Source organism: Musca domestica, unplaced genomic scaffold (assembly GCF_030504385.1).
Source record: "Musca domestica strain aabys unplaced genomic scaffold, Musca_domestica.polishedcontigs.V.1.1 2, whole genome shotgun sequence".
NCBI classification, from domain to species: Eukaryota; Metazoa; Arthropoda; class Insecta; order Diptera; family Muscidae; genus Musca; species Musca domestica.
This window is the reverse complement of record NW_026712249.1, coordinates 17,658,123-17,730,211: the sequence shown is the minus strand read 5'-3', so window position 1 is coordinate 17,730,211 and position 72,089 is coordinate 17,658,123. Positions and strand designations below refer to the sequence as shown.

Below are 72,089 nucleotides of genomic sequence, written 5' to 3'. Positions count from 1 at the left end.
ATATATATATATATATATATATATATATATATATATATATATATATATATATATATATATATATATATATATATATATATATAAATGAAGGTTGTTTCCATTCTCGATGCCTCAGTTAGTCTTTGCCTTTAACTTAAGTTTTAAGTTTACGAAAAGTTCGAAAATGGTACTAAACTCCTAAAAATGGAACCATTTGGTTTTGTGTGGTGTGGTGGTTTTGAAAATGTGTGCTGTTGCTGGAATCCTGAAATTTGATACTGAGGTCTCTATCGAAATCTGGAATTGAGATATGTATATATATATATATATATATATATATATATATATATATATATATATATATATATATATATATATATATATATATATATATATATATATATATATAAATGAAGGTTGTTTCCATTCTCGATGCCTCAGTTAGTCTTTGCCTTTAACTTAAGTTTTAAGTTTACGAAAAGTTCGAAAATGGTACTAAACTCCTAAAAATGGTACCATTTGGTTTTGTGTGGTGTGGTGGTTTTGAAAATGTGTGCTGTTGCTGGAATCCTGAAATTTGATACTGAGGTCTCTATCGAAATCTGGAATTGAGATATGTTGGTGGTGGTGGTTTTCGTAATATGTGCTATGTACTGTACGAAAAGTCGAAATGGTACTAAATTGGGTAAAAAATAGGACTGAAATCCTCAACTTTGAAATTGAGCTCTCCGTTGATATTGAGATATGGAGGTGGTTTTAGAAAACTGTACAATAGTTATACGAAATAGTACTAAATTTGATATTGGGTAAAGAGATAGGGAGAAGTTGGTGTCTGTGTTTAAAATATGGGGGAATTTTTGGAATTGTATTCTAAAATGGTTCGAACAGTAATAAATTTGGTATTTGGTGAAAGAATGAAGCTGGAATCCACAAATTTGATATTGAGGGATATGGAGGTGGGTTTGAAAAGTACTAAACAGTGATTAAATATGACATTGAGCCCTCCCCCGATATCTGGGATTGAGAAATTGAACGAAATAACTAAATGATACTAAATTTGCTATTGGGTGAAGCAATAGAGATACAATTTATTTATTATAACTGTTGGTGTATTTGGTTAAGATATGAAGTTGGTTGGTGGGATTTGGGTAAAGGAATAGAGCTGAAATCCTGAAGTTTGGTATCGAGTGTCTGTTCGTTCTTAGAATTGGGATGTGTCGGTGGTGTTAAAAATATGTACTATAGTTATACGATAAGTACTAAAAAGTACTAAATTTGGTATTGCGTCAAGAGATAGCCTTGGAATCCTCAAATTTGATATAAATGTCAGTGTCGGTGTATGTTGTTAAGGTAGGGTGGTGGTTTTAGGAGTAAGCCCTGTAATTGTTCGAAGAGTACTAAATAGTACAAAATTTGGTATTGGATGAAGGGATACGAATGGAATCCTCAAATTTGATATTGTGTTCTCTCTTGGTATCTGTAATTGAGATGTGCAGGATGTGTGCAATTGTACAAAAAGTACAAAATAATACTATATTTTGAATTGGTTGAAGGATTGGAGTTTAAATTCTGGAATTTGATATAGATATCACTGTTGGTGTCTGTTGTTCAGATATGGAGTTGCTTTTTGCAAATTTGTACTATATTTATTCAAAAAGTACTAAGTGGTACCAAATTTTGTTTCGATGCAAGGGATGGAGGTATGGATGGGGTTTTAGTAATATGTACTACAATTGCTCGAAAAGTACTGAGTGTTTCTAATTGGGTGAAGGGATAGAACTAGAATTCTAGAATTAAATATTGAGCTCTCTGTTGGTATCTGGAATTGAAATATAGAGGTCGTTTTGGAAATAAATATGGATCACTACTGGTGTCAAAATGTCCTGAAAAAGAAAGGACGTTAGAACTTGAAAAAATAATATTCTAACAAAATCCTAGTTTTTGGCTCGAGCAAGCAGTAACACAGTTGGTTCTTAAAATGTATTCTGAAAAAATTACATTTGTGGCTCAAAGGTCCTTAGCCAAAATATTCTTATAAAACCCATGATTTAGCACCATTGAACCCAAACATATTTACGAAATTCGCCACGTTGTTACAGAGATATGTAGTAACCAAACTATTTACACTATCCCTCGTGTGTCCAGATATATATTTTTTGCATTTTTTTTTAAACGTTCTCCCCACAAATCACCCCACACCATTTCAGTAGATGTGTGTGCGTTTGAGTTGCAAACTACCGGTAGGAGCACCATCCAGCCATTAAAATGGCCATGTTGTCGCTATAATAAATGACTATGGCTATGGCAACACGAAATGTTCTCAAATGTGTTGTTGTTATTATAGTTGTTGCTGTTGTTGGTTTTATAGCCACTACATTTACCATGGCCATAAAAAAAAAGAAAATTGCAGGCAATTTGATTACTTGGCTTTTAACTACTTCATCTTCTGCATCGGCTTATTTTCTTCTATTTCTGCTTCGGTTTTTTTGCTCTTTCCCGGGGTGCAATGCAACGATGCCACAGATTTTGACCGCAGTGAAAGTATTGTGTGAAAATATGCTTCTCGTTTTTCCTCTTCTTTTCACCATGTTGCATGTGTGTGTGGAATACATTTCCTCCCTTCTAGCCGATCGTCAATGTGTCATTATTTTCTACTTCTGTCGTTGTTTTTTTTTTTTTTTTTGTTTTGCGAAACGCTAAGAAGGAATTACTATCAGCAGTAGCATTGGACAGGCGTCAGGGGGGTTTCGTCGTGCATGCTTGCCATTTCTGACCATCTTTGGTTGGATTTTTAAGTGAAATTAGGGTTTTTCGTACTAACGTAAGTGACAGTGATGGGAGAAAAGAGTAATCTGACAGTGGTAATATTTTTGTTGAATTGCAAGTGAAAATCATCGTCATCGTCTTCGTTTGCCATGTGTGTGTGTGTGACAGTTGCTGTCTATGTTAATAATGTCAAACCAAAATAGAATAAAGTTAAGCATGATGATTATTTGTGGAAAACCACAAACGCTTTTCCCTAACAATTTTCTAGAGATTTCCTCATTGTTCCAAATGTGAGCGAATGAATGCAATGCTTGGTATCAATGAAAGTTGGTAATCTGAGTTAATGAGGTTTGTGTCTTAAGTCTTTTGTTTTGTACTTCGCGTAACTACAATGAAAATCTACAATTTCTCATTCTAGAAGATAGAAGAGATAGACTTAATTGCATATTCCATTTGACCTGAATTTTTTGGTAGTACCATGAGAAATTGGCCTCTGTATATTTTAATATTAAGTAATAATCTTCAGATATGATGTCAAAAATTCAAAAACTATTCCATAAATTGCCAAAATATTCTGCCCTTGAACGAATATTTAAAATAAACCAAAACAAATTATCCAACTAAGGAATTTCACTGAAAGTTGGAATTAATGAGGTTTGTGTCATAAGTCTTTCGTTTGGTTTTTCTACGGCTATTTAATTTTACCCAGTTTACTACAGCTAGAAAAAAAATTCTTTGTGCAATCTTGGGGCTCGAAAGAAACCTCTAGAGAATGGGGTACTGGGCGTTGAAAAATATTCTAAACCAGTAAAGAAAGTCTTAAAGTCGGGCGGGGCCGACTTTATGATACCATACACCACTTTGCTATTTTAGTAGAGCTCCGCATAACAATTAAAAGTTCATACACGCTATGATTATAAATTAAAGTTCAAAGGACTGAATGTGGATTCGGACTTGTATTACCCATTACAATTAACTTGAAATCGGATAAAGATATATATGGGAGCTATATTCAAATCGGAACCGATTTCGATAAAATTTGGCAAATATATTTCTGAGCCGTATTTGACATATTTCCCTGAAAATCGTCCTTACGGAGTGCATATTACAGTTACAGTGGGTAACAAATGTAACAAATCGGATGAAGAGTATATAGGGGAGCTATAGCTATATCTGAACAGATCTTCACCAAATTTGACATACTGGCTTCCAGACTCAATTCGGTCGTAAGTGCCAAATTCCATCCCATTTAGACATATATTAGACGTTTGGTGTACAATAAAAATTAAATCGGACGAAGTTATATATGGGAGCTATATCCAAATCTGAACCGATCTCGATAAAATTTAGCAAATGTGTTTCTGAGTTGTATTTGATATATTTCCCAAAAAATGTTGTTACAGAGTGCATATTACCGCTGCGGAGGACAAAAATAACAAATCGGATGAACAATATATATGGGAGCTATAGCTATAACTGAACCGATTTCGATAAAATTTGGCATACTTATTTTCAGACCTAATCTGGTTGTATGTGCAAAATTCCATACCAGTCGACCTGATATTACACGTTTGGTGCACAATAAAAGGCAAATCGGACGAAATTTCATCTGGATAGGACAATAAATGCGAGCTGTACTTTGTTTACAAAAATACATGGACAGACGGACGGACGGACATGCATAAATCGACTCAGAATGTGATTCTATGTAGATCATCAAAAGGAACTATAGGTCTATCTCGTTTCCTTTTGCCTGTTACAAACAAATGCACAAAGACATAATACCCTGACCACCTTATGGTGTAGGGTATAAAAATGTCAATAATAATACCCTACCCCAAGTAGAAGCCACGTGAAATTTTCCAATAAACGAGATTATCTCATTGATCCTTACAATTATATTTAAAACCAGTAAGGAAAAGTCAAAAATCGGGCGGGCCAACTATATGATATCCCACTCCACTATGCATATATAGTAAAGCTCCCGTTACAAAATAATTTATTTGAAGTATATCATACCAACTATCAGCATTTGGCTTCAGAGCAGTTATAGTTTGGTTTCAGAGGGAACTAATATATGGGAGCCATCTCCAAATTTGACGGAGAAATTTTAATCTTTGCAACATTGTATAGAGTGCATGATATCACTTCAGGAAGGATTATATTAAAAAAAAATATCGGAGCCGAGTTCCACAAAATGAACCTGAAATTCACTCCATTTAGGCTGATATAAACCATTATTTACACAATAAATCTGCAATCGGATTAAGGATATATATGGGATTTATATCCAAATCTTAAAGGTATTTCCGAGTTCTATAAGATATCTGGTATCAAATACCATTGTTGTTGAATGCATGTTGCGAATGTGAGGGACTTAAACACCACATCGGAATTTTAGAATAAGTTTAGATTTGTTCGAATTGATCACCTTTGGCACAAATTATGGCCTTCAAATGGTCAATGAAACCGTCACACACTGTCAAAATGTTGATTTGCGGTACTTTGACTAATTTCCGGCGAAGCGCTTGCTTGAGGTGATCAACACTTTGGTATTTTTTAGTGCCAACCTTGCTTTCCAAAATACTCCAGACTCAATAGTCAAACGGATTGGTATCCCGAAATTTTGGTGGCCAGTTTGCGCTGGAAATGATGCGAGGAACCTCATTTTGTAACCATTCTTGGGTGGAGCGTGCTGAGTGAGATGATGCTGAGTCCTGTTGGAATGTCCAAGGTCTGCGGCCAAAATGTTTGCGTGCACAAGGCTCCAGAATATATCGCGATAATATTCGGCATTTATTCTGATGCCACGGTCGATTAATACGAGCGGAGACCGACAATCGGCTGTTATGGCGGCCCACACCATCACCATGAACGGCGCTTGAGTTCTGGTGGCCAACCGAAGGTGCACATTTTCAGCTGACCTTTTTGGCAAGTGAACACGATCATTTTGTTTGTTTACAAACTGCTGGACATCGAATGTTTTCTCATTGGAGAAAACCAAATTCGCCAGTTCACCACTTTCGGCCAAGCGAATCAACCTTTTAGCTCTTTTGAGTCTATTTTCATTTTTGAGTCTATTTTCTTTAAGTTCTTTCACTTTTTGGAATTTAATAGCTTTATCCCGAGCTCATTTTCCAATATTTGCCGAATGGAAAATTGCGATATGTTCAGCTCACGAGCCATTTTTCGGCCACTGTAACGCTGGTTTCGATCAAGTCGCTTCTTTACTTTTCGAACCATTTCTGCTGATGTTGCTCTTTTCTTCCGTCCACTTCTTGACGTCAGGCTACGCTACCAGTATCATGGTAACGAGCGATGGTACGAGACACAAAATATTTATTCACATTTAAATGCTGGAGTTCTCCAACCATAGCCACTTGTGATTTTCCAGTCAAATATAAAGAAATCACACTATCACGCTTGAATTCCATCACGAATAACTTTCTTTCTGGAAAAATTCTCACCAAAATCCTTTTGTACGCTTATAAACAATATAATGAGCTGTCACTGGAATAATTTTAACAGCTGTCGAACAAGTGGCGCAGAAATGACAGCTGTCTGAAGTTGGTTGCTGTTTTTTCATCTCACCCTGTATATGGGAGCTCTAACAATATCCGATTTTCACCAAAATTTTATGTACTTTTTCTAGACTAAATTTCGTAGGAATTGCCAAAATTCAGTCCATTTGTTGCACAGTTGACCTGATATCGGATAAAGATATATATGGCAGATATATCCAAATCTGAACCGATCTTGACAAAATTTTAGGCACTTACTTCTGAGTCCGTATTACGAATATAAGGGACTTTAAACCTTAAATCGGATTAAATATTTATATGGGAGCTATAGCTATATCTGAACCGATTTTCATCATATTTGAAGTACATACTTCCGGGCTGATTTTGATGGGAAGTTCCAAAATTCATCTCATTTGGATGGAGATTAAGCATCTGATGTACAATAAATCTGAAGTCAGTCGAAGATATATATTGGAGCTATATCTAAATTTGGACCGATTTCAATAGGGTTCATCATTGGACCAAAGAAATATTGTTTGGAACATTTCATCGCGATCAGATAATAAATGCGACCTGCGTTTTGTTCACAAAAATACACAGAAAGACGGACTGACATGCATAAATCGACTCAGAAAGTGATTCTGTGAAGATCCTCAAAAGTAACTATGGGTCTATATCGATTCCTTGGCCATGTTACAAACAAATGCACAAAGACATAATACCATTACCACTATGTGGCGTAGGGTATAAAAATGTAAAGTGTGACTTGTTTCAAAACTGATTCTTAGAAAAAAAACCTATGAATGTAAAAAAAAATGTTCAACATAATAAAATAATTTCGCTATCCCAAGACACAATTATTTTAAATTAGCCAACACATGCTGAGCTTTCCTTGAACGCAAAGCATTTCCTCTGTGGCCATCCACAACACATGTTGACCAATTAACGTTTGTGCGTGTGTGTGCGAGCGAAATGAAAACTCAAAGGAAAGTATGAAATTTCGAGAAGCTCAAGTGACAATTAATTGGCCGTGGCATTGATATGCTACTCCTGCTGCTGGGGGGTCCCTGCCCGACACTTATGATGGCTGGCAGATGATTGAACTCTGTTTGAAATGTTTCAGCAGGTTTGTGTCTTAAGTCTTTCGTTTTCGTCATCTTTCAACGATTTCCCCTTTCTTTAAGCACACAACACAACGCACATCTTTTCCTATTCAACAATTTCACTCGAACAGAGTTCTGCAAGCTAATTTTCACTTGAAATATTTTCATGAATGGAATTATGAATTTTCAAATTTTTGTGTTTTCCAATGTTTTCCAAGAAATCAAAGAAACAAAAATCTGTAGCTCAACACCATGTTTTGCAACAAAACAATAACATCACTGGGGAAAAATAGCAGCATCGGCAACAACAACGATTAATAATTAATACAATATTTTTTTCAATTTTCCTTAAACTATGTGAGAGTAAGTGAAGACGTTGTATGTCGGCCTTAGTTGAGATTGCTTTAATTTCGGAAAAGCTAGCCAGACGGTAGTGAGAGATGGCACACACATGGAAACATATTTGCACAAAAAAATGAAAAAAAAAAACTTTCCCAAACAAAAAAATGTCAATTAACACTTTCGCCTCAAGTGCCATCCACATTACAGTAGCTTCTCCACCAAGCAGTAGCTTCCAGTGGTCGCTTAGTTAGTGCATCCAGCTGATGATGTCTCATGTAAAAATTGCACCATATTTCGAGACATTTCTCCAATTTCTCTCAATTAAGCTAAATTTAATTGATTATTGATTGCTTTTTTCCAATGCCACAGCAAAAGCAACCGGCTACCGACATAGCAGCAGCAACAGCAACAGCTGTAACTTGAACCCCTTCTGTTTTGATTTCTGGTATTGGACAAAAACATAATCAAAGCTCCATCAAACGCATTACAACCAGTCAATATTAATAGCTTTGTACCATCTTTCAGAAATAGCTTTAAAAGGAAGACAAATCGTACCACAAGCGTATCACACCAGACCTACCTCCCTCCCCCATCCTTCCTTTCATGTTGAGGTTCATGGATGGGCTGAGGGGGGTAAACGAGTTATTTGGCTCCTGGTATTATTAACATGTTTATGTGACAAAATGTTGTTGTTTTGGTTGTGTTTATGTTGTATAACGCTACTGACACACTGCCTTGCAAATGATCTTTGTTAACGGTTACATTGTTTGTTTTGCTATGAGCTTCTGTATTTTTTATGTCCTCCACCAGGGGTTTTTGTAGGGTGGTATATTGGATTAATCATATGGTGTGTGACAAAAAGTATTAAAAATGCCCTTAATTTTGATTTTAATCCGTGAAATGAAGCTTGAGAGATATTTTCAAAAATCCATATTTATGACCTTTAAAATTAAAACTATTTTTTTTTAAATTACGTGTATAGCCCCTGAAAAATATTTATAAATTTTTTTTTAAAAATCCACAAGGGCTATATTTGGTTGTCCCTTTGATGGCCTAAGAACATATATATTGTTTAAAAAATCCATGTTTATGAGCCGCATGAAAAATATATTTTTTTAATATATACATCTATGGCCCAAACGAGTATTTCCCTAACGACCCTATTTAAAAAAAAAAACAAGTATAAAAGCAGTAAGTTCGGCCGGTCGAACTTTGAATACCCTCCAACATTTGGAAGAAATTTGGAAACTTAAAAAAAAGATTAAAAAAGAGAATCGGTTAAAAACTCTGTTAAAATCTTAAAAATACCGAATATAGGGAGTTACCGTTTATTGGGGTCCATAGGAAGATGGGGATTAGCACGTGCACATTTTGTACACAATATTTATGACGGACATCGTTAAATCGACATGCTGATCGAGAATATATATACTTTGTAGGGTCTAAAATATATATATATATATAGAATGACAAACTTAATATACCCTCCATACTATGGTGGAGCATATGAAAATAGAACACATGTGTATCGGCTTTTTGAAAGTTTTTTTTCGAAATTAAGGATTAACAAGCACGCAAAGGCTACAGTCGAGCGAGGCCGACCGTTGAATACCCTACAACACTATAAACGATACTGTTTATATAGGCGAGATACTCGAAAGAATTTCACAAGATATTGTGAGAAATAATAAAAGAAAACCATCAGGTTGCGTTCTCTAATTTTCAAATAATAGCAACTTTAACTAATTTGCTCATTTCCAATTTATTGGCAGATGTTGCACGTAAATGGTCTTCCTAGATCTGGAACCAATATTTCCCAAAGACCTATAATCTCTCAGAAGTGGCAAAAGATTAACATTTATTATTGGTTTTTGACTGAAACGCATCTATATGAGATACAGACATTTGACTATATTCTTCAACGAAATCAGCGTTAACGAAATAGTCAGAAGTGCGTCTTTCCTGTATTTGTGAATTCTCCAAAGAGTCACTGGAATGGACATTTTCGTATTTTGTCTACAAAAGTTGCAAACTATTTCACACATTGAATATTTTTGGATGGCCATCCAAAACTGCTTGGCTTTTGCAATGTCCGGTGACCCCCATTCAAATGTGCGTGAGGATCGGGTGATAATTACGACCTGCTGATAATTTTGTAGTTTTTTGGTCCATTTCAACCCTCAAATATATGGCGATCATCTCCAAAGAGAGTAAGCTTCTATTCTGACCCTTATCTTATCCCCATGCAAAATTTCGTAAGGATCGGGCCATAAATGCGATTTGTATATGTCCTAACTACTTAGTTTTGTTAGCTGTAGAAAAATTACCAAATGTTTAATTCAAAATGAAAATATGCCAAAAATATGACAAAATTGAAAAAAATATGAGAAAATTTTACAAAATCAATATTTTCATCTTTAGAGAGATATTTTTATGCGATTTTTTTAGACGTTTTTTCTTTCCCGCCAAGAGGCCATTCTGAATTAATGAGAACTGTCGAAATCAGTTCAGCCGTTCTCGACATATAAGAGATCTTTCAAGCATATCTTCTTTTATAGACATATATATCGCACATATTTTGCTATATATCCGATTTGTTGGATGTTAACATCAATGTAAAGATCAGAAGTAACCTTGTCATGGTTTTGTGATTTCGCTGGGATTTAAAATATTCGCGGTTTAATGAAAAATGTTGAATTTTTACAACACAAAAGATATGGTCTATTTTACCCGCTAAATATTATCCGATGACCACCCAAATTGGCAGGCTTCTTCCCCGCCCTAAACTCTAGCTACATGTGAAATTCCGCGTCGATTGGTCTATAATTGCGACCTGTATAGCTACTGCAAAATCCGAAATTTTTTCAGTATTTGGTCCATTTCAACCCCTAAACATTTGGCGATCATCTCCAAAAGAAATAGGCTTCTATTCTGACCCTAACCCCACCTCCATTTTAAATTTCGTGAAGATCGGACCATAATTGCGACCTGTAGAGTGATTACAAATTAACATGGACAGACGGACAGACGGACAGACGGACGGACGGACATACATAGCTAGATCGACTCAGCTCGGCGAGCTAGGAAGATCCATATATACTTTCCTATGTGGGAAACCAATATTTCGAGGTGTTACATAAATTCTGGCCCAATCAAACTTATAATACCCCCAACACATAGTGTTGTAGGGTATAAAAAAATATTTTTTTAACAAGTTAAAAAGTATCAATCAGTTCTGCCGACAGACGTATCAGCCATTGTTCGATTATTTAAATATATTTTGACTTCTGCTATGATTATTCAAACTGTTGACTCTATGGAGTGGGTTCTGAGGAAATTGGCCAATATTGTCTATTTCGTATCGGACCTAAATAAATACGATATAAATATGGCTTGTTTCGCAAGTTATGACAGATAAAAGTATTGAAAATTGTAACCCTTTGTGGGTGAGGTACCAAAAGGGGTTCGCAGATATATATCATCTTCACAACAGATCTTGTATTAGCAAAAATGTTTGTATGTGTGAAATTTGAGGAGAGTTGGATGCTTATTTCGCTTTCTTTGAGCGTTATGCTTTTCAAAATCTTTAACCCTATGTGGGCAAGTAGCAAAAGAAAGGGTCCGATCTCTATTATCCTTATTACAGATCTTGGAAATATTGAGATGTACCAAGTCTGGAATGGAATCAGATGTTAATTTCGCTTTTAATTGAACTTCATGGATATTCAAAATTTTGAACCTTTGTGGGGGAAGTAGCAGAAGGAGTGGACCGATATATGTCATGTTCACATCAGATCTTGTGTTAGTAGAAATAATGGGATATGTGAAATATGAAGAGAACCTGATACTTATTTCGCGTTTTATGACTTACATGGGTATTCAAAATGTTGACCCTTTGTTGGGGAGGAACCAGAAGAAGTGAACCGATGTATTCCATCTTAACACCAGACCTTGGGTTAATAAAATTATTGGGATGTGTGAAATTTGAAGACAATCGGACTCTTACATCACATTTTATAAGAGTTGTAATTATCAAAATTTTGACCCTTTGTGGGGAAGCACTTGATAGAGTGGCCCGATATTATCCATTTTTGAACCTGACCGAGACCTGAGGCACATATTAGGATTTGCAAAGTTGGAGCAAAATCGGATTATCGGTTCTCTTTCTGTGCAGAAAATATATTTTTTTGAAAATATCGATCTTTTGTAGGGGAGGTTCCAGAAGGAGTGGACCGATACTTGATCTCTGAACTCGATCTAAGTTTGACAAAAATATTACAATGTACCAAGTTTGAACCAAATCGGATACTCCCTTCGAGAGTTATCTTGCGCACCAGCCAGTCAGACAGACGGGCGGACATAGCTAGATCGACTCCAAATGTCCTGAAAAGGATTTGGTTCAAAGTGACCTATAGTGTAAAACCGTTATTTCGACTTCGACTCTCTAGCCATATGGCTGAGGGTATAAAAACATAAGAATCCTAGACTTGGAATAAGCGCCCGGACGAAACGGATGAAATTAGTATCTTAAATTTGAGACGGGGGTCAGTCTTCGTGCGTAGAAGTGTCATAAGGCTAAACGGTCTTCTCAGAGAAGAAGATCACAAGATCTTCTCATATAAGACCAGAAGGTCTTCTTATAGAAGACAAGTGGGTCTTCTCATAGAACGCAAGTAGGTCTTCTCATAGAGGGCAAGTAGGTCTTCTCATAGATGAAGACCTCTTTGTAGACAAGAAATTTGGAATGAGAGTCAGTAATGGAGTGCAGGACAGATGTACTAAAGGCTTTTTGGAAATATGAACATTACGAAAAGTTCTAAATTGCTGATAAACTTCTAAAATGGTACCATTTTGTATTATGCGAACGGAAAGAGCTAATAAATTTGGCATTGGATTGAAGGGATAGAGCTAGAATCCCGAAACTTGATATTGAGGTCTCTGTTGGAATCTTGAATGTAGATATGAAGAAGGTTTTAAAAATTGTACGAAAAGTACTAAATAGTACTACATTTGATATTTGGTTGAAGGCGTAGGGGTGAAATCCTGAAATTTGATATCTATGCCACTGTAGCTGTCAGTTGCTAAGATATGGAGGTAGTTTGGGAATTATATACCATAATTGCTCGAAAAGTACTAACTAGTCCTAAATTTAGTACTGGGATAGGGCTGGAAAGTTCTAAATTAGGTGAAAGGATGAGCTGCAATCCTCAAATTTGTAAGTGTCTAGGATGAAGAAATATAGATTGTTTTGGATATGCGTGCTAAATGTTACTAATTTTGGTATTGGATGAGGGGATAGAACTGAACTTCTGAAATTTGATATTCACGTCACTGCTGGTTTCTAGGATTTAAATAGGGAGCCATTCAAATAGTTTTGGACAGAAAAATTGGATGTGGGTCCATGGTGCAAAGGTCTACAAAAAATACCATAAAAAACACAATTATGGCCATGAAAAAAGTTTATGGCTCCTGAAAAAATATTTTTAAAATTTTTGGGATCATGACTATGATTAAAAAATAAATAAAAAGTCCACGATTATCGCCTTGATTTTCCATTAACAAAAAAAAATTAAAAAATCCACGTTTTGACCAATGAAAAACACTTTTAAAAATTCGATGATTACGACGATGATTATGGTACATGAACAAATATTCTTACACCAAAAAAATGTTCTTACGTCATATAAAAAAATTGTCTATAAAATCCACGATTATAGCCCCAATGGTCCATGAACATAACATAACAATTCTTACGGTCTAAACAGATTACCTTAAAAAGTCCTCACTTATGCTCCCGATGGCCCATATATAAATTATTTGTAAAAATTCTTGCAAAAATGTTTGTAAAGATATTCTTAAAAAATCTACTACTAGAGTCCTGACCACAAAAGCATAATCCTACCCCCAAAGTAAAGAGTGTTTATGACTCGACCTCACCCAGCTATTTGCTATTTTTACATCTGTTTGTTTTCATTTATTTCAGCATTTTACCCATGGTAATGATTTTTCTTTTCAGCCTCACCATCATCTCAATGAACATCGTTGTGGCCACACAAACGCCACGTAGAAACTATGAACGCTGGAAAACATCATTTGCTTGAAACAACCAACCAACCATCCATGACAACGGCGCCAAATACGGGAAAATATTGTTGCACACACAGATGATGGGAGAGTTGAAGAGAGACAGAGAGATGGAGAGAGAAAATGAAATAATTGAATCCGGAAGGAAACTAACTCAACTGGTTTTCTGTTTTCGTCACTGTCCGTCTCTCGCCAATCGACTCTTGGCCAATGGCCAAGAAAAACTAAACAACGCATCAAATATAATTTGCAGTTTTCCTCTTCATGGCCAAGTTACAAGAGGCCAGCGCATGGAGCATCGCTGCATGTCTGCGGTGCAACAACTCTTGTGATTTAATTTCGCCGTGAGGAAGAGTTGTTAATTGTTGTTGTTATTATTATTATTGTTTGTTGGCTATAAAATATGCTTGTTAGATTGATGCGTGTTATTTTTGCAGCATTGAGTTTTTGCTTCCCTTTGTTAGGGAAATTTCGCTTTTTAGAATATTTTATCCAAAGAAAGGATTTTTTGGCGTTATGTCTTTACAGGATCATATCATATGATAGATCAAAAATGTGTCTGTGTGTTTAAGTTTTAGACAAAAATTTTTCAAAATACTTCATTTTGAAGTTTATCAAGGAGGATATTAGTTAGGCCATTGCACATTAAAATCACATTCAAATTTTCTGTCCAAAACTATTTCAAAGTCTCCATATGTAAACCATAAAAACCAACTGTGATCTCAATATCAAATTTTAGAATTCCAACTCTATTCCTTCATCCAATAACAAATTTTGAAAATATTAGTACGCATATCCAAAGCTACAGGGTGAGATTAAAAAAAACCGCAACAAAGTCAAATGCCATAATTTTTACATTCTTTCTTTTAATTTTATTGAATGGAAGCAAAAACGTCGGAAATATCATCAAATTTTAGAATAAGTTTAGATTGGTTCGAATTGGTCACCTTTGGCATGAATTATGGCCTTGCAATCAAAACGATGCTAAAAACCCCGAAATGTCAATATTTAAGGAGTTATGAGCATTTTAAAATAGCCTATTTTTGCTCTTCAAATATCTGCATCAAAACGATGCTAAAAACCCCGAAATGTCAATATTTAAGGAGTTATGAGCATTTTAAAATAGCATATTCAAATATCTGCAATCAAAACGATGCTAAAAACCCCAAAATGTCAATATTTAAAGAGTTATAAGCATTTTAAAATAGCCTATTTTTGCTCTTCAAATATCTGCAATCAAAACGATGCTATAAAACCCGAAATGTCAATATTTAAGGAGTTATGAGCATTTTAGAATATCCTATTTTTCCTCTGCAAATATCTGCAATCAAAACGATACTAGAAACCCCAAAATGTCAATATTTAAGGAGTTATGAGCATTTTAAAATAGCCTATTTTTGCTCTTCAAATATCTGCAATCAAAACGATGCTAAAAACCCCGAAATGTCAATATTTAAGGAGTTATGAGCATTTTAAAATAGCCTATTTTTGCTCTGCAAATATCTGCAATCAAAACGATGCTAAAACCCCGAAATGTCAATATTTAAGGAGTTATGAGCATTTTAAAATAGCCTATTTTTGCTCTTCGTATATCTGCAATCAACACGATGCAAAAAACCCCGAAATGTCAATATATAAGGAGTTATGAGCATTTTAAAATAGCCTATTTTTGCTCCTCAAATTTCTGCAATCAAAACGATGCTAAAAACCCCGACATGTCCATATTTGAGGAGTTATGAGCATTTTAAAATACCCTTTTTTTCCTCTTTAAGAAACTGCAATCAAAACGATGCTAAACACCCCGAAATGTCAATATTTAAGGAGTTATGAGCATTTTAAAATAGCCTATTTTTGCTCTTCAAATATCTGCAAACAAAACGATGCTAAAAACCCCGAAATGTCAATATTTAAGGAGTTATGAGCATTTTAAAATAGCCTATTTTTCCTCTTCAAATATCTGCAATCAAAACGAGGCTAAAAACCCCGAAATGTCAATATTTAAGGAGTTATGAGCATTTTAGAATAGCCTAGTTTATCTCTTCAAATATCTGCAATCAAAACGATGCTAAAAACCCCGAAATGTCAATATTTAAGGAGTTATGAGCATTTTAAAATAGCCTATTTTTGGTCTTCAAATATCTGCAATCAAAACGATGCTAAAAATCTCGAAATGTCAATATTTAAGGAGTTATGAGCATTTTAAAATAGCCTATTTTTCCTCTTCAAATATCTGCAATCAAAACGAGGCTAAAAACCCCGAAATGTCAATATTTAAGGAGTTATGAGCATTTTAGAATAGCCTAGTTTATCTCTTCAAATATCTGCAATCAAAACGATGCTAAAAACCCCGAAATGTTAATATTTAAGGAGTTATGAGCATATTAAAATAGCCTATTTTTTCTCTTTAAGAAACTGCAATCAAAACGATGCTAAAAACCCCGAAATGTCAATATTTTAGGAGTTATGAGCATATTAAAATAGCCTATTTTTTCTCTTTAAGAAACTGCGATCAAAACGATGCTAAAAACCCCGAAATGTCAATATCTAAAGAGTTATGAGCATTTTAAAATAGCCTATTTTTCCTCATTAACTATCTGCAATCAAAACTATGCTAAAAACCCCGAAATGTCAATATTTTAGGAGTTATGAGCATTTTAAATAAGCCTATTTTGCTCTTCAAATATCTGCAATCAAAACGATGCTAAAACCCCGAAATGTCAATATTTAAGGAGTTATGAGCATTTTTAAATATCCTCTTTTTCCTCTTTAAGAAACTGCAATCAAAACGATGCTAGAAACCCCGAAATGTCAATATTTAAGGAGGTATGAGCATTTTTAAATACCCTATTTTTGCTCTTCAAATATCTGCAATCAAAACGATGCTAAAAACCCCGAAATGTCAATATTTAAGGAGTTATGAGCTTTTTTAAATATCCTATTTTTCCTCTTTAAGAAACTGCAATTAAAACGATGCTAGAAACCCTGAAATGACAATATTTAAGGAGTTATGAGCATTTTAAAATAGCCTATTTTTGCTCTTCAAATATCTGCAATCAAAACAATGCTAAAATCCCCGAAATGTCAATATTTAAGGAGTTATGAGCATTTTAAAATAGCCTATTTTTGCTCTTCAAATATCTGCAATCAAAACAATGCTAAAAACCCCGAAATGTCAATATTTAAGGAGTTATGAGCAATTTAAAATACCCTATTTTTGCTCTTCAAATATTTGCAATCAAAACGATGCTAACAACCCCGAAATGTCAATATTTAAGGAGTTATGATCATTTTAAAATAGCCTCTTTTTCCTCTTCAAATATCTGCAATCAAAACCATGCTAAAACGGCCAATGAAACCACGTTAAACGCTACAATAGTCCAACGGATTGGTATCCGGAGATTTTGGTGGTCATTGTGCGGTGGAAATGAAGCGAGGAACCTCATTTTGTAACCATTCGTGGGTGGCGCGTGCTGAGTGCTATGGTGCTGAGTTCTGTTGGAATGTCCAAGGTCTGCGACCAAAATGTTTGTGTGCCAAAGGCTTTAATACTCACTCCAGAATATTTTCGCGATAACGTTTTATTCGACATTTATTCTGATGCCAAGGTCGATTTATACGAGCGAAGAGCGCCCTTCGGCTGCTATGGCGGCCCACACCATCACCATGGCCGGCGCTTGGGTTCTTTACCCCGAGCTCATTTTTCAATACTTGCCGAAAGGAATATTGCGATATGTTCAGCTCACGAACCATTTTTCGGCCACTGCGCGGCGGATTTCGATCAAGTCGCTTGAATTCCATCACGAAAATTCTCACTAAAATGCTTTTGTACGCTTGTAAACAATATAATGAGCTGTCACTGAAATAATTTTAACAGCTGTCGGACGAGTGCCTTTATGAATGACAACAGTCTGAAGTTGGTTGCATATTTCCAAAAACCGAAGAATTTCAAGATTCTGAATATATATTCAAAACCAGATACTTCTCTTTTGATGAATAAATATTTTCGAAAATTTCATCTCTCCAAACTACTGTGCTTTCTATTTACACCATTAAAGTTCAAAGATCTGTGAGCAGAACTTTCTTTACAACAACAACGACGACAGCAACAGCATTAAACTTACAAATGATTGAAAATGGATAGGGAAAGACCAATGTCAGAAAAAAATCGACGGCAACAACAACGACAAGCATCGACAACATTCTCCAAACAGCAGTAAATCAACTGCCAACTAATGTAGCTGCAGCTGATTACCAAACAAGAAACTTAAAGCCCAATTAATGTTCTGCTAACGCTCTTAGCTAATAATTGAACACCAACTCCAAAATACCAAAATAACAACTCTCGGTTGGAGAATTTTTCGTTAATGCTAATCATTTGATGTTATGGTGGAGATCTAAAAATGGAATCTGTCTTAGAACCGTCGTCGTCGTCATCATCATCTTCACTTAACGAGATAATCCAAAAGTCAAGATGAAATTCAATTTAAATTGAAATTGAAAGAAATGTAATGTTTGAAATTGGTTAAATTGTGTCACTCTGACTACCTGGCAACAACATGTGTTGTTGGTGCTCAAGAACGAATCATCCTCATCACCGACATCACCATCATCTTCAATTGGAATTTGGCATTAGTGTTTCGTTTCTTTGGTGATTGATAGACATCGAAATGAGATCTATGATTGAACTGAAAATTACGAATCGAATACTTTGTTTCAGTTTCAATATCGTTAAGACTTCAACATGACCATGTACGGTGTTTTTGGAAATGATTAATTATATATGGGGAATGGTAGAAAAAAAAAACATAGGAAAGTAATAATGTGATGGACCGCAACAGGTGTGCTGTGAAAAATAGCACTTTTTTAACTTTTAATACCCTCCACCTTAGGGTAAAGGAAATATTAGAAGAAATGTGGCAAAAACCATTAAAATGCCGAATATCGGGAGGTACCATCATATGGTGGCTATACCAAAACGTGGACCTATAATTACAATGACTCGCCATACGAACTGGGACCCATTATGATCAACAACTACCAATTTTTAAAGAAATTCTTGAAAAAATGTGTCAAAAATCATCAAAATACCGAATATTGGGAGGTACGTTATATGGGGACCATACCAGAACGTTGACCGATATATCTCATTTTCAATACCAACCATCCTTGACACAATACAAATTGCTCTGCTAAACAGACAGACAGACAGAGGGACTTAGAATTTTATGCTGATTATGAATATATATATTTTATGGGGTCTACGACGAATATTTAAGGATGTTACAAACGGAATGACAAAGTTAATATACCCTCCATTCCAAGGTAGAGGGTATAATAAGTTGAAAAGTATCAGTCGGTTTTGCCGACAGATGTATATCCTCAGACAATGTTCGATTATTTAAATATATTTTGACTTCTGTTATGATTATTGAAATTGTTGACCGTCTACCGATTGGATTCCGAATGAATGGGCCAATATTGTCGGACTTAAAAAAAAATATGAAATAAATATTGCGACGTACCATGGCTTGGACTATATCGACTGCTTCCATCACTTTTTATGAGATATGTGAAAATTTTTAGAAAATGTTAAAACGTTCGTGAGTCACCAAATATAGAAGTATTCCATTTTCGTACTTCCTCTAATACAAATAAATATATTGATATGGGCAAGATTTCATGAAAATGTAACATTTATATCCAATTCCATGCGAAACCATAAATTCCATAGTCTCCTCAGGTTTCTGGTTGAGATTAAAATTTAAATATACCAAGTTGTAAGGAATAGCTAACTTCGCTTTCTTTGAACGCTTTATTTTCCAAAATCTTGAACCCAATTTGGGGAGGTACCAGAAGAAGAATGGTTTCATCTCTACCATCTTTAAAGTAGATCTTGTGATGATGGAAATGTTGAGATATGCCAAATCGGAATGGAATCGGATTTTAATTTCGTGTTTTATGAGCTTCACGAGTATTCAAAATGTTGACACTTTGTGGGGGAGGTACCAGAAAAAGTAGACCAATATACCTTTTTCTCACCAGACCTTGGGCTAATAAAAATATTGTGATTTGCGTAATTTGAAGACAATCAGACTCTTACGTCACATTATATAAGAGTTATAATTATTAAAAATATTGAACCTTTGTGGGGGAGATACCTGAAATAGTGGACCGATTTCGTAAATTTTCACACCTGACCTAGAACTGATGCAAATATTAGGATTTGCAAAGTTGGAGCAAGATAGGATTATCCTTACTCTTTCTTTGCCGTAAATTATTTTCTTTGAAACTGTTGACATTTTGTGTGGGAGGTACCAGAAGGAGTGGAACGATATTGCCCATCTTCGAAATCGATCTAAGTTCGACAAAAATATTACGATGTACAAATTTTGGATCAAATCGGATACTCCCTTCAAGAGTTTTCGTACGCACCAGCCAGACAGACGGACGGACATCGCTAGATAGCCTACAAATGTCCTGAAACGGATTTGGTCCTAAGAGACCCAGGGTCTAAAACCGTTATTTCGATGAGGTACGTTTTGGCCATATCAAATGATATATACCTCCTCTAGTCATATGGCTGAGGGTATAAAAGCTGGTTTCTTAGGCTAATATACAAATAGTGTTCTAGCTAATGTAAAGCTACTTCTCTACAGGTATGTTAGCTTTTTATAACATACTTTAAGGCGCTTCACACAATTAATTATCTGAGAGGAAATGCTAAAATTATAAAATAGTATACATTATATTCATGGTATAAGTATAATATAAATATAATATAATATTAAATTATATAATATAATATAATATATAATATAATATAATATAATATAATATAATATAATATAATATAATATAATATAATATAATATAATATATATATATAATATAATATAATATAACATAATATAATATAATATAATATAATATAATATAATATAATATAATATAATATAATATAATATAATATAATATAATATAATATAATATAATATAATATAATATAATATAATATAATATAATATAATATAATATAATATAATATAATATAATATAATATAATATAATATAATATAATATAATATAATATATATAATATAATATAATATAATATAATATAATATAATATAATATAATATAATATAATATAATATATATAATATAATATAATATAATATAATATAATATAATATAATATAATATAATATAATATAATATAATATAATATATATAATATATATAATATAATATAATATAATATAATATAATATAATATAATATAATATAATATAATATAATATAATATAATATAATATAATATAATATAATATAATATAATATAATATAATATAATATAATATATATAATATAATATAATATAATATAATATAATATATATATAATATAATATAATATAATATAATATAATATAATATAATATAATATAATATAATATAATATATATAATATAATATAATATAATATAATATAATATAATATAATATAATATAATATAATATAATATAATATAATATAATATAATATAATATAATATAATATAATATAATATAATATAATATAATTATATATAATATATATAATATAATATAATATAATATAATATAATATAATATAATATAATATAATATAATATAATATAATATATAATATAATATAATATATATAATATAATATATATAATATAATATAATATAATATGATATAATATAATATAATATAATATAATATAATATAATATAATATAATATAATATAATATAACCTTGTACTGCTATCAGAAAATGTCCTAAATGTTTACGATTGACGCCTATTGTCTTAATTACAGCAAGAAAAACATCGGAATGTCTGCCAAGTACATATGCATATACAAGGTGGCGCAATATTAATTTTCCAATGTTTTTTGGCTGTAATAAAGACATTTCGTTTAATTTTAAAAATTGTTGGGCGCACTTAAAAGTCTACTATAAAATTGTTCTATTTAAAATGTGAAAAAAATACTTTACATATGACTCTAACACGATGTGAAAACTGTTAAAAGCCAGTTTTATGTTGTTTTATTTATTCAAGCTTAAATTCATATTGAAAACATATTTGAATCAACATTTGTTCGTTGTCTAATATTAAAATTACGCTCCCGAGTAGTCCTCATTCCAGAAATAAATCTTACTCTTTAGTGCTTATATTATTATTAAATTTTAATTAAGATAAACAGTTGTTATTATTTTAATAATTACAACAGCCATGACCTTTGCTGCTATTTTTCGAAACACAACTGTTAATTACTGTAGATGATGAGAAGATTTAAACACGAGACCACAAACATTATTTGATAAAAATAAAACCCTTCAACATCAACCCAAAAGAGAAAAGAAACAAAAAATAAAAACAAGCAAAAGTAGAAGTAAAACATATGATTAACAACATTTTCAAATTGATTTGTATGCAAGCAGACCGACGAACGAATGGACAATCAATGAATGACACTACTAACCCAGTGTCCCACATAAAGAGAGCTTTAAGCATTATTTCAAAACTATTAACGAGCAGCAGAGAATGGGAAGAGGAGGTTTTTGGTGGGCTGAGGTCGACTTGTTGAATATACTGCACAGTATTGTATTTTCATACCCTCAGCCATATGGCTATAGAGGGTATATGGCAAAAACGTGAATGGATGGAGCGCATGATAACTCTCGAAGGGAGTATACGATTTAACATGGTCCAAAATTGGTATATCGTATTATTATGGAACTTAGATCCAGTTCGTGGATGGGAAAAATCGATCTATAGCTTCTGGTACTCCCCCACAAAAGGTCAAAATTTTCACAGAGAATAATTTGCCTTGTCGAACAAAAGTGGATCATCCGATTTTGTCCAAACTTGGAAAATCCTAATATTTTTATCGGTGCTTATTGAGGTGTGAAAATAAATACAGAGTGAGATGAAAAAACTGCAACCAAATTCAAACTGCTGTCATTTCTAAGCCACTCGTCCGACAGCTGTTAAAATTATTCCAGTGACAGCTCATTATATTGTTTACAAGCGTACAAAAGAATTCTGGTGAGAATTTTCCAGAAAAAAGGATATTCGTGATGGAGTTCAAGCGTGATACTGTGATTTTTTATATTTGGCTGGAAAACAACAAGTGGCTATCTTTAGAGCACTCCACCATTTAAATGGGAACACTGGTAGCGTATCCCGACGTCAAGGAAGTAGATGGACGAAAACAGCAAAATCAGCAGAAATGGTTCGAAAAGTAAAGAAGCGACTTGATCGAAACCCGCGTCGCCGTGTCCGAAAAACGGATCGTGAGTTGAACATATCGCAATATTCCATTCGGCAAATATTGAAAAATGAGCTCGGTGAAATTCCAAAAAGTACAAGAACTTAGACCGAAACAGAAAGAAAATAGACTCAAAGGAGCTAAAGAGTTGATTCGCTTAGCCGAAAGTGGTGAACTGCCGAATTTGGGTTTCTCCGATGAGAAAACATTCGTTGTCCAGCAGTTTGTAAACGAACAAAATTATCGTGTTTACTTGCCAAAGGGGTCAGCTGAAAATGTGCACCTTCGGTTGGCCACCAGAACTCAAGCTCCGGCCATGGTGATGGTGTGGGCCGCCATAACAGCCGATGGTCGCTCTCTGCCCGTATTAATCGACCTTGGCATCAGAAGAAATGACGAAAATTGTAGCGAAAATAATGTGGAGGGTGTATTCAAGCCTTGAGCACGCAAACAATTTGGCCGCAGACCTTGAACTTCCCAACAGAACTCAGCACCATGGCACTCAGCACGCGCCACCCAAGAATGGTTACAAAATGAAGTTCCTCGCTTAATTTCCAGAGCACAATGGCCACCAAAATCTTCGGATACCAATCCGTTGGACTATTGTGCCTGGAGTATTTTGGAAATCAAGGTTGGCACTAAAAAATACCAAAGTGTCGATCATCTCAAGCAAGCGCTTCGCCGGGAATGGGCCAAATACCGCAAAGCAACATTCGGGCAGCGTGTGACGGTTTCATTGGCCATTTGAAGGCCATAATCCGTTGCAAAGTGGACCAATTCGAAGAAATCTAAACTTATTCTTAAATTTGATGCTATTTCCGACATTTGTTGCTTTCATTCAATATTTAATTTAATTTTATAAATATAATTTAAAAAGAAAATTAAAAATTATGGCATTTGAATTTGTTGCAGTTTTCATCTCGCCCTGTATATACCCAGAATAAAAGGATCCCAAAGAATATTTTTGTTTCTTATAACCATTCCATATACTAAACTTATTACAAAAAGCTTTCAAAAGCCATTTTGTGCGAATTTCAATTCTCAAGTTCCAAAAACTGTTATCCGAAAGCACACACCCACACATATTTTTTAAAAACGCCTTCCCACCCACAATAACACCGACCATTTTGATGTATGTGTAAAAAAGCACTTTCAATTTACATATTTAAGTTATTGGCTGATTGCATGAACCACAATGCGCAGACGCACCGTACTTTTGCTGGGCACTTGACAATTCCGCTTTTTTTATTTTTAATGATATTCAAAAACATTTTTATTACCAATCGGAATGAATTGTGCGCTAAGTGTTGAATGGATTTTTGTTGTGTCGTCTTCGGCGATTTTCTTTTTTCTTCATTCGAAGGTGAATGGGATGGATTTGTTAATCGAAAAACAATTGAAAGTTCTTATTAAAAAATCACATACAAATTCCACGGTGTCACTTTGTCGGAGAGTACAGCGTAGGAGTGTACAAAGAGTTGGCGGCGAATTGAACCGAGACTATAAAAGACCCTCAATATTTTTGAAAGTCTTTCTTTAGGTTGTTGTCAGTTGACAAAGAAAGTGAAGTTAATTTCGATTTTCTTGAAGGCATTTCAATTCGTCATTGGTTAGGGAAAAGAAAGCCAATTGTGTATTTGGTCTAAAGAAAAGAAGCCCAACCATGGCATTCTTGGTTCTCCCAACATTTAAGCATAAAATGCATTTATTGCGTTGGTTTTTACAAATTAGTTTGCTATTGACATTACAACAGCCAAGACAATGCCAATCGGCGGCCGTCATCAATTGGAATCCCGTCAAACCTCCCAACCCTCGATGGGGTCCAAATATGCACATGTTGAGACAACACAACAGTATGTGGTAACTATTTCGAAGCCAATGCAAACGCTAATAATCACATCTCATCAAAATTGCCACTCCGCCACTTTGCAGGTCCAGCTTTTGAATTTTGGAATGATGCAAACGAGGATCACATATGGGAGCACAGTGGACTATTTGAAGGTGACATCATGTTGCATCGTGAATATTTACGCAATGGCCTATTGAATGAAAAATCTACTTGGCCAGATGCCACGGTGCCATTCTACATAGATAGCCAAGATTTCAGTGAGTATAATTAAACAAAAACAAAAAAAGTGAAACGTCCGCAATATTTTATTTACAACCTGCAATTGATTTTGTTTTGGATTGATTTATAACGTGGTGCTGTATCGAACACACACACACCCACATGTTTTGTGTGTTAAAAAAAAAAACAATGACAAAGTGATGGACAGTGAATGCATGAGAAACTACAGGATTTTTATACCCTCAGCTATATGGTTAGAGAGGGTATATATCATTTGATATGACCAAAAGGTGCCTAATCGAAATAGCGGCTTTAGACCCTAGGTCTCTTTGGACCAAATTCGTTTCAGGACATTTATCTGTGCGTCTGTCTGGCTGGCTGGTGCTCACGATAAATCTCGAAGGGAGTATCCGATTCGATCCAAACTTGGTACATCGCAATATTTTTGTCAAACTTAGATCGAGTTCAGAGAAGGGCAACATCGGTACACTCCTTCTGGTAACTCCCCCAACAAAATGCCAACATTTTCAAAGAAAATAATTTACTGCATAGAAAGGGAAAGGATAGTCCGATTTTGCTTCAAATTTGCAAATCCTGTCAATTGCATCAGTGCTAGGTCAGGTTCGAAAATGGACAATATCGGTCCACTGCATCAAGGACCTCCCCCACAAAGGGTCCATCTTTTGAATAATTAAAACACTTATAAAATGTGATGTAAGAGTCCGATTGTCTTAAAATTACACACATCACAATATTTTTATTGGCACAAAGTCTGGTGTGAAGATCGAATATATCGGTGGACTCCTTCTGGTACCTCCCCCACAAAGGGTCAATATTTTGAATATTCATGGAGCTCATAAAACATGAAATTAACATACGATTCCATTCAGACATGGCACATCTTAATATTTCCATAAACACAAGATCTGTTATAAAGGTGGATGAGATCGGACTATTCCTTCTGGTACCTGCCCACAAAGGATCAAAGTTTGGCCACCGTTTCCCTACAAATTTCATACATTACAATATTTTTATTATTTTTTATTTTATTGAGCTTCCCCGCTTCATTTCCAGTGCATAATGACCACCAAAATCTCCGGATACCAATCCGTTAGACTATTGTGTCTGGAGAACTTTGGTCCAAAAAAATACTAAAGTGTCGATTACTTAAAGCAAGCGCTTCGCCGGGAATGTGCCAAAATACAATATTATATTATAATATTAATATGTGTGAAAATGGGATATACAGGGTGAAATAAAAAAACTGCAACAAAGACAAACGCCATAATTTTTACATTTTTTTAATTCAATTGAATAAAAGCAAAAAAAAATGTCGGAAATGGCATCAAATTTTAGAATAAGTTTAGATTTGTTCGAATTAATCACCTTTGGCACGAAATATGGCCTTCAAATGGCAATGAAACCGTCACACGCTGCCCGAATGTTGCTCTACGGTATTTTGGCCCAATTCGCGTCGAATCGCTTGCTTGAGGTGATCGACACTTTGGTATTTTTTAGTGCCAACCTTGCTTTTCAAAATACTCCAGACACGGATATTTTGATGGTTATTGTCCGCTGGAAATGAAGCGAGGAACCTCATTTTGTGACCATTCTTTCGTGGCGCGTGCTGAGTGCATTGGAGCTGAGTCCTGTTGGAATGTCCAAGGCCTGCGGCCAAAATGTTTGCGTGCCAAAGGCTTTAATACAACCTCCAGAATATTTTCGCGATAATATTCGGCATTTATTCTGATGCCACGGTCGATTAATACGAGCGCAGAGCGACCATCGGCTGTTATGGCGGCCCACATCATCACCATGGCTGGCGCTTGAGTTCTGGTGGCCAACAAAAGATTCACATTTTCAGCTGACCTCTTTGGCAAATAAACACGATCATTTTGTTTGTTTACAAACTGCTGGACAAAGAATGTTTTCTCATCGGAGAAAACCAAATTCGGCAGTACACCACTTTCGGCCAAGCGAAGGAACTCTTTAGCTCTTTTGAGTCTATTTTCTTTCTGTTGCGGTGTAAGTTCTTGCACTTTTTGGAATTTCAATGGCTTTATTCTAAGCTCATTTTTCAATATTTGCCGAATGGAATATTGCGATATGTTCAGCTAACGACCCATTTTTCAGCCACTGCGATGCGGGTTTCAGGTTTCGATCAAGTTGCTTATTTATTTTTCGAACCTGTTTTCTTCCGTCCACTTCCTTTACGTCGGGTTACGCTACCAGTATCACGGTAACGAGCGATGATACGAGACACAAACGATTTATTCACATTTAAATGTTGCAGTGCTCTAACGATAGCCCCTTGAGGTTTTCCACTCAAATATAAAGAAATCACACTATCACGCTTGAATTCCATCACGAATAACTTTCTTTCTGGAAAATTCTCACCAAAATGCTTTTGTACGCTTGTAAACAATATAATGAGCTATCACTGGAAAAATTTTAATAGCCGTCGGACGAGTGGCTTAGAAATGACAGCAGTCTGAATTTGGTTGCAGTTCTTTCATCTCACCCTGTATATTGATCCACTTTTAAAATCTGCGGGATTTACCCGTAATTATTGAAAAAAGAAAATAAATTTTGTCGCACATTGTAATCGAGCACCTCTTCGATCTATGTTTATGAGTTTCAAACACTACCTACCTCTCCCATATGGGACCTACATCCCTCGTAGGCTATACCAAAAGGCTGTGTAAGACCTTCAAATGCTTAATTGCTCCTGAACGGAAGAGTTGTGGTGACTTCTCTTCGGTCTTCGGTTATCAAGTCACAAGCCGGGGCTCATAACCTGGATAGTCAATTGGGTAATTACCACGAAACTAAAATTAGGATTGATGGGGGGTCGTCATATCTGGCCAAATCTATGGCTAACAAGTGAAAATGTTGTAAAGAGAAATTAACATTTAGACTCTAGAATAGAAAGGACAGCTTGATATGCAAGACATTCAATGGAATTTTTAATATTTCCGGCCTTAGTAACATTTGAATTGATTCCCATAAATCCTTTCTCGACGTAGAATTGAATTAACCGCTGAGAGCTACGCAAATCCATCGTATTCTCTTTTTTACTATATTCTCCGCTTCCCACAACTTTGATTTATTGAGAATAAAAATTGATTGTTCATCCTACTTACCATTTCAAAATTCATTCTTCTTTCTTTTGCAGATGAAACACAAACGATGACCATTCTCAAAGCTCTTAAAGAGTATCACGACAAAACTTGCATACGTTTTCGTCCATACGAAAAAGGAGATAAAAATTGGATTGTTTTTAAAGGCAATTACTCTGGATGTTGGTCCAGTGTTGGACGAAGAACCGGCGGACAGGTAAGAACATTCTGGAATACAAACAATAATTTGATTATTAAAATATATTTCTCTCAAGGTTTTAAATCTGAATACACCTAAATGTGTGTCACATGGTGTTGTGGTGCATGAATTGCTGCATGCCCTCGGATTCTATCATCAACAATCATCGACGGAACGTGATGAATATGTGAAAATCAATTGGGAAAATATACTGCCGGGGCATGCTCACAATTTCAATAAATATGCCCGAACATATGTTTCAAATTTCGGTGTGGAATATGATTATAGTAGTGTTATGCATTACAGTTCGAAGGCATTTTCGAAAAATGGCAAAAATACCATTGAACCTTTGGTGAGTTGTAGACAAAAATATGAACTATTGTTCAGATTAATAATAAGTTTTCTTTTTGTGTATTTCTACAGGACCCCACGGCAAGTTTGGGCCAACGCAAAGGCTTGTCGGAAAAGGACATCGCCAAGTTAAACGAAATGTACGAAGAAGAGTGCAATGTGTTTAGTATTTTTGATTTTGATCGTTTTGGAAATTATTTAGATAATATTATTGATTATTTTCAAGGAACACTTGATAGACTCTTTACATAGAACATAACGCTATTGTTACAATCACTTAACATACATAATTACGTATAAAACATTTGATAGAATATATATGTAAATTTAAAAAAAAAGTTGGCATACATATAGATGAGTATCAAAATAAATGCTTTACTTTTTAAGTAAAGGTAAATGGAAGTTCAAAAAATACTTAATAATACTTAGGAGTAGAAGGAAAATTTACGCAACTCCTCCATGGTGTTTCCAGCCTCCTAAAATAAAAAAGTTATCAATTAATTCAATTTTAAAAATAATAAATAATAAATTCATTCTTACCACTTTAACATTCTCATTATTATCTTCACTTAACTGCTCAATGGCTTCCCGCACTTCCGGTGACCATGCCGCCTGGAGAGCTCTTAAACTATATCTACCCAATAAACGTAATAACATACAAATTCTTAAACGTAACAAATCATTATTGCTCTGCATTAAACGACCTAGATCCACCTTCGGTGAAAATATTATTTTCTCTACCAATTCTGCATTTTCCGGCAATTCGCGTAGCACACAACATAACAAAGCCAATATGTTATTGGCAATACGTAAAGCATGGGTATTTTTAAAGTCTTGATTTAGGAAATTTATGAGGAATTCATTTGCCGACAAAATGGCCACAGCATCACAAAATTGATTTAGAAATTGTAGATTAAGATGCACCAAATGGCAGACCAATTCATAGAGACGGGAAATACATTTGATTTCTTCTTCACGCATACAATCCACAGTGCGTATTTGTCGTGGTGGCGAGGATGTGAGCGAGTCATTGGCCAAACGTTCGTAGATAAGTAATTTTGAGGCATACATTAAATTAGGAACAATCTTGCAGTCAATGTAAACCTAGAAAAGAAATAAAAAATAATTACAATGTGAAAAGGTTAAAGAGAATCAGTCGGTATCGGCCGACAGATGCACTGGGTGAGATGAAAAAACTGCAACCAACTTCAGACTGCGGTCATTTCTAAGCCACTCGTCCGACAGCTGTTCAAAAGCATTTTGGTGAGAACTTTCCAAAAAAAGAAGTTATTCGTGATGGAATTCAAGCGTGATAGTATGATTTCTTTATATTTGGCTGGAAAACCACAAGTGGCTATCGTTAGAGCATTCTAGCATTTAAGTGTAAATAAATCTTTTGTGTCTAGTACCATCGCTCGTTATCGCGATACTTTAAGCGTAGCCCGACATCAAAGAAGTGGACGGTAGAAAAGAGCAAAATCAGCAGAAATGGTTCGAAAAATAAAGAAGCGACTTGATCGAAACCAGCGTCCCAGTGGCCGGAGAATGGCTCGTGAGCTGAACATATCACAATATTCCATTCGGCAAATATTGAAAAAAGAGCTCGGGGTAAAATTGAAATTCCGAAACGTGCAAGAACTTACATGGGAACAGAAAGAAAATAGACTCAAAAGAGCTAAAGAGTTGCTTCGCTTGGCCGAAAGTGGTGAACTGCCAAATTTAGTTTTCTCCGATGAGAAAACATTCGTTGTCCAGCAGTTTGTGAACAAACAAAAACAAAATGATCGTGTTTACTTGCCAAAGAGGTCAGCACCTTCCGTTGGCTACCAGAACTCAAGCGCCGCCCATGGTAATGGTGTGGGCCGCCATAACAGTCGATGGTCGCTCTCCGCACGTATTAATCGACCATGGCATTAGAATAAATGCCGAATATTATCGCGAAAATATTCTGGAGGGTGTATTAAAGCCTTGGGCACGCAGACCTTGGACATTCCAACAGGACTCAGCACGCGCCACCCAAGAATGGTTCCAAAATGAGATTCCTCGCTTCATTTCCAGTGCACAATGGCCACCAAAATCTCCGGATATCAATCCGTTTTACTATTATGTCTGTAGTATTTTGGAAAGAAAGGTTGGCACTAAAAAATACCAAATTGTCGGTCACCTCAAGCAAGCGCTTTGCCGGGAATGGGCTAAAATACCGCAGAGCAACGTTCAAGCAGCGTGTGACGGCCGTTTAAAGGCCATAATTCGTGCCAAAGGTGACCAATTCGAACAAATCTAGACTTATTCTAAAATTTGATTCTATTTCCGAAATTTTTTGCTTTCATTCAATAAAATAAAAAAAAAAAATGTAAAAATTATGGAGTTTGACTTTGTGGCAGTTGTTTTATCTTTATCTTTTATCTTAGAAAACACAGGCTACTTGTCATGGTGACATTTAATATTTTTACTATCACTGCTCCATAGAAACTACATCCTTAGTAATCAACTAGCAATGGAATTGATCGTATATATTCCCTTCAGAAAGTAAAATATAGCTAATACCTTAAATAATCTGTCCCTACTCCAGGGATACTCGAGGGAAAACATATATCTCTTCGTAAATATATCCTTTAACCATTAGCTCAACATTTACATGGCATTGGTTACGGCATGTAGATTTACTACAGCACCATTTTGTAAAAAACAAATCTCTTTGCTAACTTGTCGTAGCTATACTCAAGTTGGCCTGACGTGGCATAACAATCAGGGACTGCTGATGAAAATCTTTGTAGGAATAAATAATCTTCTAAAACGACTGTGCCAGACCAAATCGACTCAAATTTTATGTTGATAATATAAAATTAAGGAAACAAATATCACACCTTATTGATGGACTCCATAATACTGAGTGGCTCGTTTAGAACGAACGGCAAAGACAACAATTGAGCCACGCTTTCGATTACTTTCGGTATGGCTTTGGTATTGCGCAATGGAGCCACAATAATACTGACCTAAAAAGCAAAAAAAAAATATGTGTTAAATAAGCAGGTATCTATGCATGCAAACTAGACATATGGCATACCAAGTTCTTTTGTCTCAATGAATCCAATTCACCATACAAAACTTCCCGTATTGTGCGCTGTAAAAATGCCAACCACTCATCACTTTCCATGGGTGGACTTTGAGATTCATCACATGAATCCCAACCGGGCATTAGGCAGGGTGGAGAATTTCTGTGAAATGTTGTGTTAAATAAACATTATAAAAATGTTGAGAATCTAATTAGTCTTACTGTGTATTATGTTTTCCTTCCAACGATTGAATGGATGTCTTAACCGAATTCGATTTATGTTCATTATCCTGGGAATTCTCTTGATCACCTCGTTTAGAACGTTTCAGCTTTTCGGTGGATTCTTGTCGTAATCCCTTTTCATTTGATAACTCCGATGAACCGTCATTGTTTATGCGATGTGTATTTTCTCTAAAACAATGATTTTCCAAATGTTGTCCATCATTTGTTTGAGCAATTTTCAATGTTGTATTATTTGCTTCCTGTACGCTGCTATTGTAATTATCATTGCTAAAATTGTCCGCATCATTTGCATCTAAATTTTCTTGCAGCGTATTGATAACCATATTACTATTGTCATTATATCCATTATTTAACTCATCATTCATCAATGTATTGTTTAGAGTAAAATTATCTTCTAAATTATTTAGGATCATATTGTTATTGCCATTAACAAAACAAGTTTGCGAGTTTATTATTGGCATATGTACTCCTGGTATTTGAAACATATCTCCACCTAAAACATTTGGTCGTGGTATTGATTTTTCATTTACCAAATTCTTAGACATCAATTTATCCGCTTGAAATGATTCATTGGCAAATGGTACAATTATATTATCTTCAACATCTGTTTCAAGTACCTCCACATCACTGGGCGGTATGGCATTAATACTGTCACGTGAACAAGTCATATTGTCTTGAGATTCATCCAATTTTGTGGAACATAATTTATGAGTCACTTTGGAAATGTTGAGATTGCTGAAACGGGGTAAGGAATAATTAAAGTATTTAAGCAAAGCAATTTTTTGTAGAAATACTTACTTTTCCTTCGTTTGGCTGCTGGACTTGGTTAGTTTAGCTTTCCCACTTTGTGGATTTACAAAAGGTGAGTTCTCCGATTTAACACCAGCCTTAATATACAGTTTACCCTCAACAAAGGGATGACATAGAATATGGGCCCAACTGGCACGCATTGTTGGTTCCTTTTCCAAAAGGGCCTGTAATGGAGGGAGGAGTGAAAAGCGTTATTTTTATTAAAATTTAAATCAGACAAAAATATGGGTTGGTTTTTTGGGATTGCTGGTGTGGTGGATAAATATCATGATTAGTATTCTGCAGTTATTAAAACTTATTAAGGCCATGGAAACCCCCTACAGTCATTTATAGTAAACCCCCCTTTAAAGTAACTTTATAGTTTGAAGTACTTCTATTGGTTTCCATGGATATGAGGATTCCTTCTATCTAATTTAGGGAGATACTTTCTGTATGTCTTTTGAAATTATAAAAGTTTGAATATCACTAATGATTGGAAGGCCATATGAATAGATTTCTATAGATTAAAGAACTTCGGTACCTAAAATCTCCCCACAAGATTAATTCCCAGCATTAACTTCCGACTCACCTGTAAAAATGAACGACTGTCTCGGCTCAAATATCCTGGATAGGATACCTCATTCTTTTTAATGATTTTTATCAAGTGGAGAATTGATGTTGTACTAAATGGTGGATGACCCACCAGACATTCATATGAAATGCATCCTAAAGACCATATATCCGCTTGATGATCATACGGTTTCTCTTCGAGCAATTCGGGAGCCATATACAATGGTGTACCCTTTATGGATGTCAACATATGTGTACTCATAGTCATATTACGGGCTAAACCAAAATCACATAACTTTGCTCGCAGTTCCTCATCAAGCAAAACATTTTGTGGTTTCAAATCACGATGCAGTATACGATTTGAATGCAGGTAATAAAGGGCCGATACCAAATCACAGATTAAACGTTGTCCTTTATCTTCACGCAAATAACCATTACGTTCCATATAACGATGTAAATCAATGGTGGCAAATTCAGTGACCACAATCAAATCATGTTTGGTTTCAAACGATTCCAACATCTCAATGACATTGGGATGTTTCAGATGGGCCTGGATTTCGCATTCACGTCTCAGGGTTTTCAAATCACGGCTGGTGCGACCTCTCTACAAAAATTCAAATTTTGTTGCCATAAATTGTTAATCCTTCTAAATATTTATATACATTTTTATTATACCATACCTTTGATATAACCTTAATGGCCACAATTTGATTGTCGTCCTTGCGCAGCGCTTTGTAAACATGGCCAAAGGAGCCCTCTCCCACCATTGCATGGACTTTGTAACGATGCATCTTCTTACTTCAATAAGGATGCTGTTGAAATTTTAAGGTATCCTTTTGATCTATAAATAGTATCAGTCGTATGAAACTCTACCTCTCACAGGACACTGCATAGACAACACGAAATGAAGTTCCTTTTTGGTTTTTCTTTATTTATCGGAGTTCCAAAGGCATATTTGAAATGTTTTAAAAATGTATTTTTAAGATCCTAGTTAAAAAAATTTACGATTTAAATAGAAAGTTTTGCAGAAAATATCCATTCATCTGCCTCCCAAAGCGCGAAGTTTATAACTAATTGTCCACCAGAGTTGGGTGGTGCCGGAACGAACTAGTTCAAAGGAATTAGAATTTTGTTCACGTAAACAAACGATAGTAATAACAGGCATGAGTCAAAAAGAAATAGATGAACAACCTAATTGTTTGTGCACAAAGTGAACTCGATTGCTCAACTCTAGTGTATACCACCAAAACTAAAAACGTCCCAAACGAATTAAGAAGTATGAGACAAAACATAAAACCTGATAGAACATAAACAGAAAATGAAATGACCGAGTTTACGAATTAAGAGAGAAAAATATTAAAAAACGTCGGTTCTCAGGTGTCAACAAGTTGTTTTGATGCAAAGTAACAATTCACAATAACATGGTATATCAGGGTAAATGATTATTAGATGGTGGATATATACGGTTGAATAAAAAGAAAATTGAGTTAGAAAATTTAAATTGATTTACCCTTATAACAATCATAATAAGTTTGACGCATTTTTCCCATATTATTTTGCGATTGGTAAATTATTACGGCTTAAAGAGGCTTTACATACAATTATTAATCCGAGTTTACCCTGATAATGTGTGTGTAATCGCGATATTTCACTAATCTCAATATAAAAACAAGTATCAGCCGGTTTTGCCGACAGATGTATACTCCCAGCCTTGATTTATGATTATTCAAACTGTTGGCTCTGTTCCAAATCAGTAGGCCAATATTGACCAATTCGTATTTGGCCAAAGACAGATATAAATATAACAACGTGCCAGATTCGGACTATATCAACTACTTCCTATACTTTATATGAGATATGTGCCAATTTTTGGAAACTGTGGAAATATGCGTGAAGTAATGGATGTAGGGGACGAAGGTATTCCATTTTCATACTTTATCTAATACGGATAAAAATATTGTTATGTGCAAATTTTGAAGGCAATCGAATATTTATATCCAATTTTATGCAAAATCATAAATTCCGATAAATTCCATATTCATCACAGGTTTCTGGTTGAGAGAAGTATTTAGATATAGCAAGTTGTAAAGAATCGCTGACCTGTTTCCCAAGTTACGACTTATAAAAGAATTGTAAATTGTGACACTTTGTGGGTGATCCGCAGATATATATTATCGTCACAACAGACATTGTGTTAGTAAAAATGTTTGCATTTCTGAAACTTGAAGAGTGTTGGGTGCTTATTTTGCTTTCTTTGTGCGTTCTGTTTTTCAAAATCTTGAACCCTATGTGGGAGAGGTACCAGAAGAAATGGTGCGATCTCTACCAACTTCAAAACAGATCTTGTGTTGATGGAAATATTGAGATGTACCAAGTCTTAATGGAATCGGGTGTAAATTTCGCGTTTTATGAGATTCATGGTTATTCAAAATGTTGAGCCGTTATGGGGAAGGTACCAGAAGGAGTGGACCGATATATACCATCTTCACAGCAGATCTTGTTTTAGTAGAAATATTGGGATCTCTGAGATATGAAGATAACCAAAAACATATTTCGGATTTTATGATCGTTTTAATTATTCAAAATGTTGACCCTTTGTGAGAGAGGTACCAGAAGGAATGATCCGATCTTTATAACATATCTTGTGTTTATAGAAACATTTAGGTTACCAAGTCTGAATGGAATCGGATGTTAATTTCGGATTTTTTATCGTTTTTGTTATTTAAAATTCTGACCCTTTGTAGGGGAACTACCAGAGGGAGTAAACCGATAGAAATATTGAGACGTGGGAAGTTTGAATAGAATCGAATATTACATACGATTTTTATGGACTTCATGGACATTCAAAATACAGACCCTTTGTGGGGGATAAGCCAAAAGGAGAGGACCCATATATTCCATCTTAACACCAGACCTTGAGTTAATAAAGGCATTGTGATGCGTGTAATATGAAGACAATCGGACTCTCACATCACATTTTATAAGAGTTGACCCTTTGACCCTTTGGGGGGAGGTCCTTGATGGTTGGATCGATATTGTTCATTTTCGCACCTAACCTAGTAGTAATGCAAATATTGGGATTGGCAAAGTTGGAGCAAAATCGGATTACATTCTCCTTTTCTGTACAGTAACATATTTTTTTTGAAAATTTCGACCTTTTGTGGGGGATGGAGCAGAAGGAGTGGACCGATATTGCCCCTCCCCGAACTCGATCTAAGTTTGATAATAATATTACGATGTACCAAGTTTGGACAAAATTGGATACTCCCTTCGATAGTTATCGTGCACACCAGCCAGACAGATAGAGGGACGGACATGACTAGATCGACTCCAAATGTTCTAAAACGGATTTGGTCCAAATAAATTTAGGGTCTAAACCGTTATTTCGATGAGGCACGTTTTGGCCATATCAAATGATATATACTCTCTCTATCCATATGGCTGGGGGTATAAAAATACCTTTAATTTGAGTTACGATACGTTTATAAATAACTACATCAAATTCTATTAATTCACAATAGTGCCATATGTGCCGGCTACGCGTACGAGCAATATCAACTGTGTCAACTAAATAAACCAAATAAATGTAAGTGGATAGTTGATGCTGATGTGTACACTAAATTAACTATTTCCTCATTAACTGTCGGAACGTTGAGTATTACTCCTGTACCTTAATTTATCGTATTTTTTCGGTAACAAAATAAAATCAAAGTGAGTTAAAAAACATATAAAAATATTTGTGCTATACAGTTCTGTGTTATTAAACAAAAGTTTTCAGTTCACAAATTTATAAAATCATGAAATTTTACAAAAAAAAAAAATATAAATTGTTTGCGCCAGTTGCAAAAAATTATGTATACCAATTTAGCGGATATCAAAGTATTGTTGAATAAAGAATTATTATGGTTTATTAACTGCGTGTTTAATAACAGAACACCCTCTATTTGATATCATCAACCGGCTTTTTGGCTGTTATTAAAGAGGAACAATCAAATTTAATGTTGACAATGTTAACTTCACTGAAATGTTTCTGTTATTTGCATAGAGTTTTTGCATTGCATTACTTTAAAAGAGAAACTGACCACCTGTGATTTCTCTTGTGTTTGTTTTTGATAAAAAAGAGAGTTCAAAAATCATGTCTGTTAGTTTTGCTTATCATTGTCGTCAAAAAATTGCGCCTACAATTTGAAATTAAACAATAATTGTTGAGAAAAAGAATACTTGAGATAAGCTTGATAAACATTTTGAATTTATAGTGTTTTTGCCCCTTATAAATTATAACATTCAATATAATAGTTACTTTTTATTGTTGTTTTCTTCTCATAGTTGCCAACATGAGCTTATCGGATATTTCCGCCAAATTCACCGAAGCTGTATTGGAGGATATCATCAAAAAGGCTGGAGGCACAAAATACACCTCACATAAATTCGGAAAAGGTTTCAAAAAAGGCGATTCATATTTAAGTCGCGTCTTTCGTTTGTGCGTCTATGGTGTTAATGAAGATAATGGGTGAGTTTAATAAACAATATTAAATGGGGAAAAAGTTAAAAAAATGAATATAAATTCTTTATTTTTTTTAAGAATTTTGGATTTCAATTGTTCATATTGAAAAAAAGCAGAAAAATAATCTGGAATTCATTAACTTAGTAAGAAAATATAGCAACATGCTGAAACTACCAAACAATGGAGGTGGAGGCTGGAAATACATAAAGAGCATATTTGGATGGCTTAAGTCATCGGCTGGCAAAGGAGGTTTAGGTTGACTAAGTTCGATTTTGGCCCTAGGCTCCTTTGTTCATTTCCGAAGAAGCCAGCCAAATATGCGCTTTATGTATTTCCAGCTTAAGCTAAAACTGGACACTTTCGGTTATAAGTTCTAAAATCACAAAAAAAAGAAAGAAAATAACAGGGTACCCCTTGCATCCTTAGTAAACGATATATTTGTGGTGGTGGTGTAGTGTACCACACTCTGTTCAGGAGATTATGTCTTTGGAAGGAAGTATCCGATTTAGTCGAAACTACATCGTAATATTGTTATCAAACTTAGATCAAGTTCGGAGATGGACAAAATCGGTCCGCTCATTTTGGTACATACCCCACAAAAGTTTGAAATTTTCAAAAACTATGTTACTGCACAGACAAAATTTTGCTCCAGTTTTGGTAGGTCAGTTGAGAAAATGAACAACATCGGTCCACTTCTTGAAGTACCTCCCTCACAAAGGGTCAAAATTTTGAATAATTTTGTAAAATTTGATATAAGTGTCCGATTGTCTTCAAATTACACATATCACAATATTGGTTATTAACTCAAGATCTGCAATGAAGATAAAATGTATCGGTCCAATCCTTCTGGTACCTCCACCACAAATGGTCGAAATTTTGAATATTCATAAAGCTCACAAGACACGAAATTAACATCCGATTCCATTCAGACTTGGTACATCTCAATATTTCCATCAACACAAAGTCTGCTGTTGAGATGGAAGAGACCTTCTAATACCTCCCCCAAAAAGGGTCAACATTTTGAATAAATAAAATCTGAAATTTGTATCCGGTTCTCTTCATATTTCACACATCCCATTATTTCTACTAACACAAGATCTGCTGTGAAGATGTACTGCTTCCAGTACCTCCTCCACAGAGGGTTCAAATTTTTAATTACAAAAAGCCATAAAAATGCGAAATAATCGTCCGATTATTTTCAAACTTCACACATCTCAATATTTCTATCAAGACAAGATCTGTTATAAAGATGGTAGAGATCGGTCCATTTCTTAGGTCAAATACGAATTGGACAATATCGGCTAACTGCTTCGGAAAAGCGTCAAGGGTCGCACATAAAGGGTCAACAGATAGAATAATCATAGCTGAAGGCTGTGGGTATAAATCTTTTGGCAAAACCGTCTGATACTATTTAACTTGTTAAGAGGAGATTCAATCGGGTAGCCGGTATTAAAGTCTGTCCAAGGGTTACAATTTTAACTTCCCGCCTGATGTAGAAGACTTTTCGTAGATAACCATTGCTTTGGTTGGTCTTGCAAACATGGGAAATAAGCCAAACAATGACGGAATACCATCACTCTGGGATTACGGGCTTCCCCAAGAAAGCAAATTATATTGTCGTACTCAGGAATCTAAGATATATCAAATCGAACATTTTTTCCTTTATTGCAGTCCCCTTCCTTTGAAATAAGACGTGTCTCTAAATGTTCAAAAACACATTTTTAATTTTCCATAAAATTTTTACTCATCTTTCCTTTCTCTTTACTTCTCTTTCAGCTCCAATATTGAAGTCAATCTAATTTGCAAGGGAATGCCCGATAATTTGGCACGTCGCAAAGTATTTCGTTCGGCCGATTTCTTTCGTAACGAAATCAATTTCTATCTGAAAGTTGTACCCGCCTTGGAAGAATTCCAGAAGCGTCGCAATCCCAAAAATCCGTTTACCGAATATCCCAAATGTTATGCATCGTATTGTGATGGCGAAAATGATTTTATAGCATTGGAAGATGTTAGCTTTTTGGGTTATGGTTCACCTGATCGCCAAGGCTATATTACTCTAGAAGAATGTATGCTAACAATGCGTACATTGGGTAGATTCCATGGTATTTCGTTGGCATTGAATTCTTTGGAACCGGAACTCTTCGAAGAGACGGGTAAATGTTTGGAAGAAACCTATTATGCCGATTCAAATCGTAAATGGTATTTGGATTTCATGAAATTGGCCTGTGAGGTGGCCAAAGACGCCGTGAGCAAATCATATCCTGAGAGTAAATATGAGACAGTTGCCAACAACTATTTGCAGGCCGAACAGGTGTATGATGATCAAATTAATTTGGTGTCATCTAAATGTGAGTAGTGAAAAAAAGATGGAATTTAGAAAATAATGTAATAATGTATTTTTGTTTTAGCAAAACTAACTGTTTTTGGCCATGGCGATTGTTGGACACCAAATTTCCTAACCCGCTATAGCCAGGATGGCAAACCAGAAGCCATTAAAATAATTGATTTCCAACTGGCCCGCTGTGCCTCTTTGGCTGTGGACATTTCATTCTTTATTTATTCCTGCACCAGCCATGAATTACGTGAAGCCCACTACGAAAGCCTGCTCAAGGCCTATCATGAAAGTGCTTGTGATTTAATTAAAGATTTGGGAGCCAATCCAGAATTGGTATTCTCATGGCAATCTCTTTTGGATGAATTGAAAGAATTCGCCCGTTTTGGTTGTGGCATGGGTATTGAATCACTGCCCATGTCTATGCTGGAAGAAGATGAAATTGCTGATTTAGATGAAATAAGTGCTGACTCGGTGTTGGTAGATGTCTGGAACTTGAAGCCATTCCAGGAGCAACATAAACGTCAGCGTATTGCCGATATGTTTAAACATGCCATCGATCAGGGTTATCTTAAATAATTTCGAATTTATAGAAATAATTTTATTTTTCAATGGACAAATTTTATTCAAATCTTTGGATTTTTATCAAATGCAATAAATATAGTAAAATTTTATTTTTATTATTAGTATAGTAAAATATTTGGCTTATTCTCAAAAACAAGGCACTTAAAGTCAAATAGATCTTTTAAAGATCAAGTCTTAAGATTATTTATAAACAAATCCATCTCCCCATGAACCGGACGCACAAACCCAAACACCTTATCTCGGTGGTTTTTAAAAGCAATGGCCCTCATTGAGTATACACCATTTGGGCACAACAGCATCGGGCCGTATGCCTCGAGATATCAGGCGATCTCTGTAGCGATAGAATCGATATTGTGCCTGTAGGGAATTTGTTTTGGGATTGGACCATAAACGTTCAGCCGCAGCTCCAGCTCGTGGCCAAATACGGGCCTCTGAAAGAGGAAAAAGCATTTAAAAATGAAATATGACAAAAAGATTATTTTTTTAATATCTGAAAGATTTTCAAAAGAGGTTATATCTGTAGAAGACTTTTGGAATAACATAAGGAAGTGTAATGTCGATAGAAGGCCTCAAGGAGTTCTTTAGAAATTTGCTTTCTAAAATAGATTGCCAGTTCAATATTTCAGACGTTATTTGCAGAATACTTTCTACGGTGTATAGAAGACCTCTAGGTGATATTATTTAAATGAATTTAGAACAACATCAGGAAGTGTAATGTCGGTAGAACTTCTCAAGGAGATCTCCACAAATTATTCTATCTAAAAAAGAGGGTATTTTACAGTACCATATTTCAAAGATTATTTCTAGAATATCTTCTAGGGTCTATAGATTTCTATAGATTTTCTAAATATAAGACCTTGTACCTGTAATCTTCTTTGTGTAGAAATAATAGAGCCGAACTTTTAATTTCCTCCATCATTTGGAAGGAACTTGAAAAATGTCAAAACAATTTCGATATATGGGGGCTATACTCATAGGCTGTAGCACCCATTACGATCTTCAAATACGAAACTTTAAATAATTCATGAAAATATCGAATATCGGAAGGTACTGTTATATGGGGGCTATACGAAGACGTGGACTTGCGTACAAAAAATTTTGTCACAGGCTGTAGTACCCATTACAAACTTCAAATACGAAATTTGAAATTATTCTGGTAAATAATGTCGGTAAAATTATGAAAATACCGAAAATCGGGAGGTACCGTTATATGGGGGCCATACGAATTTTTGTCATAGTCTTTACTACCCATTACGAACTTTAAATACGGAATTTTAAAAGATTCCGATGAATAATGTGGCTAAATTCATGATCGAATATCGGGAGGTACCATTGTATGGGGGCTACACGAAGACGTGGAACTGTATACAAAAGATTTTGCCATAGGTTGTAGTACCCGATACCGGTGAATAATGTTGCTGAAATCATCAAAATACCGAATATCGGGAGGTACCGTTATAGGGGGGCCATACGAAGACGTGGATCAGCATACGGAATTTTTTGTCATGGGCTGTGGTACCTACTACAAACTTCAAATACAAAATTTGAAACAGTTCCAGTGAATACTGTTGCTGAAATCATCAAAATATGGAATATCGGGAGGTACCGATATATGGGGGCTATACGAAAACGTTAACCTGCATACGAAATTTTTTGCCATAGGTTGTAGTACACATTAAGAACTTCTAATACAAAATTTGAAACGATTCCGGTAAATAATAGCCTTCTATCTGAATTCGTTCGAAAGATAGCGAGATGTTTAACAGAAAGACGACATCGCTAGATCGTCATATAATTTTAGGCTGATCCATAATATATATACTTTGAGAAGTATTTATTTATTTATTTATTTATTTATTTATTTAATTCATACTTAATACTAAAGCCTCCAAGGCCAATTAATTGTATTAATAAGGTACTCAATACCAAGTAGAAAAAATAAAAATAACTTATAAAAAACTATCACATTATTTAAAATCAAGATATAAAAGGCTCCCCAGCCAAAACTACAGAAAGAAAATCAAAAGTAAAAAAATGAATCAATAGGGGCATCATAACCAACAACAAGCAAATAATTTTATTTTTTTTTTTTTTTTTTAAGGAAGGTAACCATAAATTTGACTATAAAGAAAATTAAACCATTAAAAAAGGGTAAAACGAAGATAATAAAAGCTCAAAACAACGAAACTAAATGGGATGAATACCAGGATACAGGACATGATTCAAAACTTTTAAACGAAAGGCATTATTAGAATGGGAAAAAATTCTAAGCTCAATAGGTAGATAATTCCACAAACGTGCAATACGTACAACAAAGGACTTTTCAAATGTTAAGTTATTTATTCTGGGTATTAATATCTGAGTACTCCTGGTTGACCTGGAAAAACTGAACATGTTAGCCAGAAACCTAGGAACTCCACCTCTGATTGTTTTGTAAAAATAATGCAATAACTTAACGGATAAAAATTGTTCAAAAGAAACTCCCAAGAAATCTATAACAAAATTTGAGATGTGATCACGTCTCTTCAAACAATACACAAATCTCACGATAGCATTAACTATACGCTTAACTCTTAAACAAAAACTATTTATCGTACCAGATACCAATTCAAGCCCATAATTAATATGAGGCATTAAAAGAGCATTCGCCAACCTCTTTTTAACCCACAATGGTAAAAATAAATTGGTGCCATATAATCTGCGAATAATAGCAAAAACTCTCCTCTGAACGGAACCGATATGAGTCTCAAAAGAAAGTTTCTCATCTACCAAAATACCCAACATTCTATGACAGCTTACAAAACTAATGAGATTACCATCGAGAGCAATATTGAGATTATATGCATGACTGCCAAACTTGAGAGCCTTTGTCTTTGACGGATTCAAAACCAGAGAATTTTCAAAACACCACTGTCCAATATGAACAAGACAATTATTAATTTCGCTTTCAAAAGCAATAGGGTTAATATAAGAATTAGTAAAAACGAGAAACACATCATCCGCATATAAGAGAGGAGTGCAATTCTCACCATAACAACACTCAGAAAGGCTATTGACATATAAAATGAAAAACAAAGGGCCTAATACAGAGCCCTGCGGAACACCGCACGAAAGCAGTGACACACTTGAAGATCTATCATTGTAGTAAACGAATTGGGATCTACCGGACAAATATGATAGAATAAGGTTACAAGCTGTCTCAGAAAAATCGAACTCATACATCAGTTTCCAGAGTAATATTTGATGAGAAAGAGAATCAAATGCCCTTGTTAGATCCAACGAAACAACTACAGTATCTTTTTTAAGATTCGAGTTATATCTCACTAAGTCAGTTAAGTACAGAAGCAAACTGGTGGTATTATGATTCCTACGGAATGCAAATTGACCATTATATATCTTGCTTGCAACATGAGCAAGTATTTGGTCCTTCATAACATGCTCACACACCTTAGCCATCACAGGGAGAACTGAAATAGGCCTGAGATCATCAGGGCTATGAACAACATTCCCCTTCGGAATTGGAACGACACGGGCTTGCTTCCACAAACAAGGAAACACAGACGACATCAAGACAGAATTAACCAAATCCAAAACAATATCACACACATAAGGAAAAATTAGTTTTAAGAAATCCACAGGTATTCCATCAACTCCGACAGATTTAGACTTTATTCTGCTAAGTGCAACAATAATTTCTTCCATACGAACACAACTAAAAGAAAATCCATCACTGCGTGCGTTCGAAAATTGCAAATCAATATTAGGCATATGTGAGTTCCTATGTTGAAAAAAATAGTTTAGATCATCAACATCAATGTCAAGAAACACATCATCACCACCAATACAACCCGAAGCCCTAAAAAAACGCCACATAGCAGTTGAACCCAACGTATTAAATTTCTTAGAGTAATACTTTCTACGCTCACGACGAATAACTAACTTCGCTCTATTACGATAACGACAAAAAATTTTCCAATTATCATTGCTTTTATTATCAACGTAAGCCTTAAAAGCCAAATCGCGAAGTGATCGGGCAAGTGTAATATGATTTGAACTAATCCAATTATCTTCAGATCGCATTTTTCTACGTACCAAAGGAACAAAATCAAACAACCCCAAAAAAAGATTTGATATTTGAGAACATTTAGCGTCAACATCCACAACATTCAGAATATCAATATTAAAGGCTGATAGATGAGAAAAAAAACCCGGCCAGTCAATACAAGAGTAATCTCGATACTCAACAAAATCGCAAAAAGTATTAACACCTATATTTAACGATGCAAAAATGAGTGAATGGTCAGATATCGATGGACATATTGCCTGATCAGACAGATGTACCATAGCACAATCATTTACCAGCATAAAATCAAGCAGCGAAGACGCACGATGTGTAACATCATAGTGAGTAGGTTTGGAATTATGGAAAACTGACAAGTTTAACCGGAAGCAGACTGAACGGACAGACGTAGATTTATGCGGATCAAACATATTAGCATTAAAATCACCCACTATAACAATTTTTGAATACTCCAAGAATAAATCGCTGTGAATATCTTCAAAAACATTAATATCACCTGGAGGAGGAAGATACACAACACCACACAGAACCTTTTCATCGCCGGACATAACCTCAATAAAAAGCGATTCGCATTTACCTATCACAGAAGATCTGAAAACGACTTTATGAGAAATATCACTAGAAATATATATACCAACACCACCACCTCTAGAGTATCGACGGTCATTCCTCACAAATTTATACCCAGGTACATTTATTGCACTAGTTGGAATATCAGATTTTAGCCAAGTTTCGGATACACCAAGAAAATGCAAGCCTGATCCCGATAAAATAGTTTTGAGCTCACAAAACTTCGTTGAATTCATAGATGGCCTAATACTGCGTGAGTTTATATGAGCCATATTGAACTTATTACTACATGAAATTAAAACGGATTTAATATAATCATTGTTGCTGATCACCGGCCCCAAATTAGTACTAAAAGACATCAAATACATAAGACGTAGTTGTGGCGGGGAACCAATTATAAGAATTCAACAGAATTACACTAATAAAATTTAATTTCAAAAAATTCATTAAGAAAAATAAATACAATTTAACGCAGCTGAATACTACAAAATGTATAAAAGAATAAAATGATCAAACACACAAACAGGATAAGAAATTGAAAACAATTAAATTAATGGAAAATTAAAATAATTAAGAAAAAAAATCAATAGAAATTTTAATTAGAAAAAATTATATTCATATATAAATTCAATTCCCATTGCCTTCCGAATCCGCAAGCAATGACTCACATTGACTAACGTTGTAAGTATCCTCTCTACCATCAGGAAAAACCAGCCATGCCTTTACGAGATCAGAATTCAAAATCTTAAATTTTTTGACTACTTTAAGGCGACACAGTTTCTTGCAGACAAAGTTTAAATGTGATGCAGCAGGCGAAAAATGATCATTAAGGTACACCCTGTTATTTAAAGCAACACCTTGGGCGCCCAGTAGATCGCAGATTCGAAGATTACGAGTTTTAAAATATTCCCTCATCAAACTATCACGCAACGCAACTTTGTTAAATTTAACAAGAATCTGTTTCCTACGATTAATATAACATACATGATTGATGTCCTGGCTGGTTATAGGTATGTTATAGAATGATCCCAATGCAATAACAGGCAACTCCAAATCATCCAAACCTTCAGGCAACCCTCCTATGAGGATGTCAGGCCGATTCATCCGTTTATGCATAACGTTGTCTTCCCTCTCAAGCGCAACAAACTTCGTCCGCTGCACATTGTCGTTACATTGCCTGATGTCAGTCCTCATTTCAGCAATACATGAACTCACTTCCTTCTTTATGTCATCCAAAACAACTTTTAGACTATTTTGCTGCGACTGGTAACTAGCAATAAAGTTATCTAATTTAGCAGTCAGACTATTAATTTTGTCAACGACACCATCACTGGTAGAGCTGCTGCATAAATTCGGCTCACATGAAGGGCAAATGTAAGCAAACGATTTTACCGACTTCAATACATTTAAGTTTTTGTCATCAATGTTTGCACAATGAGTATGAACCCAGCAGTTGCAAGCTTTACAAAGAACACTAGGCTGTGTCTTCGTAACATTATAGTTACAAATTTTACATTTGGCGGCAGGCATAACTGAGGTTATTAGCAAACAGCAACAAAAAAACAAAATGTCCAGAAGAAACCACAAATGGCAGCAACAAAGCAACAACAGCAACACAGCAGGATTATGCAACACACAAAAATTGCAAATTTTCCAAAAATTTTACAATTCAATACGAGATATCCGCTAAATGCAATTATGTTTCAGCTATATAGTATCCAACGTTTGTTTATATATACGTAGTTAAGGCAAGTAAACAGCAAATAAACAAAAAGATCAGCTGCGATAAAAAAACACTTCTACTCAGCCATAGGGATCTATAATTCTATACTTGAGAAGTATAAAATACTTCGAGAAGTTACAAACGGATTAAAAAAGCTAATATACCCTTCATAATATAATGGAGGGTATAAAAATATCTTCTATCCACAAAACAACTCTAGATGTCCTTTCTATAACGTATCTCCAGAACTCCTCTAGGATGTCCTCACAAAAAAGTTTAAACCAAAATACTCACCCACAGAATTTTGATCAACATATTCGCTCCAAATGCACACCTCACCACCCAAAATATTCGAATTATTTTCCATTTTATTATTATAGACCTTGGCCCAGTTGTAGTATTGCGTTCTGCCCCAGAAGCCGTGATCCAAATACCAGGCATCCTTGGTCGATACAATCACCCTATAACCTTTACGCAACAATACCGGGTTCAATGGATCATCAGCCGATACCCATGTCTGAATTATAAATCTTTCTTTGGGTAAATATTTTTCAATATGTTCAGGATCTGTCAAATGGCTTGACCACACAATTGTCGATTTGGGTACCTTTAAATGTGGATATTGACGTTGATTAACCTCATCCCAGGATTCGAGATTTTTCTCATGGAATTGTGACCATAATTTGTAGAAACTATCCAGCGACAAATCATAACCCATTTCACGCATTTTCTTTGTTATCTCTTGGGTATTGTTCCAACAGGATATGTAAACCTCATCACCACCCATGTGTATGGTTTCTTCGGGGGGTCCGACCTCAGCTAGGTCTTCATAGATTTCCTTCATTATCGAATACATATTGGAGTTGAGCGGATTCAATTGGCCACAGGGGGGTTGAATACAATAATTTCTCCAGGGTTTTTGATTGATGCAAACCGCCATATTGCCCATGCCGGCCATGGGACCCCATTGCCAACCGTTGCCAGCATGTGAGGGACCATCGATTTCGATGAGGACACGTATGCCACGCAGGCGGGCATATTTTATCATGTTTGAGGTTTCGATACGGGAATAAGTATTACCAGCTCCATAGGCTCCAAATCTATAAATGAGAACACATTTAGCTTCTCTAAAATCCCAAGGATTTATGAATCCTCTTACCTTTGCATTTCCGGCACCCTTGTAATTTCCAAGGGGAAACTATGCGTATCTACCACATGCCAATGGAAAACATTCATCTTCGATGCAGCCATGGCATCGATAGTATTGCGTATCTGTTTCAATGGCATAAAGTTTCTTGCCGTATCCAAGAGCACACCTCTATGGGGATATATGGGACGATCGGTGACTCTAGCGGAGCTTACCATAAGAAGGCCATTACTATGAAAAGAAGGAAGTTTGAATTAATTTTAAATGCTAAATGAAGTGAATAATTGCCTTACTCTTTGCAACCAGTTATGAGGTTGCTCAACGTTTCGAAGGCATGTCGGGCGCCATATACAGTTGGGGCTTTGATATCCACAAAAGTGGCAGTGCCTGGAAAACATAATAAAAAAATAATTTTTATTTTTTCAAATTAATAAAATAAGTAATTGAAACTAAAAAATAAATTTTTGGGGGCTCATAAATTTTAAAATCCAAATCCAAAAAATTTTCCAATCCATGTTGTGACAATGCTTAAATATTAAAAAAAAAATCAAATTAAAAAAACAACGAGTCTTTCCGGAGAGCATTTTTAAAAAGTCAAAATATAAAAAAATAAGTGTGTCTAAGAATGTACGATAAATGTCCATGGCAAAAAATATTTTCAAAAATATAAGCTTTGAAAACGTCACAGAAAAATACAGATATTTTAAAACTATTTTTTAACAAAAAAACTGGATATAAAATTTTTTTTTTGAAAAATCCATGATTTTAAATAAAGTTCTGTGAGCCTCTTACAAAAAAACAAAATTGAATAAAATATTTACAAAAAAAAAATCTCGATTCCGGCTCCAACCGTTCACATGATACTAAGTGGTACCAAATGAAGTACATTTGAGTACTTTTTATACACTTATAAAGCGAATGTCCCCCAAAACATGCATCATACACTCCATCGGTAAACCTCATTCCAAGAGTGACCCTCACCCAAAATTTCAAAATTCTTGCTTTGGTCCTGGCGTTCCTTAAGTCAGTAAGTCAATCAATTACTTTAGTCCTGATATATTTTAATAAAATATTTATAAAAATCCTCGATTGGAAAATATTTAAAAACTCACGATAAGTGCCTTTAAAAAATATTTAAAAAAATCCACGAATAGTGCCTTGAAAAAAATATTTAAAAAAATCCACGAATAGTGTCTTGAAAAAATATTTAAAAAAATCCATGAATAGTGCCTTGAAAAATATTAAAGAAAATCCAGGAATAGTGCCTTGAAAAAATATTTAAAAATATCCACAATTAGTGCCTTGAAAAATATTTCAAATATTCACGATAAATGCATTGAAAAAAAAAAAACAAATTCATAAATCCGCTATAAATGCCTTGAAAAAATATTTTAAAAATCCACTATAAGTGCCTTGAAAAAAATTAAAAATCCACGATTAGTGTCTTAGAAAAAATATTTAAAAATTCACGATAAGTGATTTGAAAAAATATTTTAAAAATGCACAATTAGCGCCTCAACAAAAATATTTAAAAAATCCACGATTTGTGCCTTGAAAAATATTTTAAAAATGCCTTAAAATAATATTTAAAAAATCCACTACAAGTGCCTTAAAAAAATATTTTAAAAATCCACGATTAGTGCCTTGAAAAATATTTTAAAAATGCCTTAAAATAATGTTTAAAAAATACACTATAAGTGCCTTAAAAAATATTTTAAAAATCCACGATTAGTGCGTTAGAAAATATCTTAAAAATCCACTATAAGTGCCTTGAAAAAATATTTTAAAAATCCACTATAAGTGCCTTAAAAAAATATTTTAAAAATCAACGATTAGTGCCATAGAAAAAATATCTTAAAAATCCACTATAAGTGCCTTGAAAAAATATTTTAAAAATCCACTATAAGTGCCTTGAAAAAATATTTTAAAAATCCACGATTAGTGCCTTAGAAGAAATATCTTAAAAATACATGATTTGTGCCGTGAAAATATATTTAAAAATCTACGATTAGTGCCTTAGAAAAAATATCTTAAAAATCCACGATTAGTGCCATGAAAATATATTTTAAAAATCCTCGATTAGTGCCTTGAAAATATATTTTAAAAATCCACGATTAGTGCCTTGAAAAAATATTTTAAAAATTCTCGATAAGTGCATTGAAAAAAATTTCATAAATCCACTATAAGTACCCTGAAAAAATATTTTAAAAAATCCACGATTTGTGCCTTGAAAAAATATTTTAAAAATCCTCGATTAGTGCCTTGAAAATATATTTTAAAAATCCACGATTTTTGCCTTGGAAAAAATATCTTTAAAATCCACGATTAGTGAAAATATATCTTAAAAATTCAAGATTAGTGCCTTGACAAAAATATTTTAAATATTCACGATAATTGCATTGAAAAAAGTTTTCATAAATCCACTATAAGTGCCTTAAAAAAATATTTTAAAAATCAACAATTAGTGCCTTGACAAAAATATTTTAAAAATCCGTGATTAGAAACTTAAAAAATATTTTAAAAATCTACGATTATTGCCTCGAAAAAAATATTTTAAAAATCCTTGATTAGTAACTTAAGAAATATTTTAAAAATCAACAATTAGTGCCTTGACAAAAATATTTTAAAAATCCGTGATTAGAAACTTAAAAAATATTTTAAAAATCTACGATTATTGCCTCGAAAAAAATATTTTAAAAATCCTTGATTAGTAACTTAAAAAATATTTTAAAAATCTACGATTATTGCCTCGAAAAAAAATATTTTAAAAATCCACGATTAGTGCATTGAAAAAATATTTAAAAAATCCCCGATTAGTGCCTTGAAAAAATATTTAAAAAATCCACGATTAGTGCCTTGAAAAAATATTTAAAAAATCCGCGATTAGTGCCTTAAAAATATATTTTAAAAATTCACGGTTAGAGCCTTGAAAAACTATTTTAAAAAATTGCGATTAGATAATTAGGCAAATATATAAAAAATCCCCATTGGAAACTTACAAAAAAATTCCATTTTTTTTAAATTTCAGAATTTTAATTCCACTTTCGATTCTTTTAATTCAACTATTGGATTTTTTTTCAATTTTGGGTGGAGATTTGACATTTTGACGTTCGGTGCTAATTTCATATTTTAATCCCTACTCTTAATAAAAAATATTTATTCAATATTTTGTTGTGCCCCACCTGTTGTTCTTATCACCAACTGATACGATTCATCTGTTGACCAATCTAACGTTAAATCCGATGAATTTACTGTTGCCTTCACCAACACCTCTTTACTCTGCTCCAGGGTGCAATTTCGTAAGCATTCCTTGATAATATTGCTGACAAAGATACGATTGGTTTCACGTATAAATTGTGTTGAGGCTGGACTGGGAGCGACGACATTAAATCGCACTTTCCACGGATCGAAATGTATGCGCTCCTGTGCGAGAGAACAACTTCCCGTTGGCATCGGCCATATGGCACCATATTTACCGCATGACATACGACAATCATGTTGACTCTCATAGCGCTTGGCATCGCCAATATTTGCGGCATCATCTAGCTGGCAGAGTTCCGTAGACGTACAGATCCATTGGTCACTGTAAGGATTCAAGATTGAATAATAAAAAATTAGTATAGAGTCTAGTTTACAGATTTTTCAGATGTAATTCGAAACATTTAATTGTAATTGGAGAATTCTATTTGTAATTCGAATTACTCCATATATAAATTTAATTATTTCCATAAAACAAGTTGTAATTCGTATTATTCCATTTGTAATTTGAATTATTTCAATTGTAATTCGATCGGTTCTATTTAAAAATCGATGAAAAAATTGAAACAATTTTAATTAAAAATGAAACAATTCGAATTAAAATTGGTATAATTCCAATTACCATTGCACACTAGGTCAAATGACCACTTTTTCTGTGCGAAATTAATTGCAACTAAAATATTGTACTATTTCAAACTAAAATGAAGGCAAGCGTTAAAGAAAGTGTAATATCAGTAAATTAAACAAAAAATACATGACTTAACATTCACAAACTTTTTAAATAGTCATAGTGATAAATGTAGGTGCTCGTGTGGTGTTAGAAGACATTTTGCAATCAGTTTGATTTTTGACACAAGTTATTAACCGATTTTTTCTACCACAACTACATTTTAAAATACCAGCAGTCATCTCCCCCTCCCCCTTAGAATTAGTCACATAATCACCATCTTGAATAAGTAATGCGAAAAGTACTATAATTTTTCAAAAACGAAAAAAATGTTTGGGTTATGTATGTATATTTTGTTTGAAATATTTGTTTATTCTTCTTCTAAATCACCATATATATGTAATTCATTTTCTAAACATAAGCTATTTGAGGCATCAAGGGAGAAAGTGAAAATTTGACATTGTATCATTTTCATTGATTTCGTCGCCTGTCTCATCTTCATTAACTTCTTGGGTTGGATAAAACGAACTTATCATTTCAACAACTTCATAGTACAGTGGTTTCTATTTACCTGCATCAACATTAGCTGCACATTGGCCTTTTCAGACCAAAAAAACTTTTTTATGCCATTTTTTTCTGAATCCCTTTATTTGAATTGTATTTAAGTGCCCAATCGATAGCTGCACATTGGACATTCCTGCCTCGAAAATTTGGTAATTTTTTTTTTTAATTTGGTTACAAAAGTTGTATTTATCTGCACAAGAAAATTTTTAGCAAACTCAAAAAAGACACTAAAAACTACCACTTCGTTTTTGTATTCGCAAAAACAATAACAACACAAGAAAAGAGCATGCATTAAAAACATATTCTCGCTTCCTCTCCCACACTAAAAGATGGTTATGCTGCTGCTGCTTTGTTGTGCACGAATAGAAAATTAAAGATAACTGCACTTTTTGTGCACGTAAGTAAAATTAAAGATACCTGCTTCATTGTGCAGACAAATACAATGAAGCTACCTGCATTTTGGGCATTGCTGCACAAGATGTCGTGCAATTTTTGATTGTGCAGGTAAGCAAAAAATACTGTAGTTGCAAAGACTTTTGATGTTGAATACGTCTGTTTAAATATTTTGTAGAAATCAGTGGATCTGATGTATCAGCAGCTCTGTTAAAACTATCTCGAAAATTATTAATGTGTTTATTCGTACGTGCATGATGTAATCTGTCTGATTTATACATTTTATGTCGCGATTCAGCAGAAACCCAACGCCAAAATAGAACTATTAAGTATCTCCTTTGAGTGTTTAAGAACCTTAAATAAAGTGGGCGTCATCGGCAAACCAAGGACACAATTTTGAATAAATTCAGCTGTAGCAAAGCAAAAAGTTTGAAATTTGTTGCAAAATTGAGCTTTTGGGCGACAAACAGCCGAATAGCTTTTGGGCGACCAACATTATTGACTTTTGCAGTTTGCTTTTTAATTTCGAAAATAATTTTATCCGTAAGCCAAGCGCAGTTTTCCAATCTAAATTTGTCAGCATTCTTTCCAAGTTTTTCGTATTTTGATGTTAAAGATTTGCAGAATAAACGCGTTTTTTCTTTCAAGATTTTCATTGAATCTTCGAAAAATATCGTCAGCACCAATTTTGTTCACGACATAGTTGACAACCTTAGCAAGCTTTTTCTTTTGCGAACATTTATGCAGCCAAACTTTAAACATCTCGCCTCTTATTATAGCATGGTAACCTAGAAAAACGATTTTTCCTGAATAGCGCTAAAAGGTGCGGTTTATAGTAAAGTAGAATCAATTAACTACATCTTAATTGAATCATTTCTTTTTACTTTTTGTCTGCCGACATTCGCCGAAATTTGTTAAGCTTACATGAACTCGTAATCAAAAATCACTTAAACAAATTTGAGGTTATGTAAATAAGTCAGCATTTATTTTTGTAAATAAACGATATCTACACTTTTAATTAACTGTGACATAAGTACTCACTTATAATTTTGTATTCCACTTCAAAATTTCCGTCATTTATTTCCACTGGCTAAAAAAACGAGCACTTGAACCTTAAGAAAATAATAGGCTGCGCAAACAGTCTTTTAATAACGTGTTACACGTGTAACTTTGATTGATTGCAGTCAAACGGTGTTTGACATTTTACAAAAACAAAGTGAAGTTTACGTTATTTTGGACTATTCCCTACATGGTGGCAACAATGATCAGTATAAAATCGCCCTTACGAAATTCGACTTTCGCACAGAAAAAGTGGTCATTTGAACTAGTGTGCATTGGCATAATTCGAACTACAAATGAAATTCTCGAATTAAATAAAAAATTATTCGAACAATAACTGAAAAAGTGTAGTAAAAATTCTCGGATTCCTTGATTCTGGGAAAATACCCGGATATTTGAGACGAAAGTCTGAATCTAAGACCCCAATATAGGTATCGTAGTGAAAAATAAAGGTAGCTAATCAAAATACCAAGAATGAAAGTACCTAACCTTACCGGGTCCAAAAAATAAAAACAAATGATACAACTCCCGAAGCCGAAAATCCGAATCTAAGACCCCAATATAGGTATAATGAAAAATAAAGTTAGCTTATGAAAATACCTAACCAAAATACGAACAATGAAAATACTAACCATGGAAATACCTAACTTAAGCGGGTCCAAAAATCAAATCAAATGATGCAACTCCAGAACCGTTATAAATAACCCGTCATGTTTATTTAAGGCTGTTCAGTAGTTGTGTGATTTGATTTTTTGGACCCGGAATTTTTTTTAATACCCCCAAAAGTCAAAAAGGCTCTTTTTTTGGTTCTACACAATATAGACCCTTCCAATAAACTACAATTAATTATTTTCCTTGGATCCGGACGTGACAATTTAGATATGATTTCCGAATCGTTTGGTTAGGTATATTCATTAGCTTTCAAATGATACCTTTATTGTCAATATTGGTTTAGTAAATTCGGATCTAACCCGGGTCTCGAGTAAAATATCCGATTGTCCGGGTCCATCCCCAAGAAAAATATATAGATAAAAAGGTAGTTATTTTCATTAGCTTTTAAATTATACCTATATTGCCAATATCGGTTTATTTGAACCGGATATAACCCGGGTCTTGGACCCGGATTCCGGGCATCCGGGCCATTCTCCAAGAAAAAAATTATAGGTAAAAAATAAAGGTATTTTCATTAGCTTTCAAATGATACCTATATTGTCAATATTGGTTTAGTAAATCCGGATCTAATCTATTTTTCGAGTAAAATATCCCGGTATCCGGGTCATTCCCCAAGAAAAAAATTATAGGTAAAAAACAGAGGTATTATCATTAGCTTTCAAATGATACCTATTTTCCATAGGTTTTGTAAATCCGAATCAAACCCGGGTCTTGGACCCGGATTTCGAGTAAAATATCCGGGTATCCGGGTCCATTGTAGGTAAAAAAGGTAAGTATTTTCATTAACTTTAAAATTTTACTCATATTGTCAATATTGGTTTCGTAAATCCGGATCTAATCCGGGTCTTTGACCAGGATTTCAAGTAAAATATACGGGTATCCGGATCCATGCCCAAGAAAAAAAAAATCCGAGAGTTTGTACTAAAAAAAATTAAGATATTTTTGTCAGTTACGAAATAAAGCTTTACCTTGTATCCGGCTCTATGGCTGGACTACCAAATGCCGATACCGTCAACAAATATTGAGCGAATATCAATGATACCACCGCATATTTCCAAATCATTATAGCTTTCTCTTTCACTTATTTTTGAATTTTTCTTAAAAAATATTTTCTTCAAAATTTTATTTTGTTGTTTTTTTTTTTCTTTTCTTATTGCACTCCTTTTGTTTTTAGTATTCCATAGCTTATTCGTTTTTTATATGCAAAATTGTCACTCTCGATTTTACCGCACTGGCACTGCACATGCATAGAAATCTAAAGACAAACTGCCGGTCATTACAGCTGCAGCTGCTGCTGCCGCTTCTGGTGGATCGCAAATAATTCACTTTAATGGTGTCAAATGGTGATTGACTTGTTTTACGTTTCACTGATAATAAATCACACAAAAAAAGAAAACATCTTCGCGATTGGCATTTTCCGGAGTGTTGAGGAAAAAAATATCAATTTGATTGGCAGATAAGTTTGCAATGGACGACGATCTCATGAATTTGTTGGAATCTGTTTGATAAACATAAAGAAACCTACCACAATCTCTTTGTCTACAAGACAATATAAAGAGAAATTTTGATTATTTGTGGAAAGCTATTCGAAAATCGATTAGAATTGTTCCTTATCTGTTTGTAAGCAACTGTGTGACTGTGGCTCCAATGTCTACCCATATTTTCCGGCTAAAGAGCCAGTAGTTATATATTTGATATTTTAAGAAACATTTGATATTTAATATGTAAAAACAAGTAAAAAAGCTGTAAGTTCGGCCGGGTCGAACTTTGAATTCCCTCCACCATTTGGAATGAATTTGGCAATTTAAAAAAAAAAAAATATATAAATAAAAATAAAACAAATAAAATCCGCTAAAAATTCTGTTAGAATTTTAAAAATACCGAATGTAGCCATTATATTAGGGTTTATACGAGGACATAGACCTGCATAGGCCACTTTTGTCAAAAGCCATTACAAACTTGAAAAAAATTCTGTTTATAATGTCGCTAAAATCATTAAAATACCGAATATCGGGAGGTATTTTTATATGGGGGCTATACGAAGGCGTGGACCTGCAAAGACAATTTTCTGTCATAGGCTGTAGTACCCATTGCGAACTTCGAATACTAAATTCGAAACAATTCCGCTGAATAATGCCGCTAAAATCATAAATGTACCTAATATCGGGAGGTACCGTTATATGAGGGCTATATGAAGACGTGGACCTGCACAGACAATTTTCTGTCGTAGGCTCTAGTATCCGTTACGAACTTCAAATGCCAAATTTGAAAAAATTCCGGTGATATATGTGTGAAGTGCCAGATACAGCGGACGAAGAATTCCATTTTCAGACTTTTATCTAATACAGATAAAAATATTGGTATCTGCAAAATTTGAAGGATATCGAACTTTTATATCCAATTTTATGCGAAATCATAAATTCCGATAAATTACATATTTATATCAGATTTCTGGTTAAGAGGATATTTAGTTACAACAAGTTGTAAAGAATCGCCGACTTGTTTCGCAAATTATGACAGATATAAGTATTGGAAATTGTGACCCTTTGTGGGTGAAGTAGGCAGATATATATCATCTTCACAACAGATCTTGCATTAGCAAATATATTTGTATGTGTGAAATTTGAAGAGAGTTGGATTCTTATTTCGTTTTCTTTGAGCGTTTTGTTTTTCAAAATCTTGAACACTATGTGGGACAGGTAGCAAAAGAAATAGTCCGATCTCTACCATATTTATAACACATCTTGTGTTGATGGAAATATTTAAAATATACCAAGTCTGGAATGGAATCGGATGTCAATTTCGCTTTTTATGAGCTTCATGGATATTCAAAATTTTGAGCCTTTGTGGCGGAGGTACCACATGGAGTGGACCGATATATCCCATCTTCAGAGTATACTTATGTTAGGAAAAATAATGGAATGTGTGAAATGTAAGAGAACCTGATGCTTATTTCGAATTTTATATACGTTCTGGTTATTCAGAACTTTAACCCCTTGTGGAGAAGGTACCAGAAGGAATGGTCCGATCTCTATCGTTTTTATAACAGATCCTGTGTTGATAGAAATGTTTAAATGTGCCAAGTCTAAATGGAATAGGATGTTAATTTCGGGATGTTACATCACATTTTATAAGAGTTATAGTTATTCAAAATTTTGACCTTTTGTGGGGAGGTACTTGATGGAGTGGACCGATATTGTCCATTTTCGCACCTGACCTAGGACTGACTCAAATATTAGGATTTGCAAAGTTGGAGCAGAATCGGATTATGGTTTCTCATTTTGTGCAGAATTTTTTTTTTTTTGAAAATTTCGACCTTTTGCGAGGGAGGTACCAGAGGGAGTGGATAGATATATTCCATATTATTAGACCTTGGGTTAATAAAATTATTTGGATGTTTGAAAGTTGAAAACAATCAGGCTGTTACATCACATTTTATAAGAATTGTAATTATTCAAAATTTTGACCCTCTGTGTGGTGAGGTACTTTATGGAGTGGACAGATATTGTCCATTTTCGCAAGTTGGAGCAGAATTGGATTATGGTTTCTCATTTTGTGCAGAAAATTGTTTTTTTTTTTTTTTTTTTTTTTTTTGAAAATTTCGACCTTTTGTGGGGGGAGGTACCAGAAAGAGTGGACCTATATTGCCCATTGTACCAATTTATACTCCACACCACAAGGTGGTCGGGGTATTATGTCTTTGTGCATTTGTTTGTAACAGGCAAAAGGAAGCGAGAAAGACCCATAGTTCCTTTTGATGATCTGCATAGAAACACATTCTGAGTCGATTTATGCATGTCCGATCGTCTGTCTGTCCATGTATTTTTGTAAACAAAGTACAGGTCGCATTTACTATCCGATCGAGATGAAATTTTGAACAAATCATTTGTTTGACCCAAGGACGAACCCTGTTGAAATAGGAGATAATCGGTCAAAATTAAGGTATAGCTCCCATATATATCTTCGTCCGGTTTACCTTATATTGTGCACCAAACGTGTAATATCAGTCCGAATAGTATGCCTTTTTACACGTATGACCAAATTAAGCCTGAAAATAAGTGTGCCAAATTTGATCAAAATCGATTCAGATATAGCTATAGCTCCCATATATTTTGTTCAAGCGATTTGTTATTTTTGTCCTCCCCAGCCGTAATAAGCACTCTGTAACAACGATATTTGGGGAAATATATTAAATGCAACTCAGAAATACCTTTGCCAAATTTTATCAAGATCGGTTTAGATTTAGATATAGCTCTCACATATATATCTATCCGATTTCTAGTCAATTGTGCATCAAAAATGGATAATACAACCCCGAATTGAAAAGGCGCAAATGTCTCGGCAAATTTAGTAGAAATCGATTCAGAGGAGGATATTCCTCCCATATATTATTAGTTCCTTTGGACTTTTAATTAGTACTACAGAGTTCTTCATATTCGACGGACCCATCGCCATAACTTTTGAAAGAGATGTCACATCGCTTAATGACATACCGCGTTTGAAGCGTCAGTCCAAGCAGATTTTTACCATAAACCAATACACGCCACGCAAGCGCTCTGAAATAGTTGAAATTTACATTCAACAGAAGAAGTCAATTTTGAAAACTCAACGTGCTTTTAAAACATTAAAAAATGTGAGAAGTGCGCCTTCTAAGAACACCATTAAGCGTTTATACGAAAAATTTTCGACTGGTAAGGCTCTTTCTAATCCGAAGAGGCCATATAAAAGTTGACCAAGGCGATCGGCCGAGAATATCGCTGCCGTACGAGCCAGTGTTGAGAGGTCCCCAAGAACATCCCAAAAACGCCGTTCTCAGCAGATGGGCATGGCTCGGTCCACTTTACAACGGATTATTCGCATTGATTTGCATTTGTTCCCGTACAAAATTCAATTAACGCAAAGAATGTTGCCTGCGGACAAGCCTCGTCGATTGGAATGGGCCCAAAGGTCCGTCGAATATGGACAACCCGTATAATCATTGTTGGTATGATTTAATTCTCATAAATTCGCCATTAAAACTTTTATTTGTTATGTGAAGCTCTACTAAATATGCAAAGTGGTGTAAGGTATCATAAATTAGGGTATCAAAAAGTCTGGTGTGAAGATGAGATATATTGGTCCACCCCTTCTGGTAACTCCCCTACAAAGGCTCAAAATGTTGAGTATCCCTGAAGTTCTATAAAAAAATCCTCGCAAAATTTGTTCGGTGTAGATCTAAGTTTTGAAAGGGTCTTCATATATATCCTTAACTTTTTGACATTTCAATGGTCTAAATAACATTTTTCAACTGAATTGAGTAAAATTTTGTATTTTTGGCTAAAATATTTAAAATGTTCAGTGGATCCAGATTTTTAAACGACCTTCATATATCCTTAAATTGTCTGCTTTTTGATGGTCTAAACATTGTATTTCAGCTGAAGGGGTTTTTAAGACAAACGATGTTGTCATAATTTAAGTTGTCACTTAGGGCAGTGACAATATTTCTGCTTGACCGTGTGAAGATGAGATATATCGGTCCACTCCTTCTGTTACCTCCCCTACAAAGGGTCAAAATGTTAAGTATCCCTGAAGTTCTAAAAAAAATCCTCGCAAAAATTGTTCGCTGTGGACCCAAGTTTTGAAAGGGCCTTCATAGATATCCTTAACTTTTCGACATTTCAATGGTCTAAATAACATTTTTCAACTGAATTGACTAAAATTTTGTATTTTTTCAATGGTCTAAATAACAATTTTCAACTGAATTGACTAAAATTTTGTATTTTTGGCTAAAATATTTAAAATGTTCAGTGGATCCAGATTTTTAAACGACCTTCATATATCCTTAAATTGCCGTATTTTTGATGGTCTAAATAATGTATTTTAGCTGAAGGGGTTTTTAAGACAAACGATGTTGTCATAATTTAAGTTGTCACTTAGGGCAGTGTACAAAATTTCTGCTTGAGCGTATGAAGATGATATCGGTCCACCCCTTCTGGTACATCTCCTAGAAAGGCTCAAAATGTTGAGTAATCCTGAAGTTCTACAAAAAATCGTCGCAAAACTTATTCGTCATTTCAATGGTCAAAATAACATTTTCCAACTGAATTGAGTAAAATTTTGTATTTTTGGCTAAAATATTTAAAGTGTTTAGTGGATCCAGGTTTTTAAGCGACCTTCATATATCCTTAAATTGTTGTGGTCTAAATAACATTTTTAACGGAATTGACTAACATTTTGTATTTTTGGCTAAAATATTTAGTTTTGTTCCGAAATTGAAACATCGAGCCTGTAATGCTGTCCCCAATTTTTAGGAGTTTCTTAAACAAACGATGTTGTCATAATTTAAGTTGTCACTTAGAGCAGTTTACAAAATGTTGCTAGACCAAATCAACGCTTTTTATGTACAAACAGACATATATCAATATATGTATACTCATATATTTATATTAAACTCTCTTGGAAATAAAAATATTTTTATTCGTATTTTTTTTTATTCTTCAATTATTCTGCTCAGCCATTAATTGCATTTTAATTGCACATATTTTTTTAAAGCGAATATTTGTTGTGATATCAGTGGAGACGTCGCACAAAAGAATTCAGTTACAATCACCATTGAACAGAAATTTAAAAACAGATTTAGAAGATAATTATTTCATTGTATTTTTTTTTAAATCTCCATTAGTAACATTTTTCTGTTTTTGATATTGAATTTCACTTTTCATTTTAATTTCACATTTTTTTTTTTTTAATTTTTCCACTTTTCACAAAAAAATAGAAAAAACTTTTCTCTGCAACTGGAAACTAGTTTTCAAATATTTGACCGGACCAGCTAATGTCTAGGCCGAACGGCACTCCGTTTCGTTGCGAATAGATTATAGATATATCTTTACTTTGAATAGCCGGATAATTAAGGTTTTTTGTTGTTGTTATTATATTTCTTGTTTTTTTTTTTTTTCTATTTTTTATTAAGGCTCGATTACGTTCGAGTGATCTTGCCTCTGTCTGTCTGTCTGCCTGTCTAGCTTACGGATTTATTTACTTTTCTACGATTGCAATTACTGCGAACGCTACACAAACCGTACTGAAGTGGATTTGTTTGTGGCGTGTAAAAGAAACTAAACATTTGAGCTCAGCTTGGGGTTTGAAAAAGCAAAATCACAACAACCACGACAACAAAAACAAAGCAAAATAAAATAAAAGCCACAACCGCAACGAAACATAAACACAGCAAACACCTCGGCTGTGAGAGTAATACTCGACCGCCGGCTGGTTGGCTGCGTTAGCAAACCGATAGTAATCGCTTTGTGTTACTTATGGATAAAATTATAGCATAATCGCATTAACAAATTTATGTCTCTACCTTCACCATAAGATAGAGATGGATATTAACGTTGTCATTTCTTTGGTAACACCTCGCCCGTTTGGCTGATACGCACGATACCTCTCGAAGGGTGTATCCAATTAGATCCAAACCTGGTACATTGTAATATTATTGTCAAACTTAGATTGACTTCGGGGATGGGCAACATCGGTCCACATCTTCTGGTACATCCCCCACAAGAGATCAAAACTTTCACAGAAAATATTCTACCGCATAGAACAAGAAGAATCATCCAATTTTTTTATACCCTCCACCATAGTATGGAGGGCATATTACGTTATGACACCTCGAAATATACATTTTAGACCCCACAAAGTATATATATTCTTGATGAATACAAAATTCTATGCCGATTTAACGAAGTCCGCCCGTCTGTCCGTCGGTGGAAATCACTCTAGCTTCCGAACAAAATGAAGTAGGTTGATAAAATTTTACTCAAATGTATATTATGTCTGCAGGACTTTTGATATTGAAAATGGGCCATGCAGGTCCACATTTTGGTATATCCCCCATATAATGGTACCTCCCTATGTTCGGTATTTTGGTGATTTAAGAGAGTTTAGCATAGACGGTGAAACAAGACTGTTGCTTTTCTCAATAAATTTTTTTTTCCCTGAAGATGACTGTCGAAGACAGTCGAAATATCGGAAAATAAAAATCAAAATTATAAAAATAAAACACTGATGTTTTTCAATTGACCTTAAGCCAAAATAAAGTTAATAAGAAACAATATACAGGTCAACAATAAAAAACAACAACTTAAGCAACCTTATTCATCGGAAATGTTTCAAATTTGGCATTTGAAGTTCGAAATGGATACTACAGCCTAAGGCAGCAAATTGTCTATACAGGTTCACGTCTTCGTATAACCTCCATATAACGGTACCTCCCAATATTCGGTATTTTGATGATTTTAGCGTCATTATTCACCGGAATTTTTTCAAATTACGTATTTAGAGTTCGTAATGGGAACTTCAGTCTGTAACAGAAAATTGTCTTTGCATGTCCAGGTCTTCGTATAGGCCCCACGTATCAGTACCTCCCTATATTTGGTATTTTAACGATTTTAAGTACAACACCCACCAAAATTGTTCGAGATGTCGTATTTGAAGTTCGTAATGGATGCTACAGCCTATGGCAGAATATTGTCTATGCTGGTTCAGGTCTTCGCACAGCACCGATATAACGGTACCTCTCTATATACGATATTCTGATGATTTTAGCTTCGTTATTCACCGTTTATTTCAAGTTTCGAATTTGAATATGGTAATGGCTTATGACAAACAATGCCTATGTAGGTCCACGTCGTATAGACCCCAATATAACGGCTATATTCGGTATTTTTAAAATTTTATCAGAATGTTTTAAGTTTTTTTTTTTTTTTTTTTTGAATATTCCAAATTCGTTCCAAATGGTGGAGGGTATTAAAAGTTCCGCCCGACCGAAATTACTGCTTTTTAACTTGTTTTATTTAAAATCTTCAATCAGAAGACACTTCTTGCCTATTGAGTGATGCTATAAAATTATATCGTGACTGTCATGACAAGTACGTTTCGAAAAATCTCCACATCGTCGTACATGACTTTCAATTCCAATTCCAAACACAAACTATCGAAAACAAAGAGAAAAACACGATCAAAGAATACCAATACCAGAATGCTCATAACAATAGTTCATGACGAATTGGAAACACCAGCCTTAATCACGAAGCACTTCAAAATTACACTTTTAAATATAGAACTCGGATGTTAAGTTCGCGTTTTATCTGCTTGGATATTCGAAATTTTGACCTTTTTTGGGGGAGGTACCAGAAGGAGTGGACCGATATATTTCATCTTCACGTCAGACCTTTGGTTAATATTGGTTTGTGTGACACTTGTGACAGGGCTTTGGAAGCTTAAGTCGCGTTTTGACTATTCAAAATTTTGACCTTTTTTAGGGGGAGTTCCAGAAAAATTGGACCGATACATTTCATCTTCATACCAAAAATTGAAATGTGAAAATTGAGAGTATTCGGACGCCACTTTTTATTTATAAGCGTATTGGTAATTCAAAATTTAGATCCCTTGGCGTTGGAGGTACCAGAAGGAGTAGACCGATATATTCCATCTTCACACCAGGTCTTGTGTTAGTAGAAATAATGAGCTATGCCAAGTTTGAAAATAATAAAGTTTATAACCGCGTTTTATGAGCTTCATAGTTAATCAAAATTTTGACTCCTTTGTGGTGGAGGTCCCAGAAGAAGTGGGCCGATACATTTCATCTTCATTCCAGATCTTGTGTTTATAGATATATTGGAATGTGGGAAATTTTAAGAGAATACGGTGCTTATTTCTCAAATTATAAAATATATAATTATTCAAAATGTTGAACCTCTGTGGAGGAGGTACTAGAAGGGGTGGGCTAACATATATCAACTTCACACCAGGTCTTGTGTTAATAGAAATATTGGGATTGGGAGAATCGTATGCTTAGTTTGTATTTTATAATAGTTAAAATTATTCAAAAGTTTGACCCGTTGTGAGGGAGGTACATGTGTGATGGAGGTGGTTCGATATTGTCAATTTTCACATCTGACATAGCACTGATACAAATATTGGAACTTGCAAAATTTGAACAAAATTAAATGATCTGTTCTTGTTATATACGAAAAATTATTTTCTATGAAAATTTTGACCTTTTGTGGGGGAGGTACCTATATTGCCCACTCGATCTAAGTTTGACAATAATATTGCAATGTACAAAATTTGGATCAAATCGGATACTTCCTTCGAGAGTTATAGTGGACATCAGCCAGATAAATAGACGAACGGACACCTGTAGATCCAAGTGCTCTCGAAATGTTCTAAAAAGGATTTGGTCTAAAGGGACCTACAGTCTAGAACCTTTATTTCGATGAGGCACGTTTTGGCCGTATCAAATGATATATACGCTCTGTAGTTATATAACTGAGGGTATATTAAAATCCGAGTTATTGGAGAGTCAAAAATGGTATTTTCATACAATTGAGAGAGTGAAATTAATTTATGAGAGAGAGAGAGGGATAGAGAGAGATTGATTAAGTTAAAAAAATTTTTAGATTTAAAGAGCAATAAGATTAGAACCTAAAATTAAGATACGTTTAAGAAGATGTGTATTAAAAGGGGTAGGCGAATGCGACTATATGCTAAAATAGTTATAGCGTTATAGAACGACCTTTATGTTCTTCTATGTTCATGAAATAGCTATAGAAGTATAATTCGAAAAAGTATTCATATGCCCATCATCGTTTTGGGAGAGTTGTTTTTCAATTATTTTTGATGGGCAGTTCCAAAACCTTCCAAAGATTTATTTTATTTCCTATAATTATTGAAGTGTTTCAGTCGTATCATTAAATTTTAGTATACAGCCTATGGTCGCCAGACTGGATATTTTGTTAAAAAAATAAATGAAAATTAAATGAAATAATGAAATAAAAATTTGCCTCTGTTACAAACGCCAATCAAACACCCAAAGCCACTCTCCAACCGCACGTAGGGTGCAGCCAATCTCTGTGTGTAATAAAAAATGAAAATAAAACATAAATTAATTCAGCACCGCAACTCCAAATATAGACAAATCACAAACGTTTCAGCCTGAACTCAGTTTGGGGCCACAGCGATAGCGAGTGAATGGCATAAAAGAAAGCATCGACTATAACGAAAGCAACAATACAACAACTCCAGTACCGGTTGGAAGGGGGATTTTGTATTAAAATGAAAATAAAATCAAAATCATTGTAAATTGTTGTTGTTGTTGTTGTTAATATGCAAAAAAATGATGATAAATGTATCTTTGCATGCGGGTCACTCTCTCTTCGTAGCGTACGTTTGGAAAGAAGATCGTCAACAATTAACAGTAGGAGGTTATTTTGTAATGTAGAACCACATCAGGAGCTGCTAATTACGCGAAAGATTATCATTGCGGCGGCTCTACGTACATACATATGTGTAATGGACTGTATAATGAGCTTGTTTAGTTGTGTGTGTAAGAGTTGTTGCACAATGGGTATTGGGTGGAACAAGAACTAATCGTTTTGTTAGGTTATTGACAGCTCTATGAAGAAATGGATAGACGTTCTGCTCCTATAACTTTAGGGTTCATTTACATCTAGGAGAATATATTTTGACTATATTTTAAATTGGAGTAACGCTTTTGCACGGGGATGGCACTTACATGGGAAGGTGCAACAGGTGAAATAACTGGCTGACTGGCCTAGAGCCTTACAATTTTGAGTTTTTGGAAATTCGAAAAGTACTAAAACTTAAATACTTTGTATCGGACAAACGGAATGAAATATGGATTGAGAGATACTTATGGAGTGTAGGATAGACGATGCACCAAAGCGTTTCTGGAAATTCGAACTTAAATGTCACGAAAAGCTCTAAAATGGTACCAAACTTCCAAAATGGTGCGATTTGGTATTATACGGATGGATAGGATGAGAATCCAGGTTGAAAAGTTGGAAATATGATGGTGGTTTTGGAAATGTGTTCTAAGTGTGCGAACTGTACTAAATGGTACTTAATTTTGAACATTTAGTTTCGGGTGATCTTACTGATCTGGAATTTTGATTTTTTGTATTAGGATCCTTGTAGGTTTGTGTTAAAGAGCTGATTTTGGGAATATGAACTACGAGTGCACAAAAACTACTAAATAGTACTATATTTGAGCAAATTGATATTGAGTGAACAGATAGTGCTTGAAATGAAATTTTGAATTGGGCTCGCTGATCATGGGTAGCCTGGACATATGGACGAAATGTGCCTATAATTGTACGAAATGTACTGAATTTGGTTTTTGGTGAAGGGACTGGGATGGAATCCTCAAATTGGATGTTAAGGTCTCTATGGGGATCTGGAGTTGAGATATGGAGATGGTTTAGGAAATGTGTACTATAATTGTACGAAAAGTACTAAATGGTACTAAATTTGACATGAAGGAATATAGGTGAAACTCCGAAAATTGATATTTAGATAACTGGTGGTATTTAAAATTTGGAATGAGGGCCACTGGTGGAATACAGGATAGCTGAACCAAAGGGTTTTTGAAAATTGGAACTTTAAATTTACAAAAAGTTCTAAACTGGAGCTAAAACTTGAAATTTGGTATGAGAATTAAAGATACAAAATAAGTTCGATACATAAAGGTGGTTTTGCAAATGGGTACTACAAGTGCACGAAAAGTACTAAATAGTACTAGATTTGGTACAATTTGGTATTGAATGAACAGATAGTGCTTGAAATCTGAAATTTGGTATTAAGGTCACTGTTCTCCTGTGGCCTGGCCTATAAAACGGTTTCGGAAACTTGTACTATAATTTTACGAAAAACACTCAAAAAAGTATTGGGTGAAAGGATATGGCTCGAATTAAGATATGTAGGTGGTTTTGGAAATCTGTACTATAATTACGAAAGGTATTAAATAGTTATAAATAGAGCTGAAATTTGATATAGATGTCACTATTGGTGTCTGAGGTTAAGATATGGTAGTGATTTAGGAAATGTGTAATACAATTTTTTGGAGAGTACTAAATGGTCCCATTGGATGAAGGAATAGAGCTGAAATCCTGAAATTTTATATTGATATCTGGTATTAAGATCTGGAGGTGGTTTTGGAAATGTGTAATATAATTGTATGAAATGTACTATTTAGCATGTGGCTAAAAGTTGGCATATCGCAGTTTAAAATTTGACAATTCAAATTGTTACCACACAAAGGATTAATAAAAACTTTCAGAAATCGTTTATGATTTCACTCATTCTCATTTACTACGATAACCGATTTTTCCCTTATGATTTCGAAAAAATTGCAAAACTACAAGATTCATACAGGTTATGGAAATACAAATGTAAAAAAGGCTCAAGATCTTGACAAGGTGTATATTTCTTGCAGAAATTATGAGAAAATCAGTAAAGAGAGTCCTAACGTCGGGCGGGGTCGACTTTATGATACCCTACACCACTTTGCTAATTTAGTAGAGCTCCACATAACAACTAAAAGTTTTTATGGGAGAATTGAATCATACACGCTATGATTATAATTATAATTTAAGGTTCAAAGGACTAAATATGCCGAAGCATTTGTATCTTTTAAATTCGGACTTGTATTGCCCATTTGGTGGAAAATTAATTTGAAATCAGATAAAGATATATATGGGAGCTATATCCAAATCTGAACCGATCTCGATAAAATTTGGCAAATATATTTCTGAGTTGTATTTAATATATTTCCCTGAATATCGTTGTTACGGAGTGCATATTACGGCTGTGGGTAACAAATCGGATGAACAATATATATGGGAGCTAAAGCTATATCTGAACCGATATTCACCAAATTTGGCATACTAGCTTCTAGACTCAATTCGGTGGAATGTGCCAAATTTCATCCCATTTGGGTAAACATTAAACGTTTGGTGCACAATAAAAGGTAAATCGTACGAAGTTATATATGGAAGCTATATCCAAATCTGAACCGATCTCGATAAAATTTTGCAAAGGTATTTCTGAGCTCATTTGATATATTTCCCCAAATATTGTTGTTACAGAGTGCATATTACGGCTGCGGAGGACTAAAATAACAAATCGGATGAACAATATATATATGGAAGCTGTAGCTATATCTGAACCGATTTCGATCAATTTTGGCACACTTATTTTTAGTCCTAATTTGGTTGTATGTGCAAAATTCCATACTATTATTACACGTTTGGTGCACAATAAAAGCCAAATCGGACGAAGATATATATGGGAACTATATCTAAATTGTGACCGATTATCTCCAATTTCAATAGGGTTTGTCCTTTGGCCAAACAAATGATTTGTGCAAAGTTTCATCTAGATCGGGCAATAAAGGCGAAATGTACCTTGTTTACAAAAATACATGGACAGCCGGACGGACAGACATGCATAAATCGACTCAAAATGTGACTCTATGTAGATCATCAAAAGGAACTATGGGTCTATCTCGTTTCCTTTTGCCTGTTACAAACAAATGCACAAAGACATAATACCCTGACCACCATGTGGTGTAGGGTATAAATACAGAGAACCAGAAAGGCTCGTTCGGAGAGGGAGCCATCCACTCATCATCATTCTGGCAAAAAATAAGATCCATAAAAAAAGGAATTAATGAATTTAGCTTTAAAGAATTGACTGACTTTATTTTTAATTTAATGATCCTTCCACATAGCTTAGCAGCTACAGAAAAAACATATTTAACTTAAGTTTAACAAAAACCAAACTTAGAAAAATAATATAATTTAATTCTTTGAACAATGTAATGATGCCTAAAAAACTGGCTTTAGCTAATAATCAATACTATTATTTTACTGACTTCAAAATTAATTAATTTATTTAAATTCGTAAATATTAAGAATTAAAATACTTTTTTGTTCTGATATGAATTGAAATCATTTATGTTATGATTTATTATTAATAAAAGTTGTTGTTTTTGTTATAATAATAAAAAATTCTTGGTAAGTTTTTCTGGAAATTTGGGTAGGAAATGTTTCTACTCAGTGGCAACCGTGGTCATATAGTCGTGTAAAAGGGTTACCTTGGTTTTTCGCGGCATTTTCCACTGGTTTCAGTATATATTTTTCCATTTCTCCGATATCTGACTATATACGTCACGAACGCAGTCAGCAGTGACCTTTTCCAGTGTATGAGATTTTGGCGGAAAGTAACATTCAGCAGTTAAAATAATCGCGGTTGATAGGAAACATTGGAACTTTTCGCAAAAAAAAAAAAAAAAAAAAAAAAAACACTTCACTCTTCACTCACTAAACAATATCTGATGTCCATTTAAAATTTTAGCCTCTGCCCGTTCCGGGATTAGAATTATCCCTTTCAAAATCAAAATCAGGAAAAATTACGTTTTTGGGTCGTGTTATCCTCATATCTTGCGTTCTTTCAAACTTTGTGTAAAATTTCTGCGACCTGTAGGTTTTTTTTAAATTAGCATGGACGGATTGAGGACTAGACACGCCATGGTGGGGCAAAGACCTATATTTCGAAGTGTTACAAACTTTGAAGCCCTTCCTTCAACCTAACTTGTAATTTCCCCCTCTCTATAGTTATAGGTGCACTGTGTGTGAATATTTCAATGGCGCCCAATTGGTTTACTAATTACGAATTTTAATATCCTCTCCTCTTTTTGTGGAAACTATCACAGATTTCAGAGAATACAAAAGGAGATAATAATTAACAAATTCTACTCAAATAAATTCCCACATACCGACACACTCAAACATAAAAACCAACTAGCCACATGGTTAATTATTTTTGTAACATATATTCCATAATAGCCGAAAAAAAACACAAGAAATCAGAGAAAAGAAATGAGCCTCAAATTAGTCGCAGGGAGAAAAAACAAACCATAGAACCAATTAGTTCATTCAAACGTAACTAAAGCATCATTTATACCACGCCATTCACATTCATTCATGGTGTTTGATGATTAAAAAAATTAATACAAATCAAGAGAACGACCAAGAGAGAGAGAGAGAGAGAGAGAGAGATGGAGGGGAGGAGGAAAAAAATCACCGCCACAATTGCGCTGCAAAATTCAATGAACCAACAATGGACCACATCACCAAACGAGCATATATCTCCATTTCTCGCGCAGAGATTTCATTGTTATCCAATGATATTGTATTCAAATAATAATGGAATCGTGAAAAAGAGAGAGAAAAAACACACACACACAGATTCACCAAAGAGGCTAAAGAAATCAACATTCAATGAACAAATGAATTGCAGATAGGCCAGACGCATGAAAAAAGGGGGAAGGTGGCCGGCCGAATGAGTTTCCAAGAAGCAGGGGAATTACAACACAAAAAAAAAAATTAATCACATCACATATGGGCTACTCGGAATGAAATTCTACTAGCATTTTTTTATATATTCTACAGAAGACGCTGCATAAATGGAATGCAAGGGATATTCATATTACAGTGATTTTGAGTTTGAACGCGTTAAAAAGTATCAGCCGGTTTTGCCGACAGATGTATACCCTCAGCCAATGTCCGATTATTTAAATATATTTTGACTTATGTGATGATTGTTCACATTTTTGGCCCTCTATGGAGTAGGTTCCGAAGGAATGGGCCAATATTGTAAATTTCGTATCAGTCCTAAATAGATATGATATAAATATTGCGACGTGCAAGGTTTGGCCAATATCGCCTACTTTCTTCACCTTATATGAGATATGCGATACTTTTTAGAAAATGTGCGTAAGACTACCAGATATATTTGACCGAAGAATTTCATTTTCATGCCCATATTCGATGGACCTTTGGGCCCATTCCAATCGACGAGGCTTGTCCGCAGGCTACATTCTTTGCGTCAATTGAATTTTGTACGGGAACAAATGCAAATCAATGCGAATAATCCGTTGTAAAGTGGACCGAGCCATGCCCAACTGCTGAGAACGGCGTTTTTGGGATGTTCTTGGGGTCCTCTCAACACTGGCTCGTACGGCAGCAATATTCTTGGCCGATCGCCTTGGTCGACTTTTATAAGGCCTCTTCGGATTAGAAAGAGCCTTACCAGTCGAAAATTGTTCGTATAAAGGCTTAATGGTGTTCTTAGAAGGCACACTTCTCACATTTTTTAATGCTTTAAAAGCACGTTCAGTTTTCACAATTGACTTCTTGTAAATT

The 72,089-nt window shown here is 34.4% G+C and overlaps 3 protein-coding genes across 8 annotated transcripts; 1 reads left to right on the top strand and 2 right to left on the bottom strand.

Moving 5' to 3' along the window:
- Window positions 1-28,353: 28,353 nt before the first annotated feature.
- Window positions 28,354-34,650, bottom strand: LOC101897342 (serine/threonine-protein kinase fused). Of its 2 annotated transcripts, XM_011293565.3 has the most exons (10): window positions 34,363-34,650; window positions 34,170-34,301; window positions 33,509-34,093; window positions 32,929-33,104; window positions 32,110-32,865; window positions 31,900-32,050; window positions 31,700-31,828; window positions 29,373-29,936; window positions 29,286-29,308; window positions 28,354-28,510 (listed from the first exon to the last, which is right to left on the bottom strand). In XM_011293565.3, exons 2-10 carry the CDS (start codon window positions 34,278-34,280, stop codon window positions 28,444-28,446), a joined length of 2,562 nt encoding a protein of 853 aa, XP_011291867.2. In that variant the 5' UTR covers window positions 34,281-34,301; window positions 34,363-34,650; the 3' UTR covers window positions 28,354-28,443. The 2 variants fall into 2 exon arrangements, with proteins under 2 accessions (XP_011291867.2, XP_005182024.2); XM_005181967.4 differs by having other exon boundaries at window positions 34,170-34,650.
- Window positions 34,651-37,042: 2,392 nt separating this feature from the next.
- Window positions 37,043-40,999, top strand: LOC101896697 (Ecdysteroid kinase). The gene is made up of 4 exons (XM_005181963.4): window positions 37,043-37,200; window positions 37,816-37,999; window positions 39,770-40,341; window positions 40,402-40,999. The coding sequence occupies exons 2-4, from the start codon at window positions 37,824-37,826 to the stop codon at window positions 40,902-40,904; spliced, it is 1,251 nt and encodes a 416-aa protein (XP_005182020.1). The 5' UTR covers window positions 37,043-37,200; window positions 37,816-37,823; the 3' UTR covers window positions 40,905-40,999.
- Window positions 40,888-62,183, bottom strand: LOC101896517 (chitooligosaccharidolytic beta-N-acetylglucosaminidase). Of its 5 annotated transcripts, none has more exons than XM_011293562.3 (7): window positions 62,063-62,183; window positions 56,013-56,299; window positions 51,614-52,014; window positions 48,725-48,818; window positions 48,444-48,662; window positions 47,579-48,384; window positions 40,888-41,341 (listed from the first exon to the last, which is right to left on the bottom strand). In XM_011293562.3, exons 2-7 carry the CDS (start codon window positions 56,105-56,107, stop codon window positions 41,160-41,162), a joined length of 1,797 nt encoding a protein of 598 aa, XP_011291864.2. In that variant the 5' UTR covers window positions 56,108-56,299; window positions 62,063-62,183; the 3' UTR covers window positions 40,888-41,159. The 5 variants fall into 5 exon arrangements, with proteins under 5 accessions (XP_011291864.2, XP_005182019.2, XP_011291865.2 ...); XM_005181962.4 differs by having other exon boundaries at window positions 56,013-56,310; window positions 62,063-62,180; XM_011293563.3 differs by lacking the exon at window positions 62,063-62,183 and adding an exon at window positions 61,914-62,040.
- Window positions 62,184-72,089: the final 9,906 nt, after the last annotated feature.

What these genes read in the sequence shown, in the direction of transcription:
- LOC101897342 (XM_005181967.4), bottom strand. Translation starts at nt 34,280, where the DNA reads ATGCATCGTTACAAAGTCCATGCAATGGTGGGAGAGGGCTCCTTTGGC. An exon ending in AGCAGCCAAACGAAGGAAAA is followed by an intron (nt 32,866 to 32,928) that starts GTAAGTATTTCT and finishes ACCCCGTTTCAG; the next exon opens with CAATCTCAACATTTCCAAAG. An exon ending in TTATGGAGTCCATCAATAAG is followed by an intron (nt 29,937 to 31,699) that starts GTGTGATATTTG and finishes TTTCTTTTCTAG; the next exon opens with GTTTACATTGACTGCAAGAT.
- LOC101896697 (XM_005181963.4), top strand. Translation starts at nt 37,824, where the DNA reads ATGAGCTTATCGGATATTTCCGCCAAATTCACCGAAGCTGTATTGGAG. An exon ending in GGTGTTAATGAAGATAATGG is followed by an intron (nt 38,000 to 39,769) that starts GTGAGTTTAATA and finishes CTTCTCTTTCAG; the next exon opens with CTCCAATATTGAAGTCAATC. An exon ending in TAATTTGGTGTCATCTAAAT is followed by an intron (nt 40,342 to 40,401) that starts GTGAGTAGTGAA and finishes TTTTTGTTTTAG; the next exon opens with CAAAACTAACTGTTTTTGGC.
- LOC101896517 (XM_011293562.3), bottom strand. Translation starts at nt 56,107, where the DNA reads ATGATTTGGAAATATGCGGTGGTATCATTGATATTCGCTCAATATTTG. An exon ending in GTTGGTGATAAGAACAACAG is followed by an intron (nt 48,819 to 51,613) that starts GTGGGGCACAAC and finishes TATGTTTTCCAG; the next exon opens with GCACTGCCACTTTTGTGGAT. An exon ending in CTCATAACTGGTTGCAAAGA is followed by an intron (nt 48,663 to 48,724) that starts GTAAGGCAATTA and finishes TTCTTTTCATAG; the next exon opens with TAATGGCCTTCTTATGGTAA.